General features: G+C 41.9%; 1 protein-coding gene across 4 annotated transcripts; it reads right to left on the bottom strand.

Annotated features, from left to right (window-relative positions):
• Positions 1–35,798: 35,798 nt before the first annotated feature.
• On the bottom strand, positions 35,799–70,165 carry LOC147634887 (chromatin remodeling protein EBS-like). 4 transcript variants are annotated; one of them, XM_086804111.1, is made up of 6 exons: positions 69,610–70,165; positions 68,961–69,368; positions 68,393–68,461; positions 47,645–47,783; positions 46,995–47,133; positions 35,799–36,306 (listed from the first exon to the last, which is right to left on the bottom strand). In XM_086804111.1, the coding sequence occupies exons 2-6, from the start codon at positions 69,284–69,286 to the stop codon at positions 36,287–36,289; spliced, it is 693 nt and encodes a 230-aa protein (XP_086660237.1). In that variant the 5' UTR covers positions 69,287–69,368; positions 69,610–70,165; the 3' UTR covers positions 35,799–36,286. The 4 variants fall into 4 exon arrangements, with proteins under 4 accessions (XP_086660237.1, XP_086660235.1, XP_086660236.1 ...); XM_086804109.1 differs by having other exon boundaries at positions 68,961–69,303; positions 69,610–70,157; XM_086804110.1 differs by having other exon boundaries at positions 46,995–47,106; positions 68,961–69,303; positions 69,610–70,154.
• Between the last annotated feature and the right edge of the window lie 1,924 nt (positions 70,166–72,089).

Raw genomic sequence — 72,089 nt, 5'->3', positions numbered from 1 at the left:
AAGAAAAGTCTATAAGACATATTTTAAAAAGTGCAAATTTAAAGGTGTAATGGAGTTGAATAATTATCCAAAAAAAAATATTTTGCCTAAGTGAAACACAAGAAAATTCCATAAGGCACAAAATGAACTTTCACAAGTGCAAATTTTAGGGTGAAAGACAAGAAAAGTCTATAAGGCAAAAAGACATACTTTCACAAGTGCAAATTTAAGAGTGTAATGTAGTTGAATAATTTTCCAAAAAAAGTATTTTGCCTAAGCAAAACACAAGAGAAGTCCATAAGGAACAATGACAAACTTTCCCAAGTGCAAATTAAAGAATGGAGTGTAGTTAAATAATTATCCCAAAAAATAAGAATACTTTTTTTGTTAAAGTGAAAACATGATAAAAATCCATAAGGCACAAAGATATACTTTCATGGATACAAATAAAGGGTGGAATGTAGTTAAATAATTATCCAAAAAATCAGTATATACAAAATTTTCTTAAGTGAAACATAAGAAAAATCCATAAGCCACAAAGACATACTTTTTCAAGAGTGCAAATAAGAGGACGGAGTGTGGTTAAATAATTATCCAAAAATAAGTTTACATATTTTTTCCTAAGTGAAATACAAGACAAATCCATAAGGTATAACTTTTCTAAGTGAAACACAAGACAAATCCATAAGGCATAATTTTTCCTAAGAGAAACACAAGACAAATCAGTAAGGCACAAAGATGTACTTTCACAAGTGCAAATTAAAGAATTGGTGTAGTTAAAATAACTATCCAAAAGAAGTATACAAAATTTTTCTTAAGTGAAACAAAAGAGGAATCCATAAGGTACAAAGACGTACTTTCTTGAGTGCAAATCAAAGAAGTGGAAAGTTTTGCATAAGTGAAACACAAGAAAAGTCTACAAGGTAAAAAGACATACTTTCACAAGTGGAATTAAAAGGTGTAATTTAGTTGAATAATTATCCAAAAAAAATATTTTGCCTAAGTGAAACACAAGCGAAGTTCTTTCACAAGTGCAAATTTAAGGGTGTAATGTAGTTGAATAATTATCCAAAAAAAAAGTATTTTGCATAAGTGAAACACAAGACAATTCCATAAGAAATAATTACAAACTTTCCTAAGTGCAAATTAAAGAATGGAGTGTAATTAAATAATTATCCCAAAAAATAAGAATACATTTTTTTGTTAAAGTGAAACATAATAAAAATCTATAAGCACAAAGAGTACTTTCATGAGTGTAAATAAAATAAAATAAGAGATATAGTAAAGTGAAAAACATCCACAACAATTTTCTATAAGCAATGAAATAAACTTAAACACTATAGTAGTTGAGGAAAAAGTTTTATTATGATTTATGGAGCATGAAAATACTTGTTTACATGGTTTCTCTTGTAACATACTCCACAAACAGGAGATAATAGAAATCCATATGCATACGAAGATAAATTTCTTCTACAACATTTGCTCTTTGTAGAGTCATGCTCGGGATCTTCGTAATGTTTGCTGTCATGTAGCTTCTTTCGAAATGTGGTTATAGACTTGGGTCTCAATGTCTTTTGCTTTCATGGCTTGCGTCCTCTCTTACTACAAAGTACCACAACATTGTGTGTTTGGTTATTATCTTTTGTTAACCAATCATCTAATAATGAATTACAAACTAAAAACTTAGAGTCAAGATCTAATGAGGAGAAGCCATGTAAACGTCCAAGAATGCCCTTTATATCCTCAAACAAAGGTACTTTGTCTTGAGGATACAAATCCACCAACCAATTTCGTCGATTAGATATTTGGCTCCCAAAAATACCAAGTTTTTTTTCCTTCCACTAATCCCATCCATCCTAGAGTGCACATGGGATATATATGTGATGCACTAAAGAATGCTTTATCACCATAAATGATGCAAACTTTTGAATCATGCTTTCCTCTTTTAATAGATTCTAGGAAGTTAAGATATATATCATCCCTAAACTTTGGAAATCCCTCTAGATCTTGAAGCATTGAATTGCCTTTTGGAATGGAATGGTCAAGATTAGCAAGGCATGATTCCCCTACCCCATCATCTAACACTTGACTATAAGTCATAGAATGCCTCTTTCTATTTTTATCTAACACAATAACTTGATTTCCTCTCATATGCTCTCGAACATGGTCTTAAAAGGTCTTTAGACATGCTAGTTTACTAGGAAGGAAAGAGTTGATACAATTAGAAACAAGAGTTGGTTTTAAAAGTGGCCTATGCTGCACGAGCCCCTTCAATCTCTCTCTCTCTCTCTCTCTCTCTCTCTCTCTCTCTCTCTCTCTCTCTCTCTCTCTCTCTCTCTCTCTCTATCTATCTATCTATCTATCTATCTATCTCTATCTGTGTGTGTGTGTGTGTGTGTGTGTGTGTGTGTGTGTGTGTGGAGACTTCTTTAAGAGAGGATGACTTGATGAGTGTAGAGACTTCTTTAAGAGAGGCTAACTTGATGAGTGTAGAGACTTCTTTAAGAGAGGCTAACTTGATGAGTGCAAAAGATAGAGATTTCAAATACCAAGAGACTTGATGTGCATATTGTTTAAGAATTTACACAAAAGATCTTATACATATAAGCACTTTTTCCTTAGCTCTTATGCATAATGCATAAGAGCTTATGTATAAGAGTTAATGTATGAGAGATTCGACTCTTGTGCATAAAGACTATCATGCACAAGCACTACAAATTAAGAAAAAGAAAAAAACACCAATGTACTTAAGAATGCATAGTATTAAAGAGAGTAAACTATTATCAAATAATGAGTGTAGAGAGATTGACTTGACTTGGAGAGATGCTAGCTTGATATGTTAAGAAAAAGACCTTATAAATGAAAAATAGTTGTGATAAAGATTCTTACCTAGAAACAAAGTAAATTTTAAGACTGTCATGTTATAGGAATCCATTTCATGTGGCCTTGGTGAAGAACTCTTTGTCATTTTGTAACTTTCCACCCCAAAAATTCTTGTTACACAGCAACTCCAATGCCTCCAATATCTTTCTTCCACTTGAACCTTCCATATTTTTTCATTCCTTTCATCGCATTTCAAGAACAGTAACTTCACTTCTTCTCCACTATGATTTACTTCTCTCACCACTGCACATTCTGGACTATAATTTTTCTCATTACTTTTTTGCACTTTGACAATGTTATGGGATTCCAATCAAGGTGGCACATTTCCTACTAATCCATATCTAAGTAATCTACTCCGTTGTTGCAAATCCTTTACCTCATATGCAATTACTTTTTTCTCTAAGCACAAAGATAAAGAATAGAACTTATGTAACAATGAAGAAATTGGTCTAATGCTATCCCAATCAAAGACGATTCTTTTCCGAAATACTCATTCCTATGACGGCATCTATAAGCAAGTGTTCATCACCACCATATCCAACCACACATTGCTTATAATACTCTCCACCAAAGAAGAGTATTCTCTCTCCATTATATTGCATAGAGAATAAAGAAGTAATGCGTGCCTTCCAATGGCCTACATTATCTTATGGTGTTTGTTCTCCGTGTCTACCTTAACTACCAGGTCGTTGCCAATATTGAATAGGTCTCCATTGTAAAATAAACTTTTATAGCATGTTACTTGGAGTGCGTCTAAGCTTTCATTGATAATATTCCAAAAGTGCCTTGCATATCTTATCTCATCTATGCTTGCATCACAAATTTCACGTCTCTGTCTTGTAATTGTAATGCCCGTATTCTTTATCACACTTTCACAACAATAACAATCTTGTCTATACTTTCTCATATCACTCCATAATTTTTTAGCCTTAATATGAAACCTCAAAAGTTCCATCTTTATGCCATGGCAAACACATGAGTTTTTCATGGTCAGCCACCACAAAACCACTTGGGGTAACTAGAACCTCGTGGAATTCTAGTAGCAATCTTTCATTAGGTAATAGATGATCTCTATCAAATTTCATGGCTTTATAGGATTTGGTGAAAAGAACACGGCTGTAGTGATGTACATAAGTCACCTCATTGTTGAGATTATTAGTTTTAATCGCAACATAAGAAGACATTATTCTCAAAGGTATAACACCAAAAGCGATCATGTAGACCATGCCTTATAACATCATCTAAGATCTCTCCATTACCTATATATATATATAATTAAATTAATTAGACTTAATATTAACATGTAAGATATAAAAACTATAAAAAAAAGTTTGATATTGATATACTTGCAATATGTTCCAAAGGAGAAGAATTTGGCTTTGTATACTCTTCTTTTCGGACTCTCCATGATTGTAACAAAGTCCTCACAACTTCCACACTTTCTTTTGACCGTCCATTGTCTTGGCTGAAGTTATAAAAGCTATGTGCAATATCAATCAATAAGATACCCAATTGTTTATGATTTTCTGAAATGCCTTCCACTACACGCAAGACATATGGCAAGCACCATTGGATAAAATTTTTATTTTCTTCGGCTTTGAAACTCTCAAGTACTTGCTAGGAGACTTAGGCCATCAACCATATACTAAATTGTAGGTGGCACTACTTTTGATACTTTTGTTAGAAAAAGTGATCTATGTCATATCATAGACAAGGTCAAAGGGATGTGGATGAATGTGGTGAAGGCTAGGAGTTATCCCACATGCAAAGGCAAAGCCCATATGGTACTTGGACCTATATAAAGGGTCACTTCAATGGAATGAAATACAAGCACAACATCTCAAGTCTTTTTATGAGTACAAGTCTCCATCTTGTAACCTAACTGAACTTGAGTCTATTGCACTGTTTTCCACACTCACATTATGGAGTTTTGTTTAGTGTTTAATCCACCATGATTTCTAACATGGTATCAGATCTTAGGTTTAGCGTTTAGATTAGTGGTGGATCTAGGATTAGGAGGTTCTTAGTCATTAGGAGGTGTGATTAGTGTTAGACTTACCAAGTGATTAGGGCATCTCTTAACTTCTTTAGTTTGCTTGAGAACAAGATTGCATTAGTCTCCTTTTAGGGTTTCCATTTTTTTCCCTCTTGTATTAGTGAGATAGCCAAGTTAGGCATTAGCTAATGGTGGGTTTGTGAGATTTTTTCAAGGGCGGCTTAGATTATTTTCTCTCATTCACTAGCTCAATGCTCCAACTTCCCAAGGGTAATAGGACTTCCAAAAGCAAAACAAAGAGAGAAGAAGGATTCTGATCAGTAGTCTTGTCAAAATGGAGAGAGAGAAATAGAAGGGTGGCCATAGCATAGAGAGGTGAAGTTTGGGCCATTGCCAAAGGAACTGAGAAGCATTAGTGTAGCTATCATAGAATTTAGCAAAGCAAAGCATTCATCTCAATCACAATAGTCGGTGCGGCAGTGAACGATGGTTTGTAACGCGCTCCAGCAAAACAGCTCGATTAAGATGTCAGTAGTAGCAACCTACAGCAGTAGGAATTGAGCAGGCAACTGTGGGCGATCGTGAAGCTTGGCGAGATGGCTCGGTGACGAGACGAGTAGAAAAGCAGCTCGGCGCGACGAAGGTGGAGATCCGTTCGGTGCGCTGAGAACTGGCAGACAAGGGCGACGTGCAAACGGTGCACTATTTTTCTGATTTGGTTAAAATATTGCAAAATCCTTTGATATTAAGGTGTTAAAGGCCATGATGTAAAATCGACCTCCATAAGAGTCTGTTCACATGGGGGATGATAAAAGTTATTTGATGTGTCCATTGTGGTGGATATTTTCACTTTGGGTTTCTTTAGCATGGACATCAACACGGGCTTCATCAACATTTGGATTATCACCAACATCAACTCAGGCATCATCAAAGATTGTGTTTTGGGTTTCTTGCCTCAAGGATGGGAATGCACGCACGACCAATCTATGTGCAATGTCAGGACGAAGAAGATGCTATGCAAAAATAAAGATGCAGATGAAGACGCAAAAATGAATGAAGACAAAGACGAAGATGTCAATGAAGATGAACAAGATGCTGTCTATGTTGATTCTTATGTCATGGCTCACATGTCATAATGACGAATGATTTATGCCCTCTCTTACCCAAATGTTTATGTATGGACACCTCTTATGATGATGAAGAGGTACCTGATGATGAATGGGCTTTCTAAAGCCATGATGATGCTCTCCTTTACTCAAGATGTATGTTCATCTCTGACCACCGATGATGTAGGTCATGTGATATGATGTATGCTCACAGTTCTCATACGTTGGCCATGTAGCCCACAAGGGGGGATTGATGGGAGTTGGGTCTCCATGCTCAACACATGATGGTGCACATGAGGCACAATGTTCATGGATATGGAGTATTGGAGAGACATGTTTTCATGTTTATGTTTTTTTCAGTTTTTAGAGCTATGCTCCCTATGAGCTATGCTATCTCTTTCATGCAATGTAGAGCTATGCTCCCTATGAGCCATGCTATCTCTTTTCATGTAATGTTAGAAGCAAGGAAGGGCATTATGATATGCCATGATCAAGGAAGGGTGTTAGAAAAAGTGATCTATGTCATATCATAGACAAGGTCAAAGGGATGTGGATGAATGTGGTGAAGGCTAGGAGTTATCCCACATGCAAAGGCAAAGCCCATATGGTACTTGGACCTATATAAAGGGTCACTTCAATGGAATGAAATACAAGCACAACATCTCAAGTCTTTTTATGAGTACAAGTTTCCATCTTGTAACCTAACTGAACTTGAGTCTATTGCACTGTTTTCCACACTCACATTATGGAGTTTTGTTTAGTGTTTAATCCACCATGATTTCTAACAACTTTGAATACTGCATCATCGATTTCTTTCTTCATAGAATTACTATAACTCTTTGAAAATAAAGAAGAAATATACTTTTTGAAAATATTCAAAGAGAATATGTGCATGACATCATACACTAAATCAAGTGATAAATCAAAACCATAGAGATCATATAGCCTCCATAGGATAGATTCACTTGACAACCCTGTTTTTCTTAAAGTAGCTTCTCTATCATTAGCTGTGTATTCTCGCTTTGCTTTCTCAATAGCTTCCACCATCTCTGAAATGTCTCTTTTTTCAGGTGGATATATTGCTTGAAATCTATTTTGGTCGTATACATAACGACCTATAAATCTTGACTTACTATTATCTAAGGTAGCTTTAGCTTTATTCCTTTAACAAAATGATTGCCCTCCATCTTTGAAAAGACCAAGTTTACATTGTGCTAGGTGATCCCCAATAACCATCATAACCATAGCTCTTGTCTTACATTCCCTTTTTTCCTCATGTGGATACTCAAAAATTCTTTCAAAGGGATAATTATACACCACATCAATACCATCAATGAATAAGCTTTCAAGTTCTTCTACTAATGGCTTCAAAAATTTACCAAAAAAGCTGAATTATGAATAATTTTTTTACAACTAAAAGGTATAAATAAAATTGGTAAAACTCCTAAGCTTTAACCATATGTAGCATTTAATCTTCATTTCAACAGCTCCACAATCTTTTTAAGTTTTCTTATATGCTTGGAAACCATCCCAATGTAACATAGATAAAATTTCTAGGATCTCCCTTGCATGTTTTCTTTGAAGTTTGAATTGGTAGCGGACATTGCTTACATACAAAATTATACTCTTGGTGGCGATCGATAACTTGTTGCATGGTTAGTAACTTACCATGAGGTATTGGTAAAAATGTGTGGATAGATAGTCACTAGATATAATATTTGGCATGTGTTTTTTATAGCAGATTAGTGGGCATGGCTACAGGTGACTCAATGAGGGTTGCACATGTATGCACAATTTTGGTGATATTATATTTATGCGATATTATATTTTTGTAGCAGATTTATGGTCGTTATTATTTTGGATTTATGGTCGTCATTATTTTGTAGCCAAATGGTGGCGACCAAGCACATTTGTTCATATGGTTTACTTAACCTTAGTAGGTTCATGGATAAATTTATTTAAAGTTATAGCAAGGTTCATGCATAAAAGCTTAGGCTTTTCTATTTTAAGAGAAAGGCCTAAAGTGGAGTGTAAAAACTATTTTTGGCTCACAAAGTAATGCAAAAAGTTATCTGAATACACTTGCTTTAAAGCATGAGCTATAAAGCAAGTGGGAGAGATTTAAACCATTTTGGTGTCGTGCATGTTTTTCTTCTTTGTATATTCTAGCAAGTTGGATAAATTTTTATGCTACAGTTTTGAACAAGCAATAAGAGAGAGAGAGAGAGAGAGAGAGAGAGAGAGAGAGAGAGAGAGAGAGAGAGAGAGAGAGAGAGAGAGAGAGATGGAGATTATTTTAATTATTTTTGTATAAGAGGACCATCATCCTCTTGCAATAGTGGTATCAGAGCCAAGGACAAGTCCAAATCTTGAAGCGATAAAGGACCAATGGCCAAGGAGGTGAAGAAATTGAAGAGACAAAGGCCAAGTTAAAGGTTTTAATCAAGCCTTGAAAGCTAGAGGTAATTTTATCATTGGTTATTGTCCAAAGGTCCATAGGAGGTGAAAAACCATCCTCTTCTTAATCAGACACCATAGATGTTTTGTAAGCATAGGAGGCTTCAAATCCGCTCAAACACGATCAAAAGCTTCAATTTCACCTCTCCAATAATCAATGGTTATAGTAGCGACTCCAAAGAGACTCCCTTCTTCTCCACCAATTTGTTTTTGTGAAAAACCATGGTTTTGAAGCTTACAAGATATAAGCTTACAAACTTTAAAGCTTTAAAAAGCCCATAAAAATTATTATTTTTAGTTATCTTTTCCAAATCGCATGCTGAAAAGTTATGTAGCTTCCTTAAGAGTTTCAAAATTTTATCCATATTTTTTTAAAAAAAATCTTACCTTATCATCTATTTATAAAAAAAACTATTTTAGCCCAAAAACCTCAAAAAAAGTTAAAAAATTCCCTAAATATCCTAAAAAATAAAAAATCCCAAAAATAATTTCTTAGCATCTCCATTACTTTTGAGCTCATTTCATGTGTAAAGGTGTTTACAAGGTTTACAATCAATGTTCCTATTGATTTGCCGATTTCTCCATTATTAATTTTGACATTCTTTGAACCCTCACATATCCTCTAACACCTATAAATCTTAATTTCATGGTGGTCAAACAACACACACTAAAGCAACTTGGTCAAGCGATAGGTGAACCTCTACCTACATTCAACACACGACATCATTTGATCAACCTGATTGTCGTAATTTGGATTGTGCAAATGAGATAACAAATCTCCAATTTCATCAACAAAATTCACAATGAATTCTTCTTCAAGTGATGATAATTTGCATATTGATCATGATACTCATGGCTTCACCAATTCGCCACTCCCTAAGATGATGCTCAATCAAAAACTTTCTTTAATTCAAGCTCAATTAGAAGAAGAGCAACAACAATGCATGTACATAGAATCCTTATTGGAGCGTGAGAAGCACGCTCAAACTAAGGGTTCTCAAGATGATGACCGCATCGGCAAAATTCTCAAAGGAGCTTTTGATGTTCAATACACATACAACGAATCCAAGATAAGTTGTTGCTCCTTTACTTTTCAGTAGGGGAAATTCGGGCTTCAAATGGACCCTTTTAGAGCCCATTAAAATAATATAAGGCTAGCCAATGAGAGTGGATTCTAGATCCATGTAACATGGATCTTTTTTGTCAGAGAAGTCCCCACAATTTTGAGCTCAAAAAAGAGGAATACAATATATTGGCATAAAACTCAAAAATAGAAAAATGCTAGGCCTGAATACCACCTACCAAAACGTATGTCACAAGAAATATCAGGAAAAGAGGCCAGACTGATTGAAAGCTAGTCTAATTGAAGACTTTATCCACAATTTGAGCTTAGTTTTCTCTTCATTTCCCGCCTCTCTTACAGCGTCACTTATTTTCCCCATATCTGCTTCATCTCTTCTTCTTCTTCTCTCAGTCTCTTTTTTTCTTCCATCTTAATAGTATGGTAAACTTTGTTAAGCTATGTTTGCTAATCATGATTTCTTTTTTATTTTATTTTGTTTGTTATGTTCGTTAATCTTCCTACCATAATGTCATTTGTGAAAACTTACAGGATTATTTGTCAACTCGACTATAAGGAAAACAGAGTGCAAGGTTCACAACATTTCTTTAAAGTTTTATTTTCGTTATTTAGATTGTTGACCCCAACGAAATGGTAATAATGTTTTATTTTCCCTTTGTAGATGAGCTCCAGGAGAAAACATATCTGCAGCATTGAAAATGTGGAGCTTTTCAACATGAACAATGCTGATGGTGGCAGCTCGATCCCTTAATGGTTCAAGAAGTTAGACTAGATCACTATGAGACTCAACACTCAAGGAGCATTCAAGGTAAAACAAAAATACATTAGTGATCCTAACAAGCATTGGAAAGGTAGGATCGTGGAGTTCTCCAAGCAGCCAAATGGTGCAATCAAGGTCCTTGCACAGCATGTTTATATGCACACGGACATAATGCTACATTACCACAATGAAAGTACAAGATCTAAGACAAATAGTAAGATTCAATAAGTAGTCTTTATTTTTTGTGTTCAATACCTAACTTTTCTGTGCTCTATAGCTAAGCATTAAAATTTTCTTACAACTTTATATCCATCAACAAAATGTGGAGGAGTGGCAAAATGCAGAGTGCATTAGTGGAAGAATCAATGTCTTCTATATAGAGATAGGCACACTGCTATATGATAACCCACCCAACCATTTAGCAGCACATGGAATCTTCTTTTATAATTCCATGTATGTTTTGGCTAATGTAAACAATAATGCTAGTAGACTGGACTCTATCCCACTACCACCATTGTCTAGCCAAGAATGGGTTTGTTTTTGCACAAACATCATTGTAGCATACAAGAATAAGATAAGAACATTTATGCATGCATCAATGAAACCATCAATAGATTCTAAGGACGTCCATTTGAGTTAGTTTATATCATTGAGCACCTTTGCACAGATGTTTGCATCATGTGAGGGTGTGAAGAAAACAAAGTTGACATATCAAGTGAGGTCCCTTGATAATGATTGGATGAACCAAATTTTGGAAAAGGGATGGGATGTAAAGCGGACCTCTGTAGTAGAAGATGTCATTGAATGCAAAGTAACAATGCCAGATGTTACATTTAGGTGAAATCAAAACATAAAGTTTGTTTGTGTTTGTAGAAAATTATGTTAGGGTGACATCCGTTACATTTTAGCATTGATTGTTTTTAGTGTGACGAGATATTTCATTAGGAGGAAAACATTATGCATGTGATTTTGTTACAGAAGATGGCGACTATGGAGAGGCGTCTGGCAAAGCTTGGATCAAGACATGCATGATGGAACTCACTCTTCCATCATCAATGTTGTAATCCAATTACAAGATCGAGACCCGTTAGTGGTCAATCTAGAAAGCCATTGGCCATTGGCCATTCTTAGATAAGAGATCCAATTGATGTGTAGTGATGCCCCAAGGGATTTCTATTTTAAGTTAGATGATAGGAAAATCGGAAGCAGGAGAGAAGCTTCCAAAACTTGTTCTCTTTGTATCGAACCACATATCCTAGAGGTTGTGGAATCACCTTGAGATTGTGCCTTTCCGTCTATAATAAAATTTCAAGAGTTATCTTTGGTCTATATGTTGTTGTATAAATGTTACTTCTTTCTTCTTTTTGCATGTTTTTCTTTCTATTTGCTTCAACGGAAACCACACATCCTGGGCATTCCTCCTCCTCTACCTTGAAAATGTCTAGATTTCAATATTAAGCCATAATAGGCTATTACTTACATACATTACTTTGAATTCTTCATATAGATACCATGGAGAACAAAATGAACATTTCATGTAAAGACATTACCATAAAGCAAGTTTTCTTGGTGCTACCGATTATATCATAGAGATTATCAATATAACATGGAGATGCAAAAATGCCTTGTAAATATTCGGCATGACAAAATTTTATACATGTCGAGAGTAGTTAATACAAAGATCAATGCCTTCTTACATTGTCAATTATATTGAATTTACACATTGCATCAAAGGTGAATGGGCTGATGTAGAATAGTATCGTTGGGATCCAAATTTGTATTTTTGCTAATTGCAAATTCTACACATACAAAAAAATTACTTATGTGCTATCAGTGAATCTACAAAGAAACTGAGATATCATTAGAAGAATAAGTGCATGCTTACATTTTCTAAGGGTGTATAGTCATACATCCAAATTTGTATTTTTTGCAAATTCTACACATACAAAAAAATTACTTATGTGCTATCAATGAATCTACAAAGAAACTGAGATATCATTAGAAGAATAAGTGCATGCTTACATTTTCTAAGGGTAGTCCCAACATTGAGTGTAGCAGCAACATGGCACTATATCACACTCTCCAACCATAGCTAAAGCCATCATGTTGTTGTGGGACTCTGCATCTAATGATCTCCGTTGCCTCTAAAATATACTCCTAGGTAAGGGCCTCAATACTAGCTATTAACTTTCTAATAGATCTACACACCATTTTTCAATTGTCAATACTCTCTCTCTCTCTCTCTCTCTCTCTCTCTCTCTCTCTCTCTCTCTCTCTCTCTCTCTCTCTCTCTCTCTCTCTCTCTCTCTCTCATATCAAAAACGATCACGTGGACTTACTGCCTCACATTGCCATGAAATCTTGCAGTTGAATTGGCGCAAGATAACATCGCTTCGACTCAGTATCTATAACAATCATACTCCAGTGTCCAATTCAAAGTCAATAAACAGTATAAGATGGTAAATTTAGTATCTATGTCAGGATACCAAAAGTACAATTTAGGTCAAATGACACTTACTTTTCATGGTAGGCCATTACAAAGATCTGGGCTTGGTCCAAATCTACATGCCTTAACCATGGACATATATCCATGTAGGAAACCTCCTCTCTGAAACTAGACGCAAGGATATAACAAAATCTAAAATATATATCCTGCGCTAAGCTTCCCATGGCAGATTTGATAAAACCGAGTTGCACAGATAATTCACATTGTATTACTTTGAGAAAGAATAAGACTTTAAATTAAATTTTAGGACATGGACATAGCAAACCTTAAAATAGCCTGCATAACTCTGTCGTTGACCTCCTTGTGCATTCTGGATAACATACCAATCTCCTCTACGTTAAAAGGGAAGTATTGAGGAGTGTTTTGCACCGATAACCTCACAACAAAGTAGGGGACCAAATACCTCAAAGCTTCAACATTAGAATTATTCAATTCTTGAAAGGCAACTTCTCTCCTTGCCCTTTCAATACCCTCCCTATCGGCCTCTGTATTTCTCGCTCATTATTGGTCTTTTGTACGTTGTGTGTCACGCAAATGATTGACCTTTGTCTCACCGATAGTAACTCTTTCCCTCAAGGGGGAATCTCCTTGATATCTTTCATCTTTATGTCCAGTGAGGTTCACTGGCTCTAGGGTCTTGTCATATCTGAACCTAAGAAGCCATATCGAGGAAATTACAACGCATAAAATCGGCTCAAATTACCAATAAGGATAAATTTTGAATAAAATTCACTACAACGCGATATGTAAACAATAAACATATTGAAACCCATAAATTGTATTGTACTGCATTCACAATCAAAGGAACTCCAACATGCAAAATAGACTCAAGTAACAAACAAAGAAAACATTTTGGATAAAACTCACTACAATGCAATAAGAGGACATCCAACACATTGAATCCCCCATATCGCATAGTATTGAATTCATAATGAAGGAAACCAGTACAACGCGATAAAAGGCTTCACTCACCAACATTCACCCTCTATCGTGTTGTACTAACTTGCAATACACATAGTAAGTATAGCGCAAATACAAAACCCTACGTCCAATCGGCTACGTTGCATATTTGTGCAATGTGAAACCATACGATTGAACCCTACGTTGTAATGAAAAACTGTAGTATCGTGAGCTTTAGAGGACCGTTTGTTGCATATTAGTGAAATATAGGCCTTGTATAGTGCAAGTCAGTACAACGCGATATAAGTCTTCTCCTCACCAATGTCCAACCTAAGCACGTTGTAGAGTAACTTGCAATATCCAAGGTCTTTTTAGCTCGAATATGGAACCCTATTCCATATCTCTGTCTCATAGTTGTGTTTACTAAAATTTTAACAACGCAAACTTAGTATAGCTTGAATATGGAACCTTATGGGGGATCGCTGCCTAGCCCAATAGTTGTGTTGTAATCATAAGTTGTAGTTTCACGAGCTTCTGATGCATATTTGTGTAACATAGACCATGTATATTTTAATTCAGCACAATGCGATATCAAGCTTCACTTGCCAACATCCAACCTAAATCACGTTATACTGACTTGTAATATACAAGGTCTTTTTAGCTCAAATATGGAACCCTATTTCATATCTCTATCTCATAGTCATGTTTGCTAAAATTTTAACAATGCAAACTTAGTATAGCTTAAATATAAAACCTTATGATGGATCGTTGGGGCTATGCCCATAGTTGTGTTATAATGAAAAGTTGTAGTATCGCTAGCTTCTAATTCATATTTGTGCAACGTAGCCCATGTATATTTTGATTCAGCACAATGCGATATCAAGCTTCACGTACCATCCTTTTGAGATTGAGGTCGAACCCAACACTGGGTTTGAAGAAATGCCTAATGAGAAATTGTTCGATTTCCTTCACAAAGTTGGCCTGCACCATTGCCAACCTCAGATATCGCGTATGTTTTCTTGCAATGTCTCCATTGAGAGTATGATCTTGTATGGATGCTCATATCTCCAAGAGAAAGAGAAGCAATACTAGGGAACAACTTTGAATAATGCAGTCATCCTAGACAATGTTCAATATGTGCATTTGGATGATCTTGTTTCTTCCATATCCTCAAGAGATAAGCTACATAGGGATATTTCAAAGGTACCAGGGGATAAGAAGAAGACACACAGTAAGTGCCTAGTACACGAGTGTAAATGTCGTCTTGTTGACTACCACTACGGGTTTTTTTTTTTGCATCTGCTGCTTAAGGATGAGATAGTTTTGAGAATTCAAATGTCAAGGACATTAAGTACCATAATCTTGCTTAGATATTATCAATAATGTACAAGGATGCTCATCACTATGAAGCCAACCTTCCCACTGAAGAGGAATTTCAAGATATTTAGCAAAGACTCAATAGTCCGCAAAGGGAAGAGGAGTCTTCAACTCTCTAGGAGGATGTTGAGTCATCAATCAACTTATGGAAAAATGATTTACTTGTTAATGATGAGAATCAGAAGGTCTGATTATAATAATTTTGAATATCGTGAGATGAAGCTTCATATTGCATTTATTTTGATGGCTTATGAACAACTTTATTTTGTAGCTGGTGGTGTGTGACGATGATTTTCTCGTGCACGCATCAGGATCAGGAGTGGGGGGGGACTCGGAAAGAACTCAGCGTTGGGAGAGTACATTAACCGGCTAAAATTTCCACATATCGTTATATTCCACAAAAAGTTTTCAAGCTAAATTCTCATTGTTTGCAATCAAAACATTATCTAGATGTCTTGGGGGATATCCCGTCAAGTGGAATGTAGATAAAATCATGGTTCTAAAGAAGCAAGTAGCGATGCAAATCTTTGGGAAGGGCCCCAAAGTGTATGCTCTAGGAGCAAATATTACTTAGCCTACACCGCGTATGGATTAACATGTGGGATCAGGGATCCCAAGATGCTAAGTGAATATGCTAAAAGGGAGCTTCTCAGATTCAAAAGACCGAGAGTTTCGCCAGTTTTACGACTGCAGGATGATGCCGAGCCATCTGCAAAGAGGGCAAATCTTCACACACCAAAGGACGCTAGTCGACAGGATCAGGAGTAGCAATAGACTCCCATCCATTGTAAAAATTTAGTTTTTTAATGTGATACAATGACACTTTTGGAGTATGGGCTTTTTAATTTGGCTCTATTGTTATATCCATGTTTTTAATGTCTAAAAGTTTGAAAGTATCCATGGGAGGTGGTGAATATAGTGAAGCATAAATTGAAACGAATCAAAATTTTATTCAAGTCACTGATTTATAATTGTGAAGTTTATTAAAGAATCAAATTTTCAATATCCAAAGCATTAAGCCCCATGAATTTAATGTGGTCTATCGGCGTTGGCTTACATGCAACCAAGAAGGCTAATCTCTTAAATTTCTCAAGTGTTTTTCTTCAATGTATCAAATGAGGAAGTGAGATTAATAATCTCATTCTGATGATTGAGTTGACATTCCTCCCGACCCCCATCTCTTCTCTCTATTTTTTGGCAAGCCTTAGATTCCTACTATTCTCCTAAAATAGAACATTGTAACCTTACTTGTGATTGCCAAAAAAAAAAAGTGAGAAAAGCATAAGGCCTCCCATCCGCATCTGCTTCCTTTTCTATTGGATGGTTCTAAATGTGACCGGTTGAAGGTAAGGGAAATTCAAACACAAATGAGAATCCTTTGCTTTTTCCTAGCAAATTCCAATGGTGTGTAAAGAGAATGCAGGGGAGAAGAAGAGCTTGAGTTCCTTGCAAGCAAACACACACAAAAGAGCGCAAGACACAAGAGAGAGATGGATGGTTAAAATTCCAATGGTGTGTAAAGAGAATGCAGGGGAGAAGAAGAGCTTGCGCTCCTTGCAAGCAAACACACACACACACAAAAGAGTGCAAGACACAAGAGAGAGATGGATGGTTAAAATTTCTTCTATCTTCTTCTCTTCTCTACAACCCTATAACTAAAAAATAAGAGTGCATACATAAAGGGAAAGTATTATCCTGCAATAACATATAATAGTTGGTCCATAGTGCGAATCTGACTATATGAGCTGGTACTATAATTATGCCACAACTCTAGTACTCCAAAGTGGCTGGTACTATAATTATGCCATAGCTCTAGTACTCCAAAGTGGCTCTCGCATAGCCTGTCATCCACTAGCGGCATATCAACCATAATCTCACTAACCATGCCAGTGGCATAAGTGCAGAAGCTATCACCCAGGTGGGTCATCAATGTCCGTTGTAGCACTAGTTAAGCTCGATATTTCAACACTCCCCCTCAAGCTCAACTCCACACACTACATTCCAAGTAAGCTTCGAAACTTGTGGAGCTTCTCTGTATCCAATGCATCAATTGGGGGCACTATGATGCCATAAAAGCCCCATAGGAATACCATGGTTCCACTCTCTCATAAATTTGTTATGTTTTATTTTAGTAGCTCTAGAAGATCCATGTATATAGGCCCAGGTGGTATGAGCGATGTCACTCCATATATTGCAAACATAGTTTAGGAAAGTCCCCCACCAAACGAAGACACTAGATTTCTAGCCCCCATTATTACAATATCCACTACTCCCTCCTTAGTCCCTCTACTAAGTGGTACTGCAAGTATAGATGGCTCTAACTCAACAAGACAAGGGCTAACAGATTATGGAGAAAGACCCTATAATAGCGATCCTCACAACTCATAACACAATGAACTATATAGAGACTCTCAACCAACTACACATAGGCAAAGTTGCCACCAAAGAGAATTTCACCAGGGCTACTTTGGAAGTAGGCTAAGTCATACTTGACTTGGAAACATGTCATCACTCTTCTCTAGAATGAGATCAAGCATACATGGGGACATCATAGGAGAGCAGTGGTTTAACACCCAAACGGAGCTCCTAGCCGACCTAACCAACTAGTAGAAGCATGCAAATCTACTAAAGATCCGCATGCAACCATAGCAATAGCTCAGTTGTTGGTAGAAGACGATGAGTATTATCCCAGAGGTTGTGGGTTTGATCCTCGTTGACTATGGTGGATGTGCACCCTCCTTGTACAAATTACGGGTGGTGGTGTGTGTGAGTTATATACACAAGCTGAGTATAAATATCCATTTCCTATTAATTTCAAACCTTCCTCCAAAAAAAAAACATCCCCACAAAGATGATACATCTTCTCAAAAAGCCACATGATTCAAAATCTGAGGATTTGGAGATCGATCTCTATAATGTGGAGGTGGCTTAGAAGAGAAAGGAGAGATGCCAAGACAAACTAGAAGCCACCCAAAGCCTTGACATGACTCGTGCAAAAACAACTAAGGAGACCAAAGCCAAGGATTTTCAAGCCCAACTCACAAAGGTTAAAAAGGAGCTCATAGCAGTGGTGATAAATCAGAATTCTCTCAACCAAATAGTGCTATAGGCTAGGGATCAATAGATCCTAAAGATCTAAGAAGAACTCAAGGCTACCAAACAAGGGAAGATTACCACCACCTCACCCTCATAGTACCTGGCCAACAAGGTGGATGTTTTAACAATAGTCATAAACCTAGAGTTATGGTGCAATCTCCTCACTAGTTGCCCACATTTTGAAGAGGATGATTTGAGCTTACTCTCAGAAAGCTAGTGACACTTTTACTAATTAGAATTCCAACAAAATTATAAGGGGATATAAGTTGGTTATCAACAACTTATAACCTCCTCGATGCCTAAATCAACGAGGCAAGAGACAAGGAGGACACCAAGGATGAGGGGAGGGGAAAGGCATTTACAGTGCAGACCTGCCATAGAAGGACGAGGAGGACACCAAGGACATCACCACCATTCCTTTTTTTTAAACGTCATGGATTTTCCACATCCCTTAGCAATGTTCTCTCTCAAAAGTCTCCAACCACAAGCCTCCACCTCCACTAAACGTGTTGCTGCCCACTACTAAAGTTATTATATGTCCCAAGAGGAAGGGTGAAATCATGCACCCACTATAGAAAGAATCCAAAGAGATTTTGACCCCCCTTCTTGATCACTTAATAAGCAAGACTCATGTTCAAGTTCAAAGTTTACCTAGCCTTGTTGAAACATGTGTCATTGGGAGCTTTGCCTTAGCTCTGTGAAATCATGCACCCACTATTGAAAGCATTTGAAGAGATTTTGATCCCCCTTCTTGGCCACCCAATTAGAGCGAGACCCATGTTTAAGTTCAAAGTTTACCTAGCCTTGTCAAAACATGTGTCATTGGAAGCGTTGCCTTACATATGTGAAATGCAACTTCCCCTGACTGGTTGTGGGTGTGCTAGCCCATCGTCTAGATCCTCACTCCATTATCACACACTGGAGATCTCCATATCCATGGGTGTGGAGGAAGAGCTTACACGATGGATCTCCATATCCATGGGTGTGGAGGAAGAGCTTACACGATGGATCTCCATATCCATGGGTGTGGAGGAAGAGCTTACACGATGGATCTCCAAGAGGTGGAATAAGAGGGGAAGCTCAATCAAAAGAGAAACCTACAACCAACCCTATCAATGCATGCATCCACAACCATCAAGCTATGTAAAGATTCAAAATAACACAAGAGAGTAGGGAGAAGAGGGAAGAGATCTCATAAGTATTCTATCCCAAAGAAGGATGATTATCTATTGCTTGATGTAAAAATTACCTTACATATAAATGGTGAGTGTTCACACTTGGTCGACCATAACTTATAATCCATGGCCACTATATCTAGCCTTAAGAGAGTATATACATAAACTCATAGACTTCCCTAAATCACAAGAGGCCACTTTTAATATTCCAACATCATCTTAAAAGATAACTTTTGTGACAAAAATTTGAGATGGTGAAGCACCACAAATGGGCAAGACTATGTTAACTGGAGTGGTTAACATGCCCCCCTTCCTAAAGGTGATCATGTCCTCATGTCACCAAGCTTGGTTGGTGAACATGTTTTTGGTTCATGCTATTGGTTCAGATGTGTGGATGGTCTATAAGGTATAAAAAGTTGTCAAGATATGTTGCAAGCTTAAGTAGTCAGGTGACTACATCCTCCTCAAGATATGTTGCAAGCTTAAGTAGTCAGGTGACTACATCCTCCTCAAGTCACCAAGCTTGGGTGGTGAAGATGCCACCAATCCACAGCATGCGCATGAGTGCATGCATGAGGGTTTGTCAAAGATAGACTTTTGATGGCCCTTCCAATAGGATTCTTGCGAGCGAGGTGACATAAGCCTACAATTATGTGGTTGAAAATATTGTATTGCTTATTGAAGTTGCTTATTGAAGTAGTGTAGCCATATCTCATGTCGTTTGTAAGTGTCTTGGGCCCTTCGACCTTCTTGCCATGGTAGCATACTCTACCCAAATCTTATGGTTCGCAAAGATATTGAGTTGCCTCTCTTTACTCCGGGTGGTTTGGCATGTATATTGGGTGGGTCCAATCTCCTTGGAGCAAGAATGTACTTTTCCCACATCTCGCAATTGTTCAAGAGATTGGGATGTCTCTCTTTGCATCAAATGGTTTGGAAATGGAGAGGTTTTGTTGAAGAGCTTTGATTTAGAAGTTGTTTATTTCTATGGTTGGAAAAGTCAAAGAGAGGGAAATGGAGAGTGCAAAGATCTTGGAAGTTCTTACATATTTAAAGGGAATCCAAAAACTGGGTCGTACTTTCACCCACCAAAGTCCCCCTATCTAGAGATGTATCTAGATGGTTGTCAAAATGAAGGCTTGGATGCAAGTGCTAGCTATTGTGAGCACCTATTTGTGCCAGATGCGTATGTTAAAACCTAAGCCCTTAGTGAATAATGCAATTGGTGTGCAGAACCATGGGATGTATGGGTTGATGGTGTGCTCATGTATGTTTGTTTCTCTTCCTAACATTTCCTCCAACTCATGTCTCAACACTCTACTCTCTTCTTTGTGCTACTGCTCTAAGTGTAGAGTTTCAAGCTCCATGGGATTAGAAGCTTGTAGAGTTTTAAGCCCCATGAGATTGGGGCTGTATAGTTTCCACTAGCACTAATCCTATGCATGCATGGCTCTTAGGTTGAGGGCTTGTGGTGGACCTGTTACGTGGTTGCTCTACTGGAACACCTAGAAGTGTTTCTTGGGGACTGGTTCATTACCTTCTCTTTGAGACTGAGGGCCTTTGGTGGTGAGGACCCTTTACGTGGTTTCTCTAGCGGAACACCTGGTTTGGAAGTGTTTCTTGGGTCTGGTTCATTACTTTTCCCCACATTCCCTATTCCTTGTCTCTCCGAACAAAGAGAAACAGATTCTATAGTGAAGAAGTTGGCTCCTTTGAGAAGTGGTACTCATGCTTATAGTTTGTGTTCTTGCAAATTAGTTTATGGATCTCCCTATGAGCTATAGGTTACCCGCCCATGATGGTGCTACAAAAGGGATGACATATCCTGATTATGACAAGGGAATCAATGAGGCTACAAGCCCGAGGGGGAATTCCCAAATGGGAATCGATGCCCAAGGTTTGAAAAAGTGTGGCATCCGACATGGATTAAGCACTTCTTCCTGGGGTGAGCCTTGATGCTCTTGGTCCTGGTCCCACTCCCTCACTAGAGCTTCGCTCTCACTTGAGCATGTTGATGAATTTTGGCTTGGATGATCGTGGGGCATCCTATTTCAAGGATTTTCCGCATTCCTCCACCCAAGTTTGTGAATCTTTTTTGGGACATAGGTAGGTAAGTCCTTATTACAAGTCTTCAAGGCAGTGTTACCTTCTCCACGTAATATTAGGTGCAACTACCACTAGGTTCACATCAAATTTCAAGCAAATCTCATGTCATGTCTAGTTAGGCTCACATCACATCACATCTCTACAGGATCACATCAGATCACATCTCTGCAGGCTCATGTCATGTCTAATTTTTGCGTGACAGTAGACTCACATGGGCCGACCAAAGAGTTGTTAACGTAGTTGTAGGCCTAGTTTTTCTCGTTTCTCTTGGTCTCTTGGACTTGTTTGTTGGTGGACTTGTACGGCAGTGTTTAATGTTCTTTATTCTAATAAATAAATTTATGCAAGTAATGAAATGATTAACGGTTATTTTTTGTTGATTTTATGTGCTATATTGCTACCAAATGTATGTAATGCATGACTAAGAAAACAAAACTTTCCACACTCTAACTCATAAGATTGGAGCTTCTAGCTAAGGTTTTTGAATTGGATATCACCCCTCATCACATTAAGATTAAGCAACCCAATGCAATGAAATCCAAGGCTTTTGGGTTCAACATTATGCAAATAGCTAAGAAAATTAGGCTTTTCTCCTTCCAAAACATGCAAGTCGAATGTCGCAAAACCTAATGCAAATAAAACTTTCTACACAAGGAATGCTTAATGGTTATTTTGTATCAATTGTATGTGCTATATTGCTACTAAATGTATGCAATGCAAGATTAAGAAAAAAACAATTCCATACTCTAATTCACTAGATTGAATCTTCTAGCCAAGGTTTTTGAAGTGAATCTCACCCCTAATTACTAAGACTAAGCAACCCAATGGAATAAAATACAAGCCTTTTGGGGTAATGCAAATGGTCAAGAAGACTAGGGTTTTTCCATTTCAAAACTTGCAAGTCGAATGTCCTAAAACCTAATGGAAACAAGATTGAAAACAACACATCAAATGCATCCAAGGCACCAGTTTGTATACCTTTTAAATGGTGACCTCCTACATGACACTGGTGGCGGTGGGGAATAACAGAGCCCTTAGGCTACTCCCTTGGAGTTATCAAAACATGTGTCATTGGGAGATTTGCCTTAGAACTACAAAATGAAACTTCCATCAATTATGGGTGCATGCTAGCTCATCATCTGAATCACCAAAGGGCTCCATAGCCATGGATGTGGAGGAAGAGCTTGAATCACCCCTTGATGGAGGTGAAAAAAAAGGTTCCTACACTGGGGATCTCACTCAGGAGAGGTGGACGAAGAGGGGAAGCTCATCCAAGAGAGAAATATACAACCAACCCTATCAATGTTGCATGCATCCATCAAGCTATGCAAAGATTCAAAAGAACACAAGCAAGAGAGTAGGGAGAAGAAGGAAGAGAGCAGAGAGCTCACAAGAATTCTATTCAAGGGGAATGATTGTGTATTGCTTAATATCAAAATAACCTTATATATAAATGCTAAGTGTTCACACTCATCTGGCCATAACTTGAGGCTTATTCTTTCTCTCTCATTCTTGCACCTCTCTATATTTACTTTTGCTGGAGTACCCACTTTCATACCAATAATGACCACCGCTTATACGCATTCACCTATCAACGCACATTGAGTGTACCAAGCCAATGCACACACATACACCTGTAGTCATGAAAAGTAATTTACTTACTTACCAAAGTAAACATGGGCATGACAATTTTAGACCACTCTCTAGCAAGGGAAACTTGGATTGAGTAACACACAAGTACGAGGCCTCCAAATCGTAGATCACCTCACCATCACAGATACTATCAATCATATCAGATGTTTCATACGCCTGTTTCATACACCGCACATGACAACCATCGGAGTGTTGGGGATAACCCTACTTTGCCTCAAGAAGAGCCTAGATCCACACCGACACATATTTGGCTCAACAATAACTCAATTATATGCACACCACTCACATATATAGGTCGTGCATGCTATTATAATCCTAGATTTCATGCAATACTCTCCAATAGCTAAGGGCTAACCCATGTTACACCTTAATATTAAGCTAGACCAATAGAATATAGGAAATACATGCATAACCTATAGCCAACACATGCCAAAGGAACCCTGTTCCCCCCACCCACCCCCCAGTGGGCCACCAATAGCTAAGGGCTAACCCATGCAATACTCTCCAATAGCTAAGGGCTAGCCCATGTTACACCTGAAGACTAAGCTAGACCAATAGAATATAGCCAACACATGCATAACCTATAGCCAACACATGCCAAAGGCCCCCTTGCCCCCCCCCAGCGGGCCTCTCCAAGAACAAATTGTTTTTTCCCCAAGTCCCTTTTTCAAGCGTTGATTCTACATCCAAACATGCAGAAATCACTTCCGTCCCTATCTCATTGTTTTAAATACTAGTATTATTCAATCTTGAGCACATTTCGAGCACCCTCCCAAAACTCTTCTAGCTTACAATGAATGCTAAGTCCTATGGTACTTACATCTCCTTAGCGAAACAAGATGGCACATGGCTCCCTTAAGAATTTATTTGTTGTATTGCTCTCTTTTTTCCCTAATGTTGATCTCACCAAACCCCCCTCCAATTATATTCATGTGCCATTAAAAACATTTGCTTCCAATGTTGCTTCCTCTGTATATCAAGCAAAAGTCTATCTAAAGGATACCCGCTTAAATATGGGCTCCAAAATCAAATGAGTTCTAGGAACTTATGTGTACTAATATTAGAATCAAGAACAATAGTCACTCTAAGCACTAGATGGCCAATATTGAGGGGCAATCTTCTTAGCTTGAGAAAACGGAAGAGGTTATTGGTGAAGCGAGAGCAATAGACTTAAAAGACCAGACATCCAGCAACCCACACATAGTCTCTCCCATGTTTCAAGATTCTCCTAGTGCCTCGAGGCACTAACTCTTCTTCAAGAGTAACTTATGATAAGGTTTTCATTTTCTACTAGGAGCTTCTTTTCTACATGCCAACCTTACATAAAATATAAGAATGATGAAAAGTAAATTTTTTTAATCAATAGCAAGATTAGATGCATTTGCTACATGTTCACTTCTATATACGGATTAAACATGCCTATAACATGTGGCTACTTTAATTCCAGAAACTCAATAGAGGCTCTCTATCATCTCTATATTATATAAAGGAAGAGTTCCACAAAGCTGCCAAGTGGAAATAATTTGGAGGTTTGGGAAGAGAGGACAAGGTTTGAGGAGGTTGGGGAAGAATTTGAATTTGAAGGTTTGAAAAGATATGCGAAGCATGGGTCGCCCCACTAGTAAATATAAAAAACAATACACATTACACAAACTTCAAAGTTAGTAGTAAAACAGTTATAACTCTGAGCGTTAGGAGATAAACACACCAACAAAAATGTGAATGACACTTACCTCTCTCTCTCTCTCTCTCTCTCTCTCTCTCTCTCTCTCTCTCTCTCTCTCTCTCTCTCTCTCTCTCACACACACACACACACACACACACACATATGGCATGAGCACCTTCACAACCACCCCCCCTTCTATTCGTGATACGTGCTGCTATGTTAGCCACCCTTCTACATACGCTATTCGCACCACTCCACCTTGTTTGTGTTATGCTACCTATCATTTGTTTTGCATATTTGCTGCGCTGTTGTGCGCACCCTCTGCATTGCACTACCTGCTGTGTGCACCCCCTCCACCTCGCTTATCCCACCCACTTTGCTCAAGCCCCCAAGGCAGTAACTAGGGAGAAATAGCCAAGATGAACCTACAAGAGTTGGAGGCATACATCAAGACTATGGAGGACAACATTAAGAAGGCACTGGGCGAGCACAAGAAGGTGCTGGTGGGCAGGGTCCTGAACCAACATGAAAAACAATTAAAAGGCCTCCGCAAAAAGGAGATACAAGGCAAGAATAACAAGATTAGAAAATTGGCAGCAAATGTGAACTAACAAGAGGAGGAAACTCAAATGTTGAAAGGACCTAGATGCGACAGCAGGCAATTCCACAAGCTGCCCCAGTGTGATAGGAGAGCTTTGGGAAAAAATGGAAGCTCTAAAGGCTACTTTCAAGAACCACACAGTGGGAGGAAGGGGAGCTAAATATTTAGGAGGGTCTAAGGATGGACTTGGAGCAGTAAGGCTGCGAGTGATTAAGTTACAGGAAGAACTATAGACCACTAAGAAAGATTGGGTGGAGGTGGTGAAGAAGCACAAACCCCCACATAGCACCATACATGAGATTCTCGAGGAGGAGAAATGTAGGAAGGATAGGGCCCTCCATGTGTGAGTGCAGGGGGCTATAGGTGGGGGCTTTCCCCAAGGCAAATACCGTGATGCTTTGCCAAATGATAGGAGTGTACGGGATCGCCCCCCCCCTTTGTAGATGCATGGAGGGTAGGCAAGGATATGACACGAGAACCAACATCATCATATTCCTTGACGCCACGAGCAGACATGCTTTCCTAGACAAACGGGCTGCCCTCAAGGGCACATAGGTGTACATGGGGGATGATCTCATCCTAGCACAGGTAGCACACCGCCATGAGGTGATGGTGATAGTTCATGGGGCCCGTAGAGCAGGCAAGTGGGCTATCTACATAGATGTTAGGGTCATTATCATCATTGAGCATCATCCCAAAGAGAGACGTGGGGGTCTATGAGACCAAACACCAGAGGCTAGTAGTATGGAACTACAATGGCACCTTGTGGTCTAGTCTAGGAGGTTTAAGCAAGATTTTCACAGGCAAGGATGTCATTTTCTATATAGAGACTCATCAAAGCCTTTAGGGGGTTTACCATACATAGCCAAGTATGCTCTCTAAGATGAGACCCACATATCAAGAGGAGTATGTGGCTCACAGGAGGGGTAGCTATTCTCTTTAGATCCCATCTCTGAGAGATTCTCAACATCGTTCGAAAGCACAAGGATGCACAGTATCTTTTGATGCGGCTATAGCTTAGCGGCGGTGACAGCATCATCCACATTGCTTTGTGTCATTTCACACTGAGCCACTTCCCTTACACTGCACAGCATGGTCAATCACTGTACTTACCATTATATGGGAATATTGTGGAGTTCTCATAACTAGGGGAAGTCCTCCTGCTTGGGGACTTCAATGCCAGGACAAGGATTCAATAGGCCCCACTACTCCATCTCAATGACCCTATCAGTCTACATGACCTAGAAATAACTGACACACACGAGGCTGTAGATACCATCGCAAGACCATGACGAGGTCACAACGGTGTATGGGAGACATTTCTTAGAGTTGGGAGCTGCACGTGGTCTTGTTATCTATAACATGATGTCCCAGTGGCCCTCCTTTGACGCCCTCGCCTTCTTCCCTCACTTAGGAGGTACTAGCACTATGGACTACCTCATAGGATCCCGGCCTTGGCACACCTTCTTCTCGACTTCTCCATCCCACCACCTCCCTTCAAAGCTAACCATGCCACTCTCTTTCACTCTTACCTACACACCACTTATCCCTTTGCCACCACCCCCACACCCACGTCCATTTTGATCACGAGCTTGACCATGTTTACACCCACGTCCATTTTGATCACAAGCTTGACCATGTTTACTCCAACCACATCTACTACCAACTCCAAGATGTGGAACCTATTGTCCCCCTCCCCACCCTCAGATCACAACTCACCACCATACTCCACACACCTGCCACAACTTCTTTCATCTACACGCCTCGGTGTACCACCAAGACACCTTACAGTTCCATGCCCCAGAACTGCTGGTATGATGCACTCATCTTCTTATACAGTCTATGCTCAAAAAGAGGATGAGTTATACCGATTTTTCTTAGGGATCAACTGAGTTATACCGATTTTTCTTAGGGATGAACTGCAAAAAGAAGCTTGAAGGAAACTCTAAGAACATTGTCCCCCCACACCTATCACTTGTCCGAACACATGGCACTCCTATGCACGCTCCCTCTATCATATCCCGCATCAGCCACCACTATTCGCCCCACCATCTCCACTTTCTTCACGAAGGGCATGGTCCTCAAGGCCATTCATAGATAGACTACGTAATGTGCGAGCCTAGGATCAGGAGGGACTCACTACCACCAAGTACATCTCACATGGCCGATGATACCCTAGCACCTCTACTAGCCTACATGTTCAATAGGTATGTGAGATGTCACTACCAAATGTATGCAATGCTACAATGCATGATTAAGAAAAAAAAATCCACACTCAATTAAGCAAATTGGATCTTCTAGCCAAGGTTTTTGAAGTGAATCTCACCCCTAATCACTAAGACTAAAGCAACCCAACACAAGAAAAGGCAAGCCTTATACAAATGGCCAAGAAAATTAGGTTTTTCCATTCCAAAACATGCAAGTCGAATGTCCTAAAACCTAATGTAAACAAGATTGAAAACAACACATCAGATGCATTCCAAGGCACCACTTTGTATGCCTTTGAATGGTGACCTCCTACATGACACCGACGGGCAGGGAATATCGAAGCCCTTAGGCTACTCTTCTACAGTAGTGCTATATATGTTCAAGTTAAAATACTATCTAGCCTTATTAAAATATGTGTCGTTGGTGGGGGCTTTTCCTTAGAACCACAAAATGAAACTTCCATCAGTTATGGGTGTGTGCTAGCTCATCGTCTTAATCACCAAAGGACTCCATAGCCAAAGATGTAGAGGAAGAGCTTGAATCACCCCTTGATGGAGGTGAAAAAAAGGTTCCTATACTATGGACCTCACTCAGGAGAGGTGGAAGAAGAGGGGAAGCTCATGCAACCAACCCTATCAATGTTGTATACATCCATCAAGCTATGCAAAGATTCAAAAGAACACAAGCAAGAGAGTAGGGAGAAGAAGGAAGAGAACAGAGATCTCACAAGAATTCTATTGTAAGGGGAATGATTGTGTATTGCTTAATATCAAATTTACCTTATATATAAATGCTAAGTGTTCACACTTAGCTGGCCATAACTTGAAGCTTATTCTTTCTCTCTCATTCTTGCACCTCTCTACATTTGATTTTGATGGAGTACTCACTTTCATACCAATAATTATTGCCACACATAACCATTCTTCTATCAACCCACATCGAGTGTACCAAGCCAATGCACACACATACACCTATAGGCATGAAAAGAAATTTATTTACTCACCAAAGTAAACATGGGCATGACAACTTCATACCAATCTCTAGCAAGGGAAACTTGAATTGAGTAACACACAAGTACGAGGCCTCCAAACCATAGATCACCTCACTATCACAACAGATACTATCAATCATATCAAATGTGTCATACACCACACATGACAACCATCAGAGTGTTGGATAACCCTACTTTGCCTCAACAAGAGCCTAGATCCACACGCACATAGTTGGCTCAACAATAACTCAATTATATGCACTCCACTCACATATATAGGCCGCGCATGCTATTATAATCCTAGATTTCATGCAATACTCTGTAGTAGCTAACGACTAACCCATGTTACACCTTAAGAGAAAGCTAGACCCAGTGAATGTAAAGCATACATAACCTATAGCCAATATATGCATAACCTATTGCCAACACATGCCAAAGATGTAGATCCCCCCCCCGGGCTCTCTAAGACCTTTTTTTCTTTTCCAAGTCCAATAATGGCTCTTTTTCAAGCGTTGATTCTACATCCAAACACATAGAAATTACTCCCGCCCCTATTAGTGTTTAAAATACTAGTATTATTCAATATTGAGCACATTTCCCAAAACTCTTCTAGCTTACAATGCTAAGTCCTATGATACATCTCCTAGCAAAACAAGAATGTATTTGTTGGATTGCTCTCTTTTCCCTAATGCTGACCTCACCAAAACCCCCTCCAACTATATTCATGTGTCATTAAAAGCATTTGCTTCCTCTATATATCAAAGCAAAAGTCTATCTAAAGGAGACCTACTTAAATATGGGCTCCAAAAATCAAGAGAGTTCTAGGAAATTTTGTGTACTAATACTAGAATTGAGAACAATAGTCACTCTAAGCACTAGATGGCCAAGATTGAGGGGTAATCTTCTTAGCTTGAGAAAATACTTAAAAGACCAGATATCTAGCAACCCATTGGTTTGGTTCTATATGCCTCTACTTGCATTGGGCAGTTGGGTTTACCTAGTATCCACACATAGTCTCACCTATGTTTCAAGATTCTCCTAGTGCCTCAGGCACTGACTCTTCTTCAACAGTATCTTATGCTTATGATAAGGTTTTCATCTTCTATTGCAAACATAAGAGAGCTCTAGATTTTTTAACCAACCAGGAGCTTCTTTTCTATGTGACAACCTTACATATAATATAAAAATGATGAAAAGTAATTTTTTTTTATCAATGGCAAGGCTAGATGCATTTACTACATATTCACTTTTATAAACGGATTAAACACACCTGTAACATGTGGCTACTGTAATTCTAGAAACTCAATAGAGGCTCTCTTTCATCTCTATATTATATAAAGGAAGAGTTTCACAAAATTGCCACGTGGCAACAATTTGGAGGTTTAGGAAGAGAGGAGAAGGTTTGAGGAGATTAAGGTAGAATTTGAATTTGAAGGTTTGCAAAGACGTGTGAAGCACGGGTCACCCACTAGTAAATATAAAAAACAATACACATTACATGAACTTCAAAGTTAGTAGTAAAACAGTTATAACTTTAAGCATTAGGAGATAAACATACACACCAAGAGAAACGTGAATGACACTTACCTCTCTCTCTCTCTCTCTCTCTCTCTCTCTCTCTCTCTCTCATATGGCGTGACCACCTTCACAACTACCCCCCCCTTTCTATTCGTGATGTGCGCTGCCGGTGGCTGCCCTGCTACTACGTACCTTGCTTGTGCCACTCCACCTTGTTTGCACTGCATTGCCTGTTGTTTGTTGTGCATGATTGCTCCATTGTTGTGCACACCCCCTACATTACACTGCTTGTTGTGTGCCCCCTCCACCTCACTTATCCCACCCACCCTGCTCAAGCCCCCAAGGTAGCAACTAGGGAGAAATAGCCAAGATGAACCTACACGAGTTGGAGGCATACATCAAGACTATGGAGGACAACATCAAGAAGGCACTGGGCGACCACAAGAAGGTGCTGGACAGTATTCTGAAGAACCAACATGAAAAATAATTAAAACTCCTCAAGGAGATATAGGGCAAAAATAACAAGATTAGAAAATCGGTAGCAAAGGTGAACCAACAAGAGGAGGAGATTCAAATGTTGAAAGAGACCTAGATGCAACATGGAATTCCACAGGCTGCCCCAATGATAGGGTAACTCTCGATAGAAATGGAAGCCCTAAAGGCTACTTTCAAGGACCATATCATGGAGGACGGGGAACTAAATATTCAGGAGGTCTAAGGAACTTGGAGCAGCTGAAGGCTGCGAGTGATAAGTTATAGGAAGAACTATAGACCATTAAGAAATATTGGGTGGAGGTGGTGAAGAAGCACAAACCCCCACATAGCACCATACATGAGACTCTCTTGATGAGAAATGCAGGAAAGACAGGGCCCTCCATGTGCGAGTGCGAGAGCTACAGGTGGGGGCTTGCCCCAAGGCAAATGCCTTGATGCTTTGCCAGCGTACAGGATCCCCCCCCTCCCCCTCCCTCCCTTTGTAGATGCATGGAGGGCAAGCAAGGATATCACACGAGAACCATCATCATGAAATTCCCTAACACCACGAGTAGACATGCTTTCCTAGTCATGATGCTTTGCCAGCGTACAGGATCCCGCCCCTCCCCCTCCCTCCCTTTGTAGATGCATGGAGGGCAAGCAAGGATATCACACGAGAACCATCATCATGAAATTCCCTAACACCACGAGTAGACATGCTTTCCTAGTCAAACGGGTTGCCCTCAAGGGCACGTAGGTGTACATGGGGGATGATCTCATGCTAGCACAGGCAGAACACCGGCATGAGGTGATGGTGACAGTTCATGAGGCCCATAGAGCGGCCAAGTGGGCCATCTACGGAGATGGTAGGGTCATTATCACTAAGCGTCGTCCACCAAAACAGAGACATGGGATCAATGAGACCAAACACGAAAGGCTAGCAGTATGGAACTACAATGGCACCTTGTGGTCCAATCCAGGAGGTTAAAGCGAGATTCTCACAGGCACGGATGTCATTTTCTATATAGAGTCATCAGAGCCCTGAGGGGGTTTACCATACATAGCCAGGTATGAGTGGGAGTAAGCTTTTCAAGATGAGAGCCACTTATCAGGAGGAGTATGTGGCTCAGAGGAGAGGTAGCTATCCTTTTTAGATCCCATCTCCGACAAATTCTCAACATCGTCTAGAAGGACAAGGATGCATGGTATCTTTGGATGCGACTACAGCTTAGCAGGGTGATAGAGTCATCCACATTGCTCTATGTTATTTTGCACCGAGACACTCCCCTTATGATGCACAGCAGGGTGATAGAGTCATCCACATTGCTCTATGTTATTTTGCACCGAGACACTCCCCTTATGATGCACAGCATGGCCCGCCACCGTACTTTCTATTATATGGGGATATTATGGAGTTTTGATAACTAGGGAAAGTCCTCCTCCTCGGGGACTTCAATGCTAGGACAAGGAGTCAATAGGCCCCGCTACATCTCAATGACCCTATCAGACTACATGAGCTAGACATAACTAACACGGGGCTACAAATATCATCACAAGACTGTGAGGAGGGCACGATGTGTGGGAGATATTTCTTAGAGCTGGGAGCTGCACATGGTCCTATTATCTATAACGTGATTTCTCGATGGCCCTCCTCTGATGCCTTCACCTCCTTCCCTCACACGAGGTACTAGCACTGTGGACTACTTGATAGGATCTTTGTCTTTGGCACACCTTCTCCCTGACTTCTCCATCCCGACACCCCCCTTCGAAGCTAACCATTGTCCCCCTGCCCACCCTCTCACATCACAACTCACCACCATACTCCACACATCTACCACACCACTTGTTTCATCATCTTGACGCAACAGGAGCCACCTTGCAGTTCCATGCCCTAGAAATGTTGGTATGAAGACAAATTCCAAGCCACATGCACTCGTCTTACACATGAGGTACGGTTTGGGCGAATCACGAAGCGCCAAGTATAGTGGAATTCTTAATGTCTCACCCAACATAAGAAAGGAGAGTTCTACGCTCGAAAAGAGGATGAGTTATATTGATTTTTCTTAGGGCCGAGCTGCAAAGAAGCTTGAAGGAAACTCCAAGAACATCGCACCCCACACCTATCAATTAACCGAACACATGTCACTCGTATGCATACTCCCTCAATCATATCCCCCATCAGTCACACCACTACCCACACCACCAGATCCCCACCCCACCATCTCAACTTTCTTCACAAAGGGCATGGCCCTCAAGGCCATTCATTGACTACGTAATGGATGAGCCCAGGATCACGAGAGGGACTCATTGCAAAGTATATCTGACATGACAATGATACCCTAGCGCCCCTACTAGCCTACATGTTCAATAAAGCCCTTTGTGATGGATTTCCACCCTCTTGGTCGAGTAACATCACATCCTCAAAGTGAGAGATCCACTTGATCCTAAAAATATTACAAGACGATCATGATTGGCCACACATTGGCCAAACTCTATGGATCGGTGCTAGAGGAGCTCAGTTCATTTCCAGAGACACAAGAATGCAGAGCCTCGGGACAGGCAAGCTTTCGGAGGAGCTACTCTACCCTTGACCACATCTTCACCCTTTGTGCCATCATCGAGGAGGGTAGAGCATGACATCAGAGGATGTACTATTGCTTTATGGATTTTTGCAAAGCTTTTAATATTGTACCTTGAGCCCGCCTACTACACCGTCCACAAGAGATGATGGGAGTCCCATCTCACATGGTGGGAGCATCATCGCCCTCTATGAGTCCGTCATCAGACGAGTGAGAGCCCCAAGAGGTACATCATAGGAGATTTCAAGCACTATTGGAAAAAAAGAGGGTTTTCCTCTATCACCCACTCTCTTTTGCCTCTACATTAATGAGATCTCCAGATTTATTGATGGATTAGACGGGGCTGGTCCCCACACTAGCACGCATATTGATCCCCCTACCACTTCATGTAGATGACATCGTCCTCCTTTCAAATTCACTCGAGGGGCTTCAAAGGCAGTTGGATGCCTTACAAGACTTCTACACTCAACTGGACCTATGTGTTAACCTTGGTAGAACCAAGGTAATGGTCTTCAATACCTCCCACCCCATCCAAATTGAGCTTCACATACAAAGGGAATCCTGTGGAGATTGTCTCATCCTATATCTACGTTGGTGTCACTTTTAGTCGCCCACGCTTCACCATGCTTCTTGCAACACATGCCCGAGTGACATGACGATATGCAACCTCGAGCTTACTTGAGCAACAACAATGCTTCCAAGCGCATTCCCACAAGCCCAAGACGAAGGGTGACTTTTTGACACCCTCGTCACACCATTCTTGATGCATGGAGCCAACATTCTGGGAACTAGATTTATATCATGAGGATTGGCAACAAATTGAGAGGCCCGAGGTCATGATATTCTCTTGTAAGATCCGCAACAAAGCATCGATCCCACACCAGATTATCCACCAGAGTTTGTTGCAACCCTGATGGTAGTGGATGCACTCTTCCAGCCAGTCACATACCTCCATTGCATCAATCACATGGATCCCTACAAGTATCGCACGCTTGCCCTACCCACCCTAGAGTACGATGTCTTAGTTTCCACTTGGTTGGCTCCGCATGGACCGCCTCCCACCCCTTCAATACAGTTTGGCCTCTCCTTTTCTCGAGCTCTCTCATGAGAACACCAGCCAAGTTATGGCTACATCGTCTCAACCTCTACACCCACTACACATGGATCACACCTTTCAAGCTCCCAACGAAGATGCACTTCTACAGAGATCACTTCCTCACACTCGCTGAGGATCCTCCAGCAACCGGGATACCTGAGTCTTCACATGTCCCATGCCATGCGGATTGTGATTGTGCATGGACAAGTTTCATCCCACCACCTCAAAGTGGAGACAAGTGGAGCTGAGCACGTCTTCAGAGTCGAGAACCTCATACAAACCTAGGAAGGAGAGGATCTGCTGATTATGCCACACAGAGGTTGAGACACAAGAGCATTACATTTGTCACTACCCAACATACTATGAGATCTATATGAGGTTTCACTATTTGTTACGTGAGGGATTTGGTCTACTCTCCAAGATCATTGACTTCCTTGCATTAGCATTGCCTAGGGCTCTTCTGCAAGGACACTTCTTTGAGAAAGCTTCGTCCCTAGCCAACCCAACCTCTCCCTTACCAGTCGACCATCACTAGCTTCTTCTGGAGCCAAGAGGAGGTGGACACCCATAGAGTGGATCCTATGGACCCATCTCGAGCTACTACAAGCCCACCTCACCCGAGAGGAGATATCTCGAACCAAACCTCCACATTCTAGCTTGTCCAACACCCCAAGCGCCCCAAGTGCCCCAAGCGTCAACCTCAATCCCTTGATCAGCTCCAGATCCAAGACATGCTCCACCGCCACAAAGCTACCTTTCCACATTACGTAACTGAGTGAACCTCTTGGCCATACTCATTAGCTCCATATTTGATATTTTAGAGAGTGGTATACCATCTATTGGGGGCTGATGCTCATCTCATTTGTCGTGTTCTTGGTATTCCATAATGAGATTCCATGGACAGTTTTGTAACACCCCCAATGAGATAGCTTTGTTTTGTTTCTATTTTATTTTACGCTCCGTGATGAAATATGCCATGAACATTATTGTCACTTTGATCTCGCAGGCCCAGTGGGTCTTCAATAGACACTTCATACTTTCTTTTTTTCTTTCTTACTCACATGATGTTCCCACATCCAACTCTTCGACCATTTCAGAAGTAGCTTCAAGTTATCCCAACCATGTCAACCATCATGGTGTAAAGTTCCATTAAACATGTGGTAGCATACATAATTTTTTGGATAATCAACACAACAACAGATTGACCAATCATAATTCGGACTTATACATGCTTTTTCAGATCAGCAATATCATCCATGTCCTAGAAACTAATAGCTAGTTTATTACATGTCTTTAGCTTCATTCGGTATGAGTTACAAACGCTCCATAAGTGTAGAACAATGCAAGTAGGACGCTATGAAGATATTTTTTTTCAAACAAATGGAACTGGAGATGGCAAAATTACTATGCACTTCAAGAGAGTTCCAAGAAACCATAAGCTTGCAAATGCAACATACAACTAGAGCCCACAAGCAGCCCAGCAAATATCACTGATGTATTTGTTCTCAAAGCAAACTAAGAAACACACCATCCCCCTTATGCTGCACATGCCGCCACTCGAGAAAGCACAAGCATCCAGTGTATCACAATTCACAAGCCAAGCACTTCCAAATAATAAAAAAGAACATTAGACAATCACTCCTTTAGCCTTCTAGCTACACTTCAATATATTACAATCACTAAGTCTACACTATCTATACATCATTTGGCTTGGATTACCCCAACATGGAGGGTTTAAAACCTGTGGCACAACTTTTTTGACCAATTTTCAGAATTCTAAAGTACACCTCCGTAAACCTCTCTACATAGATCCACAATGTGCTGCTTCCTCAAGTTCAGGCAAAGCAAGCTCCCCTACAGTTTTGATCTTGATAAATAAAAATTCTGTACGCACAGTACACTTCTATTTCCATGGTAGGAGTCACAACACCGACAAAGCAGAGCTTCAATCCTTTGAATTCATTTAAGGGCACCAACACACCTGCTTTTCTTACATCAGGCACACACCGAAGTACTATGCATTCTGTCCGCAAAAATGTAACCATCAACTTCAAAACTGGTCTGCACTCCATCACCTCCTACGCCGCTTTGCCTCGGGCTGTTGGAGATGTAAACAAAATAGCAATTAAGAACTTAGTATGGGCAACCATGAAAAATACAACCTACACATCCATACGGCCTTTCCATGTTTCTAACGTCAGCACAGTCAATGGACTCTGCTCCCACGCCACTTATCCTACAAACATGCTTAGTGCAAAAGCCCACACACGCTCCCAGTGTAATAAACACCCTACATACAATCTCCGTATTTATTCTGAGTGTCATCGATTTGGGTCCTTCCTGGGGACAATGTATTCCAGCTATTAACAGTTGATCTTCTAGCTTTCAAACAATATCATACCTCTCTCTCCCTCTCCCTGAACTTACGCAGCACTTTTTGGTCTCATAGACTCGTTGGGTCTTTAGTAGCCAATAATAAACTCTCTCTCTCTCTCTCTCTCTCTCTCTCTCTCTCTCATGGACACATTGTAACACTTTTGGTATCATAGACCCTTTGGCCTTTTGTAGACATAATAGAACTCTCTTTTTTTTCGTAATAGAAGATATATTACCAAAATTACTTTACAAATGGCCACATGGACGCCATGCGATGTACTACCTTTCCCTCACTAATTACCCTGAACCACACGTGTAGCTCGGAGTACCCTCATCCAATATGTAGCCGTCATTCTCTACCAAATGAGCTGACCGCAAGGAAGAGACTTGCCACAATAGTAGCCCTTTTATACGACCTATGTGAGCTATAATACCCACTTTTGCATCAAATATGAAGGCATTCCTAGTTAACCGGATATGCCAAAAGCCTGTCCACCTAAAAAAATGAAAGAAAGCTGAATGTTCTAGATTATTTGGCCCATTCGGAATCTTGCCAAAAATCCAGTCTTTAATCTTTACGAGACTATCTGTCAACGGAATCAGAAAGGAAATCCCGCAACCTTCTTTGCCACCGGACGTGTCATGAAATGAAAAGATGCGGGCATGTTTCCAAGCATGTAGTACAAAACACACAATTACCAGAAGCAATCCACCGCTTTCACAACTAGTCCCCCAATGGTAGGCCTCCAACTAGCATGCGCCATAGAAACACCTTCCCTTGATATAGAATCTTAGACCACTAATCCTGTAAGATTACTTTCTTCCGCCGGACCCTACTTTTCCTGACGTTCGATACCCTTTAGCCTTCTCAGTGATCCAACACTTATCTTCCACCATCATATGGTACACTTGATTTTTAGTACGCTAGACAATGCCCTGAGACTTTCTAAATGCCCAATCTAACCAAGGTTACTTATCCTCCAACTGAGGAATATCACCAAACGGTGTAAGGCCTGCCCTCACCTTCTTCAAAAACTGTACATATCCACATGGAAACCGAAAATATTGACGGATTTTTCGAAAAGACTAAGCGGCCTCTACATGGCAACAAAGCATCCATAATTCTCACTAGTCCCAATCAACCCATTCTATTGAATTTTAGCTGCTCAACGAGTTTGTTAGGCCACTCCAGAAGTCGTGAAGTAGCCAACACCTCACATGTTAGAGAATTCAACTGCAACCCCTGATCTGAAGGCTTCCATTTAGTGTGTGCCAACACCTCCTTTCATGAGATCATCAAATGAGAAAGGAGAGGTGAAGCCACCACTCGAATCTATTGGAAACCATTCACTACATCCCACCATGTATCATCAATCCTGGTATTACCATGCAGAACTGCGACCTCCTCTATGAGGGCCTTAGCCATTACCACCCATGGCTCTTGAGAATCGAGATACACATATACCTAGATGAATCTAGGAACACGCCCAAATTCACCTTATAAGGAAGTGCAATTTATAACCTCATGGTAGTCATCCACAAGACAATAAACCATCCACTCCATCATGCATATTATGGACTAGATACTACGACAACCCCACTAATGTCATCAGTGCCTAATAGTAGGTGTAGAACTTGGTATCAATATATGCTCCCACACACACACCCCATGCACACACACAGCATACATTCATACAAAGGTCTATATACCGAGTTTCTGTTAGAGCTCTGGAGATACACGGCACACTCAGCCATAATGAAGTCTAGCACCAAGGATCATAACAAATAGAAAGAATTATTACAACAAAAAGGTAGTTGATAGGACATATGCACCACTAAAGATAGAAAGAATTAACAGAATATCAACTAGTTGCAACTTCAGATACACACATATCTTTGCAATAAAGGCCATCTCCTAGCAACCATATGTAATCTGACATCTAGTAGGGCTGCCCCTCCACTCACTCCTCTCTCTCTCTCTCTCTCTCTCTCTCTCTCTCTCTTACTTCAATGGTTTCATCCACATGGCATACACATGGACCATCTGTCCCCATTTCAGTACAACCTCGATTCTCCTACCTTGACCTCTCGTAGTAGGAGATCAACTGGATCATCTCGTTCGATCTACTCAGACTACATATACATCAGACGTGCGTGTCCCCCCGTCAGAGAATGGTAAGAAATAAAAACAAAGATCACTTCTTTAAGATCCCTAGATACATGCAGATCCACATGTCACATGCTATGCGTATTGCGATTGGCCAGCTCAAGGTCTACTCCCACCACCACACATTAGTGGCTCGCCGAGCCAAGAAAAGAACATATGCAAAGTATGTACTATAAGAGAGGTAGAGGATGAGGCGCACACAGTGTAGCTGCCTGGTCTACTATAAGAGAGGGGGGGAGATTTGAGTGCCTTTTGCAAGACGGTTTCGGCCCACACGCGCAGGTAATAGAGTATGAGCATCGTAGATGCCTCGGCATGTACTTGATGGAGCTCAAATGCAATACTGAGAAAACAACATCGACATGACACCTCGCAGCGAGCCATCACAGATTTCTTCGCCGTACGAGCATCCACATCAGAGCCCACCTCCCATACCCGCTCCTCTGCTCAACGCCCCAAGGGAGTTCTCAGTGCATGAGCCGAATCTAGCTTTCAAGCCAGACGCCCTCAATCCAGAGCACCATGACCCTCCATCTAACAGCAGCGGATCCAACGGATTCTCTGCCAATATAACATGCTCCAATCAGAGAGACCAAACATTCCCTCCGCCATCAGATCAGTTCTAGTCGAGGCGGGTATCATCATTAGCTATTCACAGCATATCTTGAAGGAGATAGCACAAGCAGAAGCATAAACAATAAACATATGAGAGAGTGCCAAGTAGAATGAGAGAGTTGGACAAGATCACCTTTTATAATAGCAGTAAAGCTTGACAATGGCAATGGCCAGCCAACTGGATGTTGAGCTATGTGCAAGGGAATTGGATGAAAGAGTGAATAATGGGGAACTCCTTATATAGTGCATCAGTGAGTTGGCCAACTCCTTATATAGGGCTGGACGACTGCTCACAGGACAAATAAATAGAAGAAATGCAATAAAATACCCAGATAAATGGTAAAGCCCCAGAACACTGAGATGCACAATTCTAACACCCTCTCTGCAACTCAGTGTGCAAGAGTCAGAAGAAGATAACTCGATGAAGATGCAGCCATGGACCCTCCAGCATCACGAATACTAGAATCACCTCGGAGAGAGCACCCGCCAACCTATTTCCTCGAAACAAGATGCCACCACGAACAGCAAGGAACTTGCTTGGCCAAGAATTCCTACAAAAGTGTGCACCAAAAATAGATGATGAGCTACTAGACATACCGCGCCCATAATCCCCAACAATGGACGGAACACATCACGTCCCAAAAGCCTCGAACAATGAACTTGGAACAGATCCAGTTCATAATCTCTGTTGTACCAAAGATAACCATGTCCTCCCAGATGTCTAATGCTTGGAACTCCGAATCACTGTCCCCATGCACCAGTAGGTTGAGCTATAATCAGCCCCCTCTACCGCCCACAAGCCTCATCTGGCTGGAAGCACATGGGGGGAAACTGCAACTAGAGAAGCACACCATCTGGGGTCTCCTGAGAGCCAGAAGCGCCCTGGGAGCCCTAGAAGTGATACTAGAATCTGTATCACTATCCTATAACGTGTCTTTGCCTTTTCTCTGAGATGAAGCCTTGCCCTTGGTCTTGTCCTTCATCTTGGACAAACAATCCTTGGCCAAATGTCCTCTTTTCCCACAAGAGAAGCAACGACTCCGACCTTTCTTTTGAAATAAGGAAAGTGCCTGGTCAGAATTTTTGACTGACACCTTCAACTTACCCTGTAAGATGAGAACAGACGACTCCTCCAAAAGTAGAGAGCTAAGATCATCAAAATCCAACTCAGTGGATGTGACCTGGCACTGAAAAGATCGAGAAATAACATCATCGTCCAGAGGAAGCTTGGTGAGGATAAGAGTAGCCAGCTGAGAAGAGGACAAAGCAACAACAATAGCCAGTAACTGGTCATGGATAACCTTGGCCTTCATAAGGAAAGACTGCATTGAATTGCCTTCATGAAATAACAAGCCATAGAGCTGCCCCTACAAAGTAACTACCCTCATCGATGAATCTCGTGCAAAGAGATCCTTCAATTTCGACCATACCTGATGAGCACTGGTGAGAGTTTGCACTGACGATGAGACCTCCTCGGTGATGGTCCGCACAAGCACAAAATACGCCTTCGAGTCCCGATTCTCCCAGTCTTGTCATTCCACAATAAATTCATCCTCCTGATCCTGAGTCCACCTCTTAGAGTTCTGAGGACGCTCGGGCTTCCCTTCAATCCCCTGAACAATGTCCCACAAACCCTTGTGGATGAACCAAACCCGCATCTGAAGCTTCCAATGAGCGTAGTTGGGTCCTTTCAACTTGTCATCTTTGTTCGTAAGGGGGGGAGCCGTATCCACAACAGCAAAGAACAAATCTCAGCTCTCAAACACTTCTCTCAAGTGCTTTCCAACGAAGCGAGAGACCAGGAACAATCAGCCCCCTCTCAAACCGTAGAGAGAAAGAGGCGGGACAGCAGCAAAACAGCCCAAGATCCACCGAGAACCTCCTACCGGAAGGGCAAGGACTCATGGAGGAGGAAGACAATGCAGGGCCACTTGTCTGGCAGTACCAAATACAAAGAACTCACCAAAAACAGATGCCAATGCAGAAAACACAGCCACAACTCCACCTTTTACCTCCGTAGAAGAAATCGCAGCCAAGTGAACTGGCTGGATTGCCTCTGTAGGAGAAAACGCAGCCACCAAAACTGGCCTGCAACAAACAGCCGGCTGGCTGGACCTGAAAACGCAGCACTGTTGGGGAAACGCAGCCACTGTTGTCACAGATCTGCAGCCGGGAGAGATATGGAGAAAAACGCACAGCAAAAGGAGGGAAAGGTGGGCAGATTTGCAGAGTTTGGGGCAGCCTGGACCTAAGCGTATGATACCATGAAGGAGATAGCACAGGCGGAAGCATAAACAATAAACATATGAGAGAGTGCAAAGTAGAATGAGAGAGTTGGACAAGATCACCTTTTATAACAGCAGTAAAGCTTTACAATGGCAATGGCCAGCAATTGGATGTTGAACTATGTGCAAGGGAATTGGATGAAGGAGTGAATAATAGGAAACTCCTTATATAGTGCATCAATGAGCTGGCCGACGGCTCAGAGGACAAATAAATAGGAGATATACAATAAAATACCCAAATAAATGGTAAAGCCCCAGAACACTGAGATGCACAATTCTAACATATCTCACTCTAGAGTCTACACAAGATTACATGTACATTTCATAGACATGTATCTCTCTCTCTCTCTCTCTCTCTCTCTCTCTCTCTCTCTCTCTCTCTCTATATATATATATATATATATATATATATATAGAGAGAGAGAGAGAGAGAGAGAGGACAAAACTAGGAAAGCCTGGTCACTTCATGTGCGGGTACGCATGCTACAGGTGGAAACTTCCCCCAAGGCAGATGCTTTGGCACTCTGCTAAAAGCCAACCATGCCTACCTCTCTTTCACACTTGCTTGCCGCCTCGTGGCCATCACCCCCATCTCACATTACACCCAGGTCCATTTTGATCACGAGCTTAACCCTCTTTACTCTGACCACATCTACTGCCACCTCCAAAATGTGGATCCTTATGTCCCCCTACCTACCCTCATATCAAATGTCACTAGCATTCTCCACACATTTGCCACCACTTCTTTCATCTGCATGTGGCGGTCTACTGCCAAGCCATCCTACAGTTCTAAGCCCCATAACTGTTGGCATGATGACGAATGCCAAGCCACATGCTCCCGTCTTAAGCATGAGGTATTGTTGAGAAAAGTGGTGCCAAAGCGTAGCACTACGAGATTTCCACAAAATGAATAGACGGAGGTCCTCCAAAGCCTTAAAGGTTTTGGGGTCTGGATGGCTAGACCAATTTGTGGAAACCTCTAGTTAAGCGTGCATTGGCGTGAACACAACCGGAATGCCGCCCAATTTCTACCATGGTATCAGAGCCATGGTTTGAAGTGTGTAGCCTCTGAGTGTCACCAAGCTGGACATTTCCTGGTATGAAAGGGGTCTAATGGACTCCAGGACGTGTAAATATTTGGAAAGTACAAGCTTTGGGAATGGGGGATTATACTGGGATACAAAGGATCACACTCCTAAAATTTAGGAGAGTTGTTATTTTGGCCTAACTCCAATGGAAATTGTGTTCACGTCATTACGTCTGGAATTGAGCAAATACCAAGAGTTGCCACAGTACCTATAACACATGGGCTAGCAATTGGGATACTTTTAGAGAAAGTTTATGGACTCTTAGATTGGGACATGTGGCAAGACAATGAATCAAAGTGAGACAAGTGGCCCACACTTGTCACTTCAGCTCTCACTTGTCTTCGTAGCCTTCTCTTTCCATTTTCACTCATGGGAGTCCCAACTCTTAAAATTGGAAACCTCTCTTCATTTGGAGGAGGCTCTACTACTGCAAACTAGCCTCTACCATGTTGACAACTCCTCTCTATTCTTGGTGGTTCTCTACTCAAGGGTTATGGCTCTCTACCACCGTTACACGCTGCCCTAATGTTGGTTGCTCTCTTTCTCTCTCTCTCTTGAAGGCTGCCCATGAAGTATACCGGCTGCTGGGGATTGTTTTAGAGGCTTCCATCATGAAGGAATACTGAAGGCAAGGAAAGGTATTTAATCATTTTATTATGATTTCTAGCCACTCTACTTGTTGTACCAGCCCTTGTACTTGTTGTACCAACCCTTGTACTGACTGTACCAACCATTGTACCTATTGTACCATCCATTGTACTTGCTGTACCGTCAGAATGGAGAGTTATACCTGCTCTACCAGCTCTATTGCATGAAGACCCGTGGTTTTTGGGGAAGAATGAGTACCTACACGGAGGTATATAGATTATATTGATGGCTCGGCATTTCTACATCCTATGTACCGGGTGAATTTTATGGTTTCCTTGTGTTGGGCTATGTTATGGCATTTGTATATGGATAATCCGGCATCTCCTGTGGAGAGAGTAAGGCCCTCAAAGCTTGTACATGATATTTCCTCCTTGGGTAATAAAACACTCCACAAGGAGGGTCGACCCATTCCGGCCCCTATGCAGTGTGAGTTGTGCATAACTCTCTTTTACAGCTTTGTGCATTAAGTGGCATATGTTGAAGGCTTTGGCCAATTTTAGTGTTTAATTGCATTAATGGTCAAGTGTTTTGCGAAACCCTCGGACCCAAGTTATATATATATATATATACCTAGATGAATTCAGGAACAAGCCCAAATTCACCTTATAAGAAAGTGCAAATTATAACCTCATGGTAGTAATCCACAACATAATAAACCATCATGCATAGTATGGACTAGATACTACGACATCCCCACTAACATCATCACTGCCCAATAGTGGGTGTAGAACTTGGTACGGTTAGCCCATCCACTTATAGGAGCAGTCATGTATCAAGACATGTGCAAAAGAGAATCTGATTTATGGATTCTGAGAATCTATTTCGGAATCATGGAATTGGCTTTATTGCATGTTTTCTCTTCTATATGAAATTGGCTATTTATGCCTGATTTATGGATCTTATTATCAAGCTCAAAGACAACCAATATGGGAAAATATCTTTTGGCTGGCATGGTGGGTTCATAACTCTCAAGTCACAGAATCGAACGTCAAAAGAAAAGCTAAGTATACTTTGAGTTTGCAAAGTTGGTGCTTTTGCTACTTATTATGAAGTGCCTTTGATGTTCACTAACCCTTGTATGCATGTGCAAGGAGAATAGTGTGTTGTTGTTTGCCTTGAGATGGTTTCAAGGAAACATTGTTCATGGCTTTCTTCACTGGGATGGATTATATTTTTGGCTCCCTTTATTTGGGATGCATTGGACTTATGGAACTCATGATTATCTCATGGATCGAGGATTTCTCTCTGGATTTCTACTGGTGGCCGAAATGCCAATAACTATGTGTAGCATAAATGTTTATGGAGCACCAAGATCTTAGAACAATGCTTGTAAGTGATTCTCATCTTATGTTTCACACTTGAGCCCCCTCTCATTCAAGGTGTGTGGTCAGAGTACCAACACAGAGTGCAAGTGGTAGAGTGGACTTGACACCTTGTCTACGCCAAGGGTCATGTAGACTCACACCTTGTTGGCAAGGGACTATGACTATGCCAAGTGTCACTAGACTGGAATCTTAGAGATAAAATTTATGGACTCTTAATTGGGACATGTGGCAAGACAGTGGATCAAAGTGAGACAAGTGGCCTATCATTTATCACTTCAACTCTTGTGTCACTCTCCACTTGTCATCATAGCCTTCTCTTTCCATTTTCACCCATGAGAGCCCCAACTCTATTAATTGAGCCCCCTCTCTTCATTTGGAGGAGGCTCTACTACTGCAAACTAGCCTCTACCATGTTGGCAACTCCTCTCTATTCTTGGTGGTTCTCTACTCCAGGGTTATGGCGCTCTACCACCATTACAGGCTGCCCTAATGCTGGCTGCTCTCTTTTTCTCTCTCTTGAAGGCTGCCCATGAAGTATACCGGCTATTGGGGGCTTCCATCGTGAAGAAATACTAAAGGCAAGGGTATTTAATCATTTTATTATGATTTCCAGCCACTATACTTGCTGTACCAACCCTTGCACTTGTTGTACCAGCCACTATACCTGCTGTACCAACCCTTGTACTTGGTATACCTGCTGTACCAACCATTGTACTTGTTGTACCGGCTGAATGAAAAGTTGTACCTACTATACCAGCTCTATTGCACAAAGTCCCGTGGCTTTTGGGGAAGAATCAATACCCACACAGAGGTATATGGATTATATTGATGGCTTGGCATTTCTACAGCCTGTGTACCAGCTGAATTTTATGGTTGCCTCGTGTTGGGCTGTATTATGGCATTTGTATATGGATAATCCGTCATCTCCTATAGAGCAAGTAAGGCCCTCAAAGCTTGTACATGATATTTTCTCCTTGGGTAATAAAACACTCCAAGGGGGGAGGGACGGGAGGGGAGGGGGCCCATTCCAGCCTCTCTGCAGTATCAGTTGTGCAGATCTCTCTTTTATAGTTTTGTGGATTAAGTGGCATATGTTTAAGGCTCTAGCCAATTTCAATGTTGAATTGCATTAATGGTTAGGTGTTTTCCAAAACCCCCGGCCCTCCAGACGTTACATTGAGCCACTAGAGAAGCCAAGTTGAGCCATTGACCCATGAAAACATGGATAAAGTTCAACCTTTGAGCTAAGAAAAAGTGGACAAGTTGGCAACAAGGGGGGGTTTTGAGAAATGCGGTGTCAAAGCATAGCACTAGGAGATTTCCACAAAATGGATAGACCAGAGGTCCTCCATAGCCTTAAGGTTTCGGGGTGTGGATGGCTAGACCAATTTGTGGAAACCTCCAGTTAAGCACTCATTGGCGTGAACACAACTCGGATGGATGACCCCCTGAGAATTGACCCCCCACCCAATTTCCAGCAAGTACACATTGGGCATATCACAAAGCACCAAGCTCAACAGATTTCTCAGCACCTCACCCGACACAAGAAATGGGAGTTCTCGGAAAGAGGATGAATTATACCGACTCTTCTTATGTTGCTTTGTATCTAGACAATCCATTACTCCATGCAAACAGCTTTCACTACCCAAATTAGCGTCTCCGTCTGATTTTATAACAGTTCCATTACACAAGGTGATGGTTTTGTTAAGGGCTATACAGACATACTCATGTACATGCAAAGATGTAGGGCTCTCTTCTATAGGAGCCTAGTTGTCAGGATTGCTGCCTACAGCAGCCAACACTTGTGCCCAGCTGCTGTTGCCACTGTTCTCGGCCGCACAGTGGATTATACCAAAAGCCTAACTCAATACCGGGATGTGCTGCTGTTTGTATCGCAAGCAGAACATGTCCTACTTTAGTGCAAGAAACCCTTGCAGAAAAAATGCTGTTAGACAGCATGTTAACCTTCATCAGCAAGAAGAAATCTTGTTTGATTCATTGCTTTACTTTGTTTGTGGCTGTACCGATTCTAGTTGGTTATCCAAATTTAGTAATTAACTTAAGTATCTAGAGGCAAGCCCTTAAAAATTCCTGACCAAGTTGTTTGGCCATGCAAAAAGGGGGGGGGCGGGGGGGGGGGGGGGGGGGGATTTGTTGCTGGTATGAGTAATCATGCGCTTAGTGGGGAAAGAGAATCAAGAGACACCTCACTCCTAGCCATCTTCAAACCATACATGTTAAGTGCACTGCAAGCAGTTATGAAGCTGGATCAATTCATGTACCAGAGATGTATAGAGGCAGGAGTGGCCTGACAGCCAAGCTGCAGAGGCCAAGCCCACTCGTTGTAGACTGGCCAACTGGTTGATCAGCAGCCGGTGAGAGGGTGACATTGTCCTGTATGAAGGCCCCCACTTTCTTTATCTGACTTTCAGGAGAGCAATATTAAAAACTGGATTTTACCATGAACGTTTGTGAAGGTTTCAAAGCCTTAGGTAACCTACTCTTTTATAAGTTTTGATGGCTTCTCTGACACGCTTTTGAAAACAGATCAGATTTGTTCTATATATGTGACCAATACAAAGCATCAATGATGTCTGGTGTGCACTAACATCATGACCCATCATAACTACCAGGGAGAAATATAAAAGGAAAAAAAAGGGAGGGGAAAAGGAGGAGATGGCAGTGGTGTGGGCAGCTCATTGCTAGTAACAAGATGCATACGGGTAACGGAAGGCAGCCAATGCATATACAAACAGGAAAACACAAGCTGAAAAAAAGGTTGCCTGAACCATAGAGAGAGGTTAAGTGTGAGTACAGAAGCTTCTATGATCTAAAGGTAAACAAATCCATGCTCCTCAAAAACCTTTTTATTATTTTGATTGACAGACACAAAGGTTGTACAATGGTTATACAAAGAAACAATCCTGCAAACCTTTGATTCAACAGGCATATCTCGTCCATTGCTTAAAATTCTCTTGTCTCCATCTGCTTCAGTGTCACAATCAGAGCAAAAGAAATGCTCCAGCTTCTTCACTTGCTCTGGAGTAAGATTCATGCATGAAGGATGGAACCTGCATAATGAAACGTCTTTCATAAGAAAATCTATGTACTAAATTTAAAGATGACTGAAAGCCAACCGAGAAGAGAAAACACAAAAAGATCAACAAGGCGGTTAAGGTAGGAGCCTGGCACCATAGTATCTTAATAACACCCTCTCATTGCTTGACAACCCTCTCACTTGTAAGCAATGCCTTGTATTCTACAAAATGTCAAAATATAAGATAGGGGGAAAAGAAGGTTGGTGGTGCAGGCTCATGAGTCATATTTGGCATTAAGGCAGAGTATTGAGAGATTACAGCATTGCATACACATGGTGCATAGCATTCAGTAATGCACTGTACTTATTATTCAAATGTGGATGTGCATTGTGCATGGGGTGTTTTATTTCCACAACCTTTTGCTATTTAAGTAGTTTAATCTCTGACTAATAAGTGGTTTAGTGTGAGTCCTTCCAGTAGCATAAAGCAACCTTTACTTGAAAAGCAGAAGTGTGTGACCCCTTTCTTGATAACTTCAAAAGGCAAGAGTATTTTGGAGCTGACGAGACAGATTTTGTACCTATGAAAAAAAACTCTCTAAAAGATCCAGGAGGAAGAATGGACGTATTTGTCCCAAATAATCATCAACAAAAGCTTCAAGCCTTCTATCCCTGCACCAAGGTTTATAAGGGATAGCTAGCTTATTTTTTGAGACAAGCATTACCTAAGCAATCTCAAACCTGGGAAAATTGCTATGAACAGAGTGCGGGCCATGGGCTTTTTGGGAAGTTTTTGAGTTGCAGCAATAAACAGCAAGGCTTGAAAGACAATAACTGCTTAGCTTTCTTTCTGTGTTCAGAATTCAATGGTGCCAACCCATAATGTAAGGGACCATTCATAATGTCATTTTTGTGCAGATTGGTTGGTCAACATGTCCAGTTCACACAACCACCTAGTGCATGTTTATTCCCGCATTAATCATTATTAATATTTAACATTCCCCCCATAGTGATAATGTGGCTAGAAAGCCCACTCATCATGGGCTAGGTTTGCTTCTTCTTTTGGTTGCTGCTTCTTGTTGTTGGAGGTAGAGGTGCCTCTACTTGTTGAATATCAAAGATGGGATGATGCTGGTGATCCCCAAGTAATGGCCATCATCGCTCTTTCAGTCAAGTGATCCATTATTCCTCACATGTGATTATGTAGCTCTGCAAGGGCTGCCTCGGTGGTCCTTGAGACCATGTTCCAGTCTCGTAATGGAGCACGAGTCATGTACCTAATGCTGCAGAAGCTGAACAACTTGACCATGAACGGGGGATTAGACCCTAAGGAACAATTGCATAAACAACTGCATAAGAGTCCTAATAGAGTTTTCACACTTCTCTAAATCTCTCTATGAGAGGACGAGGCAATCTTATTACCTTTGAGGTGTTGGTTGGATTACTCCTACATGAGGACTAGACAAGGAAGAATAGATCCAGAGGTGATGCCGGTAGAGTGAACCAAGCTGTCTACTCCAGTGGGCGAAGGCAAGGTGGGCTTGTTACAAGGTGACACCAAGAAAAAGAAAGGAAAGTGTCATTATTGCCACAAGCCGAGGCACTACATCGAAGAGTGTCGGAAGAGACTTGCCGAGTTTAAAGCTGATGAAGATTCGGAAAACTTTGCTAACCTGAGCTAGAGTTCTTGCCACCACTTGAGCTGTAGTTTGGGTCTCCCTTCCTATTGTGGTTGATGTTATCGAATAGGTTGTGGTTGCTAATGTTGCAAAACAAGGCTCTTGCCCATAACAATCTCCTGCAGCCCCTTGGCTATCAAAAGACTCTTCATCATGAAGCTCCACGCTAAGCAGTTGGGACCATAAAGAAGCTCTTTGGTTGTCATGAATCCATTAAACCCAAAAAGGTCAGAAACTAGTGTTCTTTGCGACATCCTCACAATATGGATTTCCCAACGCAATATGAGGTGCAATGAACAAGAAAGCCTCCCTTGGATGAGAACTTTTGTGTACTCAAAGCTTACAAAAAACACAAGAGAAAACACGAGTGTGCACACACAACACCGGGATATGACGACATAAAATATCCGCTCATCAAAGTACACTAAAAACAAGATGTATACTTGAGTGAACAAAACAAAGCTCCAAGATATGTGCACAAGAACTAGAATGCCTATGGATGCCTAATCCTCACAAGATGAAAGAAAAATCTCTCAAAGAAAGCCAAAACAAAAATCCCAAAGTACCTCTTCCAAAAAAAACCTTTGACGTAAATGCCCTAAACTCCAATGTTGCAACAAAAGCCCTAAATTGTTTACCTCTAGACAAGATGTTGAACTGAATGCCGGTGTGAAATGCCCTTCTCTGACGATCCTGCCTTGCGAAGGAGAACCCTAAGGGGATGGACCAGAGGGTAGGCCCTGCTACCAATGGTGTTGCGTGGCTGAGCCACCTAGGAGGTGGTCGTGATTGAGCAAGCGCGGGTGGAGATGCTACATGGCAAGCGAAGGTGGTTCTCTCTACAGTACCGCCATCGATAAGACAGGCAGAGCTGCCCCGAGGCTGGGCGTTAGTGGCGCTACGTCCACTAGGTCCACCAACAATGGTGGCGCAAACAAGCAGAGATGGTAGGCAATGGGAAAAACTCCCTTATACAAGGTGTGTGCATATGTTGCCACCACACATGCCACATGTCAAGGCATGATGCCAAGTGTTCCTAAGAGGTGTCACCTTTTGTCACATGCACTTTGCACTGTAGTGCATGGTGACAAGATGGCTCATCATCATCATCATCATCATCATCATCAGTGCAACATTGTACAGTATTAGAACCCTTTAGGATGATATTTGTCGTATGCCATGATCCCATTGTAATCCTCAATCTAAGACATAGTTTTTTCATACACCAAACACATACGAGTATGGAAGTACGAAAAAGGTACGATTCACACTCCCAAGAAATTCCATACATTGAATACCATACGACACCCTAAATTTAAGGTAAAACATGCTACATATGACACAAAAAACCAAAGAAACTTGAAACTGCAAAGATTTTGGGATTAGAAAAAACATAAATGATGTAGAGCCAGAATCCAAACTCCGAACTTTATATTATTGTTTACAATGTACATCATACATATATGATCAATGATGTATCATGTAACATGTTATATAAGTAGGGAGCGTGGAGTGGGCAAACGCCAAAACCTGTCACTTGTAGGCTGTGCCATGTGGAGAAACATGAGGAGGTCCAAACCTCAAGAAACTAAATAAAACATGAGTGGAAGCAATCAAAAACATGGATGATGGAGTGCTCACTGCTCAGTGGGCAAGCCGCAAAACCTGTAGACTGACTCTTGAGCAGTGAGGAAAAAAATAAGTAGGAAGTGGACAAAACATAAGTAGAGAATGGAAGAATACTAAGTAACCCTAAGCCTCATCAAAGCTCCCCTCATCCTCAACATGATCAATGGGCTCCTCATCCTCATCTGCAAACTCCTCCTCATCATCATCATCATCATCATCATCAAACTCATAAGCCTCGGTAGCAACTGAGCATGATGTCCCAACATGGCTGGAGGATGGTTGGCCATCTGTAAAGGGTGGAGCAATCAAAAGAGGCTCCAAAGACTAATCTGCCTCTGCAATAGCCTCTTGCAAATCTTGCAAGGCAATCAAGCGCTCCTCATCTTTTTCTTTGTTAAGCATATCCAATGTGATCTCCATTCTCTCATCTTTCTTTGATCTTGGAGATGAGCCTCAAGTTTGTGTATGAAAACAAGCTTCTCCGTATGAGGAGGAAGAAGCATGTTTCTTCTCTTAGTATGAATGAGAAAAAATGTGCTCCAATTTCTTTCACATGGGGAGGCACATGTGCCTTGAGAAAGCACCCTAAGTGCAAGAGCTTGTAATTTGGGTGTACAAGCCCCAAATGTCTCCCACCATTTCACACCCTCATGCATTCTTTTCTCATCTTTTGCAATGGATCTGTCAGGCACGAGCTACGTAGGTCATTCCTCAACCTTAGTGAGTCAATTAGTCAGTCTAAGTCCCTTAACCCACTTGGAGAGAATCATTCATGTATATAGATGTCATAGAAGCCTTAGATGTTGCGTCCCTTAACCCACTTGGAGAGAATCATTCATGCATATAGATGTCATAGAAGCCTTAGAGTTCGCATCAGGACGTGTGCACTTTTGCATAGCATTCCTCCCATATGCATTTACGCCATCTAGACCATTGCAGAAGCATTAGAACTTTATCTAGTATTTTTCCAACATTTTTTTGTATTTATTTAGCATTTTTCCATATTATTATCACCTTTATGCACGACATGAGGCAGTCGGCCAGTTTCAGCCAGCCGACTTGCTCATGTTGTGCATATAAATAGTTCAGCCATTCCATCATTCATATCTATCTCATAATTCAGCCATCAAGCAGACAAGCGTTTGAGCCTTCAGCACAAGGAGCATAAAACGATTGACCACTCAGTCCATAGATCCCAACAGCATCAGCGTTTTGGAGCAGCGTTTTCATCCTTCAGCAGCTCATTGTAGTTAGGGGGTTGTTTGAAACGGGTTTCCTAAAAGTTTCAAACGGGTTTCGTAAAATCAGCTCAAGGTTTCCTACAAGCTTCCTATCTACAAGTTTTTGCATGTACAAAATTTCAAATATATACTGTATAAAATATGTACAAATAACACTAAATGCATAGAATACATGGAAACATCAATTTGAAGCCTACAGTCTTTGAATCACAAATAACAAAAACCATATAATCATCCATCATCAATGTCAAATGATCATGATTCAAAGACCATGGTCCACTATCCATGATCCAATCATCCATCATCCATGCCACAAAAAAAAAACATACATGATACTACATAGGTTAAAATTTATAAGTTTGAAGTGTTCATGTCACATGAATCATGATGAATCAATAGTCATGGCCCAATGCCCATAAACAATACAAAATAAATCAACCTTGATGAGGGAAAGCAGCACATGGAAACCAGAAAAAACTTTATTAAAGGAGTCGCAAAGATTTCAACATTAGATTTGGGACCCAAAAAAAAAACGTCAAAAAAATTGCTTGAAAAAAACGTGTTTCCTACAAGGAAATGTTTCGGAAACTTTTCCACGTTTCCTTCCCTGTAGGAAACGCGTTTCCTAACTACTATGCAAGTTCAGCTATTGGAGAATAAACGCTTGAGCTTTCAGCCCTCCAACAATAAAACGCAGTAGCAAACAGCAGTCAGCCCTCAGAAGACCTTGCGTTTTCTGCATACAACCAGTTTTCCGTATTCATCTCTTCATCGTTTCGCTACAGTCATCCGGTGAAGGTAAAACACATGCATTCATTCATTTACAGCATTCATACATAGCCTAGAAACAGTCCCAAACAGCCCATATCTCAGCCTCAGATTTGCAGCCTTCCTATATTCCATTGGGAAGAGTACATAGGCTTGAGATCGGTCATTATTGGTGCTTCTACAGCCGTGTACAGCTCAACCCTACTCTTGGTCTTTCAGAGATCTTGCGTTTGGCCTATCGTCAGTCCAAAGTCATTCTCTTCAAAGTAATAAAAACAAATACTATTCCGGTAACGGGATAGGGGGCCCTTCAGTGGGGAATTCGGGACCCAATCTGGTGTACAATTCTCTCTCTCTCTCTCTCTCTCAAGAAAACGGGCATCTTTTTAGGAGATGACCTCACCTTGGCGCAGCTAGCACATATGAGGGAGTGCATGCCGGAGATTAGGGCAGCCAGAGAAAAAGAGAAGCTAGCATTTTACAGAAGAGGCAGAGTGGTGATACTAGAGAGACGCACCACTTGACGGTGTGAGACCTATGGGACCAGTCTGAGACTTGCAGTATGGAACCGCAAAGGAGCATTGAGGTGCCTTTGAGAACAGCTTCAGAGATAGGGACATCATCTTCTACTCGGAGACACATCAGGCCCCAGGTAGCACATTACCGAGTGGCGGGATACAGATGGGAGACGACTTGTAGACAGGAGGCCCGTTCGAAGCATGGTGGTCGCGGATCTGGAGGAGTTGCAGTTCTTTTTAGAGAGGAGCTTCAGCCACTCATCCATGTTATGCGCCGTGATGAGAGCGCGAGGTACATGTGGGTCAGAGTGAGGGCAGATGAGGGTAGACCCCTATACATTGCTATATGTTACCTTCCACCCAGCACATCTCATTATGCAATGCCCAAGGGGCAATCTCCATATATGATTCCATATGAGGACATATGGGAGTTCTCCAGGGAGGGAGGTGTTATCATACTTGGGGACTTTAATGCTCGAACGGCTCAGTACCAGACCTCCTTCTTTGACACTTCGGAGGAGATGTTGAGAGAGATAGATGTGGAGGAGATGTGTTTGACCCAGAGATCACAGGATGAGGTGGAGTGTACTGAGTATGGGAGATACCTCTTGGAGATGGGGACTGCACATGGGCTGGCCATTTTAAATGGCCTAGAGAGGTATCCACTTGCCAGTGGCTTTACTTGCTTTCCACACAGACATGGGGTCAGCACCATGGATTATGTTTTAGCCTCGCCAGCCTTCATCCTGAGTATCCAGGATTTTGCGATCGGCCCAGGGCCTATCGGAGTTACAGTGGATCATGCACTTCTCTCCTTTACAGTGGATTTCCACTACAATACCCGCCACGTTGGGCAGTCCTATCACCCGAGATATACCTTCTGTAGAGAGACTGATGGAGTATACACTGCAAAGATCTACAGCTTGTTGAGTGTAGAGGATCCACAGAGGCCATTAGCAGAGCTCACACAAATCCTGACAAAGGCTTTACATACAGCTGCAGCGACGGCCTTCCCACACACGCAGCCCATAGTACGACCACGTCTTGGGAGCATGCCCCAAAATAGTTGGTATGATGATGACTGTAGGGAGCTCAAACCCCGGCTACAGAGAGAGGTGGCCACAAGTGTTACTACATATAGACAGTCACGCATCATCTTCCGATGCCTCATTCGGCAAAAGAAGAGAGCATTCTTAGATCGGCTGGAGAGAGACATGTATCAACTGTTTTTGAGTCAGGATTCTGGGGAGGCTTGGAGATTGCTTAGAGAGCACCCCCCGCCTCCGGCGGCCAGCCATTACCTCTCCAGATACATGGGGCGAGTATGCAGCCTCCCTCTACACAGTACCATAGCAGCCACCACTACCGAACCCTCCAGAGCCCTGTCCACCCACTTCTACCTTCTTCACAGCAGAAATGGTGAAGAGGGCCATCAACAGATTGCATACAGGAAGGGCACAGGATCATGAGGGCATTGTAGCTGAGCATTTCATGCATGCTAGAGATATGATTGCAGACTTGCTAGCTCTTATGTTTAATAGAGCCATGTGTGAGGGGTTTCCTAGGACTTGGGAGTACTTCCACGATTGTGCCGGTACTCAAGTCTGGAGATCCGAGCCTGCTGACTAACTACCGTACCATTATGATTGGTCACTCACTGGCCAAGCTATATGCCTCTATTCTTGAGCAAAAGCTGAGCAGATGGGCAGAGAGACAAGGGGTCCGAGCTCAAGGACAGGCCGGTTTCAGCAGGAGATTCTCTACTTTGGATCATATCTTTACCCTGAGGGCTATCATTGAGGAGGGCAGAGCACATGGGAGGAGGATCGACTGTGGCTTTGTGGATTTCCGCAAGGCCTTTGACACAGTGCCCAAAGCTAGACTGATGAGCGACGAAGTCGGGGGTAACTGGAGGTGTGGGTTTTGCTGCTGTTGTCTCCAAGAGTTGGAGATGCTGCTTGAGAAGTTGGTTTTGAGCTCAGAGTAGAGCTATGGTATCTGCGGTAGGTGGAAGAGCAAGGTCTCCTCCGGGCGAGATGTCGTCTTGCTGATGTGTACACTCCTCCTCTGTAGACATGATGCTGAAGTCGGTGGTCGTGCCGGAACACAATCTGACCATCCAAGGATGCCCTCACGCTAGGATGTGGTGTGTGTGGACAAGCTGAATCTGATACCGATGTAACATGCAGCGGAAGTATTCGTAATTAAGGATCTTGTCACACAAGTCTCACACGGCCTTTTGTATCCTGAGTTTCGCGAGTTTAGCAATCCACTTTTATGACTTCAAACTTTAAGTGATTTAGAGAGAAATGAAATGTTATATTAACGTCTTCAAAAGGCCAAAGTGACCTATGAGACCAAAGTTACAACCATGTGACATCTCACATCTGATACACTGTCTGGAGAAGAAAAGAAAGAACTGAAGATAAGTATCTAGCCCTACAATACATCAGTAGGGAGCATCCGGAAGCAGCAACTAGGGAGAGTGGGAAGCTAATGCTACTAGTCAAAATGGGGTACATGAGTACATAAATACATGAATACATGAATATGGGGGAGTACAAAAGTGACAGTGAGTACAACATTATATGGCTGGAGTGGTAATCATCCTAGGAGCTCTAGCATGGGTCCTTGCCGGATGGCCTGGATATTTGCCATAGTGAGATCCTTGGTCGGACGAGCCCGATGCCTCGCAATGATGCTCTGAATCCTCCAGTGTAGGCACCGTCTCCGATGTGAGGATCCGCGAACCTTTGGGCGTCTAGATCTGCCCAACTGGATAGCTCTCTCAACTAGAGTCCCACGGGGTGCCTGCTGCTGGGCTGTCGGCTGTGTCCTCCCGGGTAGTCCCTCTAAAGAAGTCAGTGATCTGTCTCTGTGTGGACTCCCTGCCAGTCGGGCGTCTGCTCTTGATAATGGAATCTCTGAGCCTGCGGATCTCCAGGAGATAAAAACCCAAGCATCTCTGATCACAATAGTCCATGACTCTAGCCAGTGGTCCAAATCCCTCTCTGAAAAGGCAATGGTAGGTTGTAGCGCCCTCGAATCTCATAATATGTTGTGCAGCGACGACAGATGTAGTGCTCCTCCGTCTCTGGCTCTATCCAACAAATCTGACAAATCCTGTCCCCTAGAGGTATGTCTCTAAATCTGCCTGTCTCTATCTCTAACTGATGTGAAGAGGTGCGGATCTGCCCAATGGCGCACCTCAATCCATGAGACAGATGGGTATCCATGTAGCTCGGTCTAAGTATAAAGCCATCCTCAGTGGTGCAGAGAAGACGGTCTCTATAGAAAGCCATCTTCGTCCCCAACTCCTGTGAGGGCTCTAGCCATGTCCTCCTAGTGTCCAACTGAACGAGGTCCTGTCTGATGGCTCTACTAATCTCAGAATGTGTCAAGGTGAGAGAGGGTGCCTCCACAGAGTACTGGAAGGGTGGAAGTCTATCTAATTTGAACCCATGGAGCTCAAACCAGGATGCTATCTGCGCATACCAACATGAAGTGTCTCCCTCCATGGCTAGCTGATGAGAGGACTCTAAAGCAAGTCGTGCATACCGGTGTCGGGGAAGCTCCCAGGTGCTATGAATGAAGGACACTGATCTGGCAAGAGCCTCGACTACGAGCGGTGGTGCTCCCATCTCGGCTCTGATAATCTCATGGGGTACCGAGGCCTTAGCCCGAATCATCCTAGAGATCATGGACACAAGTGGTCTCTCCATCGATCTCCATCCATCGTATGTGCGTCCTGATCGACTGTGACGATATAGGCTAGGCCCCCAGATCTGTACTCCATATAGCATCGCTGATGTGACCAGCGTGTCAAAAAGCCACAGCTTAGTGCATGGCTAGCACATCCTCTCTAGACCTCCAGTCAGTCTGGCCTCTGTTGCCCCCCTCATGGAAAATGTGGGCCCAATGAACACCACTCCAAGATATGTGTATTAGTCAACATACTCCACTGTCTCGTGCCCATATGTGAAAATAGGCGCTGATCTCCAGACCCACTGAGCTGTAGTATTAAACACCATAACCTTGGTCTTACCAAGGTTAACTGAGAGCCCACTGTCTTGTGCATAAGCATGTAAAGTATCCAAGTGCCTCTGCATACCCTCTCGTGAGTTTTGTCTATAAGCACAATATCATCAGCATATAAGAGCAAAGGTATTCAAGTGCCAGCCAATTGGGCTCCTCTGTCCCCTCGTGTCCCAATATAATCAGAGATCTCATCAATGTATAGTCCAAATAGAGTCGAAGAGAGCGGGCAACCCTGTTTCACCCCTATAGTGGAGTGTACTGGCTAGGAGAGACCCTCTGAAGTCCGCACCTGCCCAACTACTGTCTCATAAAGTGCCATAATACCCCAAATGAGCTCACATGGAACCCCCAAGTCTTGCAGCCTACTCTCTTCTTCCAAATGGAACAGCAAAGCTAAGAGGATGAGGCCAGACGGCGGGGAGAAAAGGCAGATAGATGGGACTATGAGGAAGCCCAACCCAAGATCGACGAAGACCGGCGTCATGCTAAACTCGCCACTTGGGAGCACCAACAAGAACTCGATCAATAGCGCATGTTACTCGAACACCAAAGAGAAAAGAAGGCCATGCATCTGAGGTATCATCACCTCTCTTCAGTTTCCCCACCCATAGGTGCCACCAACCAGCAACCCGCGACATCAACTACCATCATCCGAACTCAACCAAATTTTAGTAAGCGTAAGAAAACCCCTGAGGAAAAGACTAAAGCACGTATCACTGGGGGCTATCTTCCTCCAGAGGAGCAAAGGAAGTATCAGTGAAAAAACCGATGTTTTTTCTGTCATACCATTGGGCATGGTAAGAAGGATTGTCAAAAATGGCAAGCGGAGCAAGCCTCCAAAGAGCCTTTTGCCACAGTTGCCGCAGTATCCCTCGCTCCTCCAGACCCGCCTACTACCACCAATACGGTTCAGATCTTACCTTCTATGCATCCCATGCCATCCATGGTGCTTGATGCTAAGCAGGAGGGTGAGGCTACAACCACACAGAAAAGCTTGATCCGATCTTATGGCTCTGCCAATGGCCGCTAGTTCATAGTCCTTTTTGACATGGACAGTTCTGAGGAGGCCATCTCTACCCAGTTGACTACCAACATGAGTTGTACCTTAGTCCTCATCATTTGGAGGTGGACGGGTTTACACCTAGTCTCCGCACCCACATATCTCAACAAGCACAGTAGATTTCTTTTCAGGTTCAAAAGGCCTCATTCCAGAATCCAGCGAGATTTCATTGTCTCTCCTCTTTTGGGATGTGATATGATCTTAGGAATCTAGTGGTTTCGTCAGTACGAACCTATTTCCAATTAGAGGCAGGACACCTTTATTATCTCTAAAGGTTTTCCTGAGCTTGCCATGATTAGTAGGGATAGGAGCATTTATTATTTCCAATTAGAGGCAGGACACCTTTATTATCTCTAAAGGTTTTCCTGAGCTTGCCATGATTAGTAGGGATAGGAGCATTCTTGACATTCCTATGATTTCTCATCTCCAGTCTCGAGACGAGCTATCCGCAAGGGAGCGGAAGGAGCATTGATTTATGCTCAGACAGCTTCTATCTCATCGATAACAGCTATCTCATCTTCTTCTTCGGTCCCTCAGTTGGCAAATCTCCTTTCTCATTCAGACATTTTTAAGGATGATCTCCCACCCAGTATCCTGAGGATCATCATATCGATATGGTCCCTGGGGCAACACCTTCTACCAAGTATCCCTATCGTCTTTCCAAGACTTTCAAGGGCAAGCTAGAACAACAGTCAGTACTCAAACATTTGAAACGAGTTCCTTATGGACAAGTTTTCACAATTAACACAAACCACCAAGCACTTAAGTGGCTCCCGACGATGCCAAGTGCCCAGTGGAGTGCTCGGCAAACCAGATGGAGTCAGCTCTACCACCAGTTTGGAGAACTGAACAAGTACATCCCTGGTAAGCATTACCCAGTGGGGCCGATGCCCTTAGTAGACAGACCCGCATCCAGACCATTTAGGAGTCTACCATTCTCAAAATCTCTGGAAAAGACTTGGATAGCATGACGAATCCGCATGTCAATTCCACAGAGTTTGGTACTCAGCCCAGTTTGGCCCTCAATTTTGAACCTGGCCATTATTCAATTCACAGACAGGCAAATAAGTCTACATGAGATATCCACTTCAAGGAAGGGGATAGAATCTATTTGCATATCACGAAAAACAGAGATTGAAACAAGTGGGCAAACTTTGTTCCAGGCTTTCTTTTCGTAGTTTTGGACCTTTTCTTATAGTTAAAAAGATAAGTGATGTCTCCATGAAGCTAAAGTTGCCTAACAGTTGAACAATGCATGATGTTTTCCATGTTTCTTAGCTAAAACCATATGTTGGACCAGAAGTGTTTGAATCGCATAATACCCCCCTGAAGGCAAGTACCAAATGCCAAGCTGAACTCCATGTAATCCACATCAATGCTCTGTAACTGCACCAGTGATAAGCATAAGAAGAGGTAGCACATATACGCATGTGTAAAGGCAACAAGATCTAGAAGTCATGCCTGTGAGACATGCAATGTAAGCTGCAAAAGTGATACTCATCAATGGAGGATCCGATGAGGAAAAATCAGCAATGGTAGGGCTGATATAAGTAAAAATTCAGCAATGGGAAAAGCTAAAAATGGGGAGAGAAAGTGGGGGCTCAAGGCGGGCATCAGCAAATGCTATGAGAGGATAGGTAAACTCTCAGCGATGCCATGATCAGTGGCATGTATGGCAAGTGTAAAAATGCATAATCCCACAATGAATAATATACATGTGACATGTCAAAACCATGAGGGCAAGCCAACACTGGCCAAGTGTGTAAAAGGCACTCCCAATAAACATCACATGTGAGAAAGTGACAATGTCAACACTGTAGAAACAATCCCGCTGCAAGGGAAAACAGCATAAAAGGCATCTCCAGTAGACATCACATGAGAGAAAGCATCTAGCATAGACCAACATAAGGATCAACAAGCATAAGTGACCATGAGCATCACCAACTGCATGTGGGCAAGTAGAATCCCCCCTTGAAATGCATCTGCCAGACTGCATACCATGGAGTACAGACTATAAAGCATAGTCATCAAAAGCAATGGCATCAGAAGACATCTCTGCAGGCAATGAAGATGTAAGGGTCAAGGCAGACACATGTGTAGCCAAACTGGCCTGCTCTGCACCTGTAGAAGAAGATGCCATCTTCTTCTTTTTCCCACTCTCAATACGCTTCCTATATTCCTCTATGGTGTGCCCTGTTTTCCTGCAATAGTTATAGCGCTTTTTCTTTTCAGGCTTGTCCTCTGTCTTGGGAGGACCTAATGGGCTAGGTTTAGACCCACATCTATTCCCACGAAAGGGAGCAGCCATTGATGACTCAACAAACATCATGTTGTTCCTGTTGGAACGAGATTGCTCTTCTCACTGAGCAAGAGAGTTACAAGGTTGTCAAGAGTAACCGCATTAGGTGCATTGCCAGCCAGCAACCGCAAAGTGGTACCAAATGTCTGATAAGAGTCAGGCAAGTTACGCAAAACTGTCTGAACAAGATCGCTATCTGTCAAGACCTCATCAATGTTAATGAGCTGCTCTCATAGGTCTTTCACATGCGTAAGGTACTGATCGATAGAGTCACCTTCAAGCATGCGGTCAGTCTCAAGCTTGCCCCGAAGGTAAGCTACACGAGTCTCATTGCGACCTGAATACAACGCCGCCAAGGTGTCCCAGGCACCCTTTGCAGTGGTGCAAGAACGAATGTGCGGAATGATATGCCTGCGGTACGAGAGAGCAATCAATGCATGGGCCTGAGCATCCCTAGTATCCCAAGTACACTGTTGCTCAGTAGGAGGAAGACAAGGAGGTGGACCTGCACAGGATGAGCAGGAATCACTTGACCTTCCGCTGGGGCAGGTGCAAGAGGACGCTCCTCAATGCCATCCACATATAGCCATACATTCTTGGCAACCAAAACATGACGCATCATATAAGCCCACATAGGGTAGTTGTCCCCATTGAGCTTGTCCTCTTGAGATAGCATTCCAAAGAGGTCATTATTACTATTGGCCATGATAGCACAACAAATCTGTCACAAGTCACCAAGAGTAGGCAATGCCCAGCAAAACCGTAAGAATGCGGGAGATAAATAGCATGATAACCAATGGACTGAAAGGGAACTCCTTCACCGCGAGAAATACATATGCATGTCCCAAATCTGCAAGTGTACTGCACAATGATGCAAATCTGTCAAAGTGTCCACAATGGCATACATATACTGCAGCAAACCACAAATGTATACATGTGCCGTGAAAAAGACAATCAACTGACACCTGTAAGAGCTGCAAGTGCGCAAATCCTATAAATCTGCTAACGCGATTGTCACCTGTACCAAATGCTATAATGCCCAAAAATTGGGAGAAATGCCCCAATGCCACCCAATTGTGCCGGTAATACCTAAAAATTTGGAAAAAATGCCCCAATGCCAACCAAATGTGCCTGTAATACCCAAAAAAAATTGGGAGAAATGCCCCAATGCCAACCAAATGTGCCTATAATACCCAAATGTGCTTGCAAATAGTGCCAATTTCTGCAAAATCCCCAAATTTCTAGTGCAAATAGGCACCAAATCTGCTCAAATCAATGCCAATGTGTGCCAATTTTGCAATTGCAAGCTCAATTGTAAAAAGCCCCAAATTTGAACAAGCAATGTGTGCAATTTCAGGTCAAACCTTGCAGATTTGGAATTTGAAGTCAAACCTTGCAGATCTGGCATTTGAAGTCAAACCTTGAAGAGCAGGTCCAATTGGACCAGAGCAGGTATAGCTGTACGGTACAGGTGCATGTACGGTCGTACGGCGGTATAGGGCGACGGTACGGGGCACAGTATAGGGCGTCGTATGGCGGCACATGCAGCGACTGCCCGTGAGGGCAATGGCAGAAGCGGCAACGCACAAGACGGAAGGCGGCGGCGGCGACGATGGCATCAACAGCAAGCAAGTGAAGGGCGCCCAGATCTGAGGCGCAAGGCGCACATCTGGCAATGGGCGACGCAGATCTGATCACTATAGTGGACGACGACGCCCGCAGGGGCGACGGCGCACAGGGGAGCGGCTGAGGGCGGCGACGACGGCTGAGGACGGCGGCGGCGGTACAATACGGCGTACGGACAAAGCGGCGACATCGTGCAGCTGAGGGCGGCGGCAGGGTGGTTGCAGGATGGCTGAAGGCAAAACCCTAACCCTAACCTAATGCAGCAAAACCTTAATGCCCTGATGTGTGCAATAGGCTCAAGCTCTGAAGGACAACAGGGGACAAACCCTAATGCTAACCCTAACCAAGCTCTGATACCAATGTTGGGTAGGATGGAAGCTAGCCTGCACACACACACACACACACAACCTCAAGGACAGAGAAACGTGAGTGCTGGAAAAGATGTACTCAATAATGATATGAAATGAAAGTACAAGTGAGTACTAAAAGGCCTAGGGCAAAGTGCCCAACACACGTAAGTGTGTTCACACGGGGAAAAAACCTGTGTCCAATCACAGGGAAAAAGTGCCCGTGAGTAAGCTGGGTTCACACCTGAACTAGTCGGGAGTGGACATGACCAACAATCTCTTGCAAGAGGGATGCAAACATGTGCAACCAAATATGCTATAAAAGCACCTGTAGGCAAAATCAGAGTGCAATGCTAGTCAACCATAAAGTCCTGTGCAAATGTTTTGCCCCAAATGCAAGGCTGCAGATAAGCAATGTTGAAAATCCCCAAATTTCTTAGCACCAATGGGCTGATTTATGTGTCAATTGCACATAATTTACAAAAGCCCCAAAAATCTATGTACCAATGAGCTTTACTTATGCAATTAAGCATTGATTTTAAAAAAGGCCCAAAATTCTATGTGATGTAACTACAATTGTGCAATTAAGCAATCCACAAATTTTCTCTGTGTCTTGCACCCTAATGCTACCTACACCTGATTTTTGCAATGAAGCAAGAAATGAACATAAGTCCCTTGAATTGAACCAAAAAATCGGTACTTGGCCGACCGAAACCTTGATTTTGCAGGGTATGCAAAGATGCACATGCACGTTGATGGCAAGCTGTTTGGGAGATGGCAGCGTGAAAATGTACTCCCCACTAGCGCCGCCATGTTCGGAGGCCGAAACGGGTGGCGAAAGGGCTGAGCGCCAAAATGGGCAGCAGCACAAGAGAGCAAGGTGCTGCAGACGGAAAAGCTCTCACGGACGGAATACTGCACCTGGTCGACGGAGATGCTCTTGGCGGATGGAACTGCAGAGAGAGACGGACTAGCGCATGCAAACGAAGGGGAACTACCACTGTTAGGTTAGGGTCGCACAGAGAATAGAGACACACACACAGACGTACACAACAGTAAGCACTCTGAAGAGAGAGAGTTGGTGATTGATGCTGAAAGAAGATAGGATACAAAAGTGTGGAGCAAGAGAGTTGAGTCCACAATATCAAAATACATAATAAGTGTGGTGTCCTTTCACACCTAACATCCAAGGGAAAAACCCAAAGGGAGAAAAGTGCCCTTGGTTAGCCCCTGTTCACATGTGACACTACTCATATCATATGTGGTATAAGTCATAGCATATATGCCAATAATTATATTCAACCTTATCATGAACGAAGACCAAGTACACGGAAACACTCTTCTTCGTTGCTTTATTAATCTAGATATGAGATACAACTAGAATGGAGTCTCCCTCATGGCCAACATCTATAACATGCATGTGGCCTTTATGCATAAAAGTAATCCTGTTAGTTATATACTCCTTACATGGCTCTATGCGGTGATGCTATGGTTTCCCAAGCAATACATCACATCCATTGTGTGAGTGGTGCAACCAAAAAGTTCTCATGATCGAGGTAACCTTGGATATGTATGCGCAACTTTCCAATGATCAGGGTTACCTACACTTCTTTACCCACAAATGCGGCCTCCCCTTCTATTTGGGGTCCCATGTTCCCTATTTCAATACCCAAAGCAATCACCATTTCAACAAAAATGAAATTATCTATGGCACAATCATCAAACATAAAGAGAGCGGGCTGATCTTTGAGCCGTTCCCATGCTTTACATACCACTCTCTCTTTGTTGTCATGCTTTGTATTCCCTTGTACGTCAAGAATAACATGCACATTTACCTTTGGTTGCTTGCGGGCATTCCCTAAACATGTGATCTTTGCTAGCACATGAGAAGCAGTTAGGGATACCATACGATAAAATACGATTTTTTTTTACCACTTACAAACTTAGACATTATCAATTTGGAAGGGTCAAAAACTTCCAATAGTCAAAAACTGCCAACAATCAATTCATGCCGTACGAGGCCGTACGATGTCGTACGGAATCGTACCGTATGAATAGGTTCATACCGGTACGAGAAACAACTATGGTACATTTCCAACATGCTCACTCTCTCACGTCTCTCTATTCCAGCTGTGTGTGCTTGTGTGTCTGTGTGCAGATCATCTCTTGCTTTATACAACACCTGTAAGTGCCATGCATTTGCCAGATTGCCTTGCATTTGACTGCTTTTAGAGACTTTCTGTCTCTTGCCTACATGTCCTCCACCTTCACTCACATTGCAAGAGCCACCTGCTTCTCCCAAATTTGCTACTTGAGCTTCAATATCATGAGCTCCATCTTTGGGCCACAAGCCCACATGCAATCTTCTGCAAGCATCTTTCGCATTTTGGGGGGCACTAGTGCATTTGCCCACACCATGGCAAGTAATGCATAAAATATGGGCCCTTATGCGCAAAGGGCCACCGTTCCACTCATGCCCACAATACTTGCACCTGCATGTAAACATACAATTACATGTGGCTCTCACAATAGTCACGTGCTCCCATCCCAGGCCTTTGGATCTTCCCATCTTGAACTTGGAGTCTTGACTCTAAAATCTGCTTCCTGTAAAGCCCCAATTTTCCACCAACATCAATGGAAATACTACACTAAAAGTCCCAATTTCCAATGTCCACTTGGAAGCCCCAATTTTTTAAAATTTGTAAAAGCCCCAATTTTTGCAAATTTATAAAAGCACCAATTTTTGGAAATTTTCAAAAGCCCCAATTTTTGCAAATTTTAAAAAATTCCCAATTTTTGAATTGGGTTTAGGTCCTAGGGGCTTACGCATTGGGCCCTGGAGGTTGAGGCCTAGAAATTGGGGTCTATGGCAATGCGCAATGGACCTTATGGCAATGGCTACAGCTTGCCATGGGCTATGGCCCAACCATATAGGGCCGGCCCAAGCTGTACAAAGCCCACACCATACAGGCCATTCCCGCAACGGGTGACCGCTAATGGTTGGTTGAAACTTCACAGGCATACTTGGCTAATGGGTGCAAAAGCTCATAAGCACACGCAAGTACAAAGAAGACCTCGAAGTCAACGCAAGTACAAAGAAGACCTTGAAGTCGACACAACCAAATTCAAACTTCGAAGTCGGCAGAAGCAAGTAGACACGTCAAAGCCCAAAAAAAATTATTAAAAAAACCCCCACATATGAAACCCCCGTATCAATTTCATGTTAATCATAGAGTCCTCTCGCTGCCCATGAAGTATACCAACTATTGGCGATTGTTTTGAAGGCTTCCATCGTGAAGAAATATTGAAGGCAAGGGTATTTAATCATTTTATTATGATTTCCAACCATTGTACTCATTGTACCGGCCCTTGTACTTACTGTACGAACAACCATTGTACCGGCTATACCAACCCTTGTACTTACTGTACCAACCACAGTACTCATAGTATGTATCAACCCTTGTACTTACTATACCAACCATTCATTATACCTATTGTACTAGCTCTAATGCATGAAGACCCGTGGTTTTTGGGGAACAATTGCTACCCACACGGAGGTATATAGATTATATTATTATATTGTTGGCTCGGCATTTCTATAGCATGTGTATCAGCTGAATTTTATGGTTGCCTTGTGTTGGGCTATGTTACGGCATTTGTATATGGCATCTCCCAAGTGGAGAGTAAGGCCCTCAAAGCTTGTACATGATATTTTCTCTTTGGGTAATGAAATACTCCAAGGGGGGTGGTCGGCCCATTCAGGCCTCTATGCGGTGTCAATTGTGCACATCTCTCTTTCACATTATTGTGGATTAAGTGGCATCTGTTAAGGCTATGGCCAATTTTAATGTTTAATTGCATTAATGGTCAAGTGTTTTGTGAAACCCCGGGCCCTCCAAAAGTTACACATCTTGCTAAAAATGACAGGACTTATTGAATCAATCAATATCACCTAAAACTTTACGAGTAGAGTTATTCCACGATGCACTTTAGCAAGTCTTCTAGCACATCTTAGAAAAAGATGTTTCAAATGAGCCAGAAAATACAAAAGGAAAATATTGGATAACCATGTGTAGGTGCTTCTGACAAGGTCAGATAGGCTTCTCTACTACACAAAAAAAACAAAACTAAATCCTATCTCAATGGATGTACTAACCGAATTGATGTGTATAGTGTAAATTAACATGTTTGATCATAATTTTTTACATAAACGATGTAAATAGTATTAGTATTACAAATTCTGATCATCAATACATATATAACAAAATCAATTTGTTGTCCGCAAGAACAATCAAATGTCCAATATGCATGGGAACCAATGGCAGAATGAAGTGAGTCTAACAAGAGTCCCAAGCGTCATATCTGATGAAGATTGACCACAAATCTGCAATGGTGAAACGCCTGGAAGAGAGCAGACTGACTAGCAGCAGAACTGAGAAAAAAATGCACAAGAGAAGGTGCTGAAAACAGGATAGAAACTGGGGCAGCAGAGTAAACTTTGAACCTAGACCTCTGATACCATGAAAGAGTGCACAGAGCGGAAGCAAGATAAGCACTAGAGTGTGCTGATCTGAGATGTGTGAGAGAGAGAGAGAGAGAGATGAAGCAACTAAGCTGAATATACTGCAATAAAAGCAATCCCGAGCAAGAGACATAAAGGTCTCACAAGTGAGGGATACAAAAGATGACCAAACTACTCAAAAGTGAAGAGGCTAGCAAGAGACATAAAGGTCTCACAAGTGAGGGATACAAAAGATGACCAAACTACTCAAAAGTGAAGAGGCTAGCCCACCTATATATAGGCCATGAGGAGCTGGCCGACTGGAACAAAAGAATTGGCCGACTGGACAAAAGGGCTAGCCGACTAGAGGTGCATCACCCGGCCTGGTAAAAATACCAGGAAAATAGGGGAAAATGGAGTCAAAATAGGGGTGGCCAGCCCACGACCAAGGGCCATAAAAGGGATCAAATGTGGACACAATACATGGGCAGAATATGTGGATGAATATGCTAACAATGGATTCATCTTGCAGCTGCATGTGATGAAGCATGCCAACTTGGATTCCTTGCCCGTCCACTGGCGCCCCACACGAAGGCCCTTTGATGCTAGAGGAAACCAATCTAGAGATGCCATGTAACCCTTGCTCTATGGGTGGGCTGCCTTTGTGAAGTGCCTTTAAATAAGAGAAAACATATCAACAAAGCGAGGTTCATCATAGAAAAATCCTCGTCACCTTTTGAGGATATTAACTAATTAACCAGAAACAAATGAGAAAAAATCTATTTGTGCAACTAATAAGTTGCTCATCATGTTAGAACACCATTACTTGAAGAACTTCTCTCTCCACACTTATAACTATAATGCTGACATCTGCATTTCCAGTTATATGTGGCTATTTCAAGTAATACTTTGCTATTTACCCTAGGTAGAGCCTTACCAATCCTTGCATTCCTCACACTGCACCATTAAATCATCTGGATTGTACGGCATCTCACATTTACAGTACCTGCACCCCATCCCAACAATGCCTACATTAGATCCAGACCTACAATGATGGCTTAACTAACAGTTATGTGAACACCCACCACTAATATAGGCCCCAGGGTAGCCCCCTTGCCCTATTAACAACCCTGGGTTTTTTACAGGATTATTAATTGAATCTCCAATAGCCAACTGTTAACCCACATCCTTATCCCTTAGCAGGTCCATGCCCATCCTAAAATTCACTTAAATTCAACATGCACAAGGTCACACATAGATTGTATGGCATCTAACATGCATAACATGTACTTAAATTCAACCATTCACAAGGTCATGGACATGATGTGAGTGATATGGCATCTACATCTACTTTATCCAACATTCACAAGGTCCTGCCACATCATGTGAGTACCACAACATCTGGCATATGCAATGCCCACATTTCTATCCCACAATTTGTTTATATTCAGCCTACAAGACTACATGTAAAAGTGAGGATTAAACAAAAACCATATTTTGCTTACACGGCTACTCTGTCCGGGGTGAATGCTCCAGTGGACGCCTTGTATTCAAATCGACAGAAATAGTCATCAGAATCTACATTCTCGAGTTTGGTGTAACTTTTGAAGGTATGGACAGTGCATTTGCCTTCGATGGTATCAGCACTCTGTGTGTCAGTGTGGTCAGACAGGAAAACCTCTTTTGCGCCGTGGAACTGCCTGCGGCCCCCTATAGATTCCTCTGGTCTGTAGTACCAACGGACCTCCACTTTCACATTGTTCCGGCCATCTGCCCACATTTTCTCTACCCTGGCTACATAGGGGGGCTTGTCTAGCTCCTGGTTACGCATCAGGACAGTGTCTCCAACTGCACGGAGTTCAAATTTGACCCAAAAATTTTAGGGTAAAAAGGAGCGTCAAAGGAGCTCGAATCTATCAAATGCAGCAGAGCAAAAAGGAATCCTTAAGTACTCAAAATTAGGGAGAATGTCAGCTTTATCAGCTCAAATGCAGCAAAAGGATGCTTAAGTGGAGCTCAAACTGTATCAAATGCAGAAGACAACGTTAAAACGGAGCTTCAACGGAGCTCAAAATATATCAAAACCCAGCGAATCTACTAATCACAGGTGTCACCGGAATTCAATCTATCAAAAACAGAGCAACAAGAGCTTACCTTTTACAACCTTGCTGGTGCCTTTGATGGTGTACGTCTCGACACTTTTCTTGGGAGTTTTCGTCTTGGCCATGAAGATGGCGATGTGAGAAAAGAGGGCCCGGAGAGTAGAAGGTGAAGGTGGAGGTTTGGGTTTTTTTTTCGGCGGCGGGCGGGGGAGGGGGGGAGGGGCGGGGCGGAGGGAAAGCTACACGACGGAACACAGGGAAGAGCGGAGAGAGAAGGCTTCGTCGAAAGCACTATGGTGAAATAAAAGATGATGCGAAGAAGAGCAGATTCATGGCCAGAGAACTTGGGGACAACTGGCTACGCAGCTCGAGAAAACCTGGCTATGGCGTATCGCAGAATACCCTAAAATTTGCGCTTTCAAAGTTCGTTTGCTTTTGCATAATCTCTGTGTCAGTTCAGTAGTGAGGAAGACAACCCTTCTACTAAGCCCTTAATCCTAACTATACCCTTTCACCGCTAATTGTAGGATTAATCATCCTAAATACTTCTAATTGATTGTGATTCTGCATTAATTGCCCTTTAGTTAAAACTCTTCACTAAGCAAGCAAAAACAACCATGCTGACCTCTTGTTGCGCCACGTGTTATTTTAAAAAAACAGAAATAACGAGAAGCTTTATTTGTAGTGATGAAGTCAGGCGAAGATGCCATGCCAAGATTTATGCCTTGTTGTGGTATCAAATGTTTTACCAATTGCCCTAGAAGGATTCTACTGGTGGATAAGCCTAAATAATAATGTGGTATGTCTTAAATCATATATGATGGAAAGGAAAAGGCATCTTGACTTGTATGTGAAGCAATTTTATATGCACATGCACATGTGTAGGTTTGGGCGTAGGCACATGGACCTTGGGTCCCTTGGGTATAGATTTGGCGCATGGGCATATTATTAGCCAGTGTGAAATGGCCAGGCACTGTACAAGTGGCCTTGGTTTAGGCTATTGCACCTTTTGATGCCTTTTAACACACATTTTGATACCTTTTATAACTTTTGACTATTATGTCATTTCTTGGAGCTTATGCCCAAGCGTTCATGGCTGATTCATGGCAGTCTTTCCATGTCTAGGTGCTACTCCTTATGATAAGTGGGACATGTGTGTTCTCCATGCTAAGGAGTGCAATCCCCTAGGTCCCTTCATTGTAGCCATGGATTCTCTTCATTGCATTGGTATTAGAGCCATGGATTCCCTTCATTACATTCGTACATCAGAGCTCTTGGGTTAGATCTTGATGTTTTCGATTAAGTACTTAATCTTTTTTAGATTAGTACTTTTACATAGTTTGTATATTTTTTTAATCTTATTTTGAATGGATTAGCAATGGGATTAATGGTAATCATTTTCGAGTATATGCTAATCACAAATTTTATAAGGCCTAATTCTTACACGTATTTGAGAGAATCTTGATTTTCTTGATTTCGGATTAAGGTTTCCAACCATTTCCAAAGTGAATTTCTTGCAACTTTCTTGCTAAATTCTCTTGATTAGTGTTTCCTTTCATCAAATCTATTCGTAAACCTTAGTTTCCTTCTATATTTACCTAGTTTCTGGGGGATCTTAGCAATTTGGAGGATATTGAACATTGTTAGTACAGTCTTCATCAAGACATGTGGAGATTGAAGATTCTATGCGAATCTGATTTGAGCAGTCCAATGTGCAGATTACAACCCTATTAAGGATTTTATGCAGATTACTATGCAACTTGCATTCAATTGCAATTTTATACAAAGCTTACTATGCAAAGCCAAATTTCAAGAATCTTGATGCACAATTTTCAAAGTTTGTAAGATTACTGTGCAGAATCAAATCTTGGTGATAGTGAGTGATTCTTGATTCAACCTTTCATTAATCTTGGTTATTTTTTGCAAGAATCTAGTTCCTGAAGAGAGAGTGTTTCAAACCTCAAGAAAACAATAGATATTTATACAAGAAAGCAAGATTATTGAATCTTAATGACAACAGTGTAAGTTTATGCCAACAGTTTGTCGATTAAGTTTCATTAAGACAATTTCTTAATCAAGAACATGACTAACAGCAAAGGTTAGTATTAATCTTGTGATTAGTAAGAAAGCTTGATGAAACTTGATAAATCAGAAGCTGTTTGGACAATTTATCGATTAAGAAAGTGATTAAGGGTAAATCTTGCAAAGCCTTGATGAAAAGTTGCAAAAGATTGAAGGGATAGCAAAATACAAATAGTTTACAAGCTTTTAGCAATAATTTCTACTGTACTACCCTACTGGGAATTGAACCCAGTCCAATGGTGTAAGCCAATGTGCTCCATACACCCACAGGGTTTCCTAACTTGCAAACAAGCGTCGTTGTGGGGAAGGAAACTACATTGAGAATGTAAGATACATATGCAAGGCTAACAAGATTCCTAAATAGCCTTGATGTAGACTCATTTCCGTAGCTCTTGGTGTCAATGAGTCACCTTTCATGACTTAGGGTTTGGCATTGGAGGCAATAGCAAA

Source organism: Cibotium barometz, chromosome 10 (genome assembly GCF_041138505.1).
Source record: "Cibotium barometz isolate CiBa-2024 chromosome 10, ASM4113850v1, whole genome shotgun sequence".
NCBI classification, from domain to species: domain Eukaryota; kingdom Viridiplantae; phylum Streptophyta; class Polypodiopsida; order Cyatheales; family Cibotiaceae; genus Cibotium; species Cibotium barometz.
Note: the sequence above shows the minus strand (reverse complement) of the source record. Positions and strands in the feature narration are given on the sequence as shown.

What these genes read in the sequence shown, in the direction of transcription:
- LOC147634887 (XM_086804109.1), bottom strand. Translation starts at nt 69,682, where the DNA reads ATGGCCAAGACGAAAACTCCCAAGAAAAGTGTCGAGACGTACACCATC. An exon ending in ACCCCGGACAGAGTAGCCGT is followed by an intron (nt 68,462 to 68,960) that starts GTAAGCAAAATA and finishes GATGGGGTGCAG; the next exon opens with GTACTGTAAATGTGAGATGC. An exon ending in CCTGCCTCTATACATCTCTG is followed by an intron (nt 36,307 to 46,994) that starts GTACATGAATTG and finishes CATCTCCAACAG; the next exon opens with CCCGAGGCAAAGCGGCGTAG.